Source organism: Drosophila guanche, unplaced genomic scaffold (genome assembly GCF_900245975.1).
Source record: "Drosophila guanche unplaced genomic scaffold, DGUA_6, whole genome shotgun sequence".
NCBI classification, from domain to species: Eukaryota; Metazoa; Arthropoda; class Insecta; order Diptera; family Drosophilidae; genus Drosophila; species Drosophila guanche.
The window spans coordinates 3818192-3889218 of NW_022995754.1; the positions used below are offsets into that span (position 1 = coordinate 3818192).

At 45.2% G+C, this 71027-nt stretch overlaps 4 protein-coding genes across 5 annotated transcripts in view; 2 read left to right on the top strand and 2 right to left on the bottom strand.

The window, feature by feature from the left end:
- Nucleotides 1-6555: 6555 nt before the first annotated feature.
- On the top strand, nucleotides 6556-20670 carry LOC117589022 (eukaryotic translation initiation factor 4E1). 2 transcript variants are annotated; one of them, XM_034280650.1, is made up of 6 exons: nucleotides 6556-6560; nucleotides 15321-15326; nucleotides 19780-20113; nucleotides 20172-20268; nucleotides 20329-20416; nucleotides 20487-20670. In XM_034280650.1, the coding sequence occupies exons 3-6, from the start codon at nucleotides 19806-19808 to the stop codon at nucleotides 20645-20647; spliced, it is 654 nt and encodes a 217-aa protein (XP_034136541.1). In that variant the 5' UTR covers nucleotides 6556-6560; nucleotides 15321-15326; nucleotides 19780-19805; the 3' UTR covers nucleotides 20648-20670. The 2 variants fall into 2 exon arrangements, with proteins under 2 accessions (XP_034136541.1, XP_034136542.1); XM_034280651.1 differs by lacking the exons at nucleotides 6556-6560; nucleotides 15321-15326 and adding exons at nucleotides 8194-8198; nucleotides 11787-11792 and having other exon boundaries at nucleotides 19902-20113; nucleotides 20487-20669.
- Nucleotides 17506-19189, top strand: LOC117589277 (uncharacterized protein CG32395). The gene is made up of 3 exons (XM_034281067.1): nucleotides 17506-18444; nucleotides 18502-18643; nucleotides 18993-19189. The coding sequence occupies exons 1-3, from the start codon at nucleotides 17506-17508 to the stop codon at nucleotides 19187-19189; spliced, it is 1278 nt and encodes a 425-aa protein (XP_034136958.1).
- Nucleotides 20671-51938: 31268 nt separating the features above from the next.
- LOC117589044 (glutamate receptor 1) lies at nucleotides 51939-61615 on the bottom strand. The gene is made up of 13 exons (XM_034280672.1): nucleotides 61212-61615; nucleotides 60057-60209; nucleotides 59446-59573; nucleotides 57649-57778; nucleotides 55050-55303; nucleotides 54698-54880; nucleotides 54378-54617; nucleotides 53956-54316; nucleotides 53637-53899; nucleotides 53117-53575; nucleotides 52813-53057; nucleotides 52347-52746; nucleotides 51939-52270 (listed from the first exon to the last, which is right to left on the bottom strand). Exons 1-13 carry the CDS (start codon nucleotides 61348-61350, stop codon nucleotides 52235-52237), a joined length of 2991 nt encoding a protein of 996 aa, XP_034136563.1. The 5' UTR covers nucleotides 61351-61615; the 3' UTR covers nucleotides 51939-52234.
- A 5488-nt stretch (nucleotides 61616-67103) lies between these two features.
- LOC117589046 overlaps nucleotides 67104-71027 on the bottom strand; it is an 8861-nt gene continuing 4937 nt past the window's right edge. The window contains exons 2-4 of the mRNA XM_034280673.1: nucleotides 68627-69379; nucleotides 67908-68559; nucleotides 67104-67841 (exon numbers count right to left, since the gene is read on the bottom strand). Coding sequence (XP_034136564.1) covers nucleotides 67615-67841; nucleotides 67908-68559; nucleotides 68627-69379 — 1632 coding nt within the window. The 3' untranslated portion in view covers nucleotides 67104-67614. The remainder of the gene's footprint in view (nucleotides 67842-67907; nucleotides 68560-68626; nucleotides 69380-71027) is intronic.

A 71027-nucleotide genomic window follows, 5' to 3' on the forward strand; every position in this document is an offset into this window, starting at 1 on the left:
GCAGATATAAGATAATGCGGCGACTTCACTAAGACTCCAGCGACACTGCGACACACACACAGAGACGCAGAGACACTGCCACAGTCAGAGGTACATTCGCAGATGCACAGAGGTAGTGGCAGTGACAGAGGTACAGAGAGACATGGAGCCACAGTCGGAGAACAATAACAAATGCATGGGAAAACAAATTACAATTCGTTTGCAGCAGTGGCAGTGTGGGGTGGATGGTGGAAAAGGGGAGCCAAAGCAGTCACTGCCAGTGGGTGGAGAGTGGAATGCAAAGGGAGCTGGGAAAATAATCCCATTTGTAAAAATTGATTGCACTTTATCGATAAAAAAGCGTTGCAGCAGCAACCAGAGACAGAACCAGTGCCGTAGCCATAGTCATAGCCATGGCCACTATCAGACCAGGAAAGACCAGGGACCCGAGTCACATAGCCATAGACAGAGAGTCGAGAAAGATGAAACACGTCTGTTAAGTGGAACGTAGAGCGCAGTAGACGTTGACCAGGAATAGGGGCGAGGCGAGTGTCGATGCTGGCATGGACGAGCCATCGAGGATAACGTAGATAGTTCATCTATAGGCCATACAATGGATGGGTACATGTGTAAAGCACAGATCATTAGTGTGCACTGACAGGCTGCTACGAGAATGGTGCTGTGCTGTTCTGCTCGACATTAAAACGTGATTAATGGACAGATGACGACAATACGAGTAACTCCAGACGGTGACTGTGACTATGGACAATCAGCTGTTGGTGGTCTTGGCCAATTACCCAGACGGCATTCATCCTTTCTCCTTGCTTTTTCTCTTACATTTATTGGTTGAGGGAATATTTTTTGTCTAGCCCGAGATTGGTCACAGGTTTCGCTTGAGTTGCGGTTTTTTCACTGGCTTTGGATTTGGTTTTCGCTGGCTTTGGCCAAACTGCAAACTTTTTGCTTACCTTATACAAAAATAAACCTAAACGGGGACAGGGGCAGGGGCGACTGCATTCAATGAAATTGTGGCCAAACTTTACGTTTCGTTTTCCTTTCTCTTGCTCATATTTTTTTTGTTTGTTTGTGGGTGCTACAAATGTTGCCAAACCATAAGACCCACCCCCATCCCACCCGTACGGAGAAGCTGGCGCTGCACTTGCGGCCGGAAATCTAAATTTACAGCATTACAACTTCCGGTAAGCTGCTTATTGGCATAGAAACTCCAACTCGGACGCTCAACGGTCGTCCACTGCAAATAAAATCCGACAATAAAATGATTTATAAATAAACGTTTGCCTTGCCATATAAGTTTACACAGTGCGGGTGTGGGTGCGGCAGCCATGCCATGACTACGAAGGATCAGAGGGGGCGAGGGAGCGGTCCTGCTTCGAATACCCGGAATGACTGCTCGATTTTTGCCATTTCAATTGGCCAGCTTTTGCCCGCCCTTGTGGCAGTGGCTGTCGACAGTGGACTGTGGCTGTTATCGGCTGCGCATTATTAGCATTTTGTGTGCAATTACACGTGAGTGGCGGCCATTTTGTGGTAGTTTCAAGTGCCCGGCAATCAGTAAAAGTAGCAAAAATTTAACTATTGTACGGCGAGTGGAGTTTGCCAATGAGTTATTAATGCTTCAGGTGAAGAGGGCACTCGGCATGCAAAAGTTACTTCATGTCAAGGGTCCAACAAAAAAGTAAAGCTATATCTCTCGGCATTCATACTTTCATTCACTCATTCATATTCGTGCTCGCAATTTCCCTAACTATTGTCAATCAACTCGACTGGACGAAGGAGGAAGCTTTTTGGGCTAAACATTCTTAGACTTAGTTGCTTCTACCTGCAGCTAAACCAGAAACCAAAACTTTGGTTTAACTTTTGCACTCCGTATTCTGTTTCAGTTGAGTTCAGAGCTAAGTTGGTAACAAACCAAAACTAGCTGACAATGCCAGTCGTACTGGCAGTTGGACCAACTTAGAGCCTCATTCAGGCCTGAGATGGGTGTTGCGGGCGGTGCTGTGGCTATGTGTGGGGTGAATGTCAATCATTTCTATCAAATAACTGAGGCACTTAGTGGAGCCAAAAACCGCTGGCCTGGGCGCCAACTTTTTAACAAACACTTCATGCAGAATGTTGTGCAAGTTCTCGGTTACCATCCCGAGCATCCAGCTTCCAGCTTCCAGTGTTCCATCTTCCATTTAGCTCTTAGTGACAAGTTCCCCTCTTAGGAAGCCTTGAAAAACCTTGAAACAATGTCAAAAGAAACTTCCTACAAAGGGCGACTTGTCAGAAATTGCGCATACGCCGCGCTGTCAGGCAACTCAACAAAACTGAGACCATAAAACCAGAGTCAAGTTCTGCGGTAAATTTGCGCCATTGTTTCGCATTCGACACATTTGATGAGCATTTCTTTCAGGCAGTCCAAAAGAGGCAGTAGCAGTAGCGGTGGTTTGGGCACTGAAATTTGTAAGGCTCGTGAAATTGAAAACTTTTACAAATTCAGGTCGGGTCACACTCAATACTCGTACTTATTGCAAATGCAAAATTGTTTTCCCCCACTGCTTGCCGCCGGGAAAAACAACATGGAAAATAGGAAGAGGCAGAGGCAGAAGCAGAGAAACGTGGAAACGAGGAAAATAAGAAACCAGAAGCGGGCCATAAAGTTAAATTGAACATAATTTAATTTGACTGTGAACCGCAAAAGTTTTGCGTTTTTAATTAAACAAACAGCAAAAGTGAAGGAATCAAAAAGCAAAAACGGCGTTGAAGACCTTTCAATGCTTTTAGCCATTTGACGTAGAATGGTTCCATGATTCTACCATCTCTCAGGCCTCTACCATTCGTACCCAGACCGCTCTGGAATGGGAGGCAGGCCAAGGCTTAAACATAAATCATGCTCGGCGTTGAAATTTTGAAAAATATTTTTTTTTTGCAGGGATAACTTTGCATTGTTGCTTGCTGCTTCTTGCTGTTGCTTCTGTTGTCATTGCGATAATTAATCAACATGGCGGCATAGTCCTAGGCACTGCCATTATCAATTACAGGATGATAAATTGTATGGCAAAAGAGTTCTTTCTTTAATAAAATTTATGATGCAATTGTTAAGAATCAGATAAATAATTTCAATGAATTTCATTGACAGCAAGAGCCCAAGCATAAAATACACAGAAAAACAACTGAAAAGAAATGAGTATCAACACACCATTAATATGGGAATACTCGTAATTATTTATGGGCACATGAGAGAGAGGCAGAGGCTAGCCAGTCTGCCATGTAGTTCAGTATTCACCAATCATCTTTGGAGTTCAATATTCTCTTAAAGTTAACGAACAAACCAAGCGTACAATAAGTGCACTTTATGCCATCTTACACATCGCATCAATCCTTTCATATTCGACACACAGAACCCAAATTGATTATGACACAAGGGAAACCCAAAAGCAAGGCATAATCTCTCATAATCCTTAATCAGTCATTATCCCGTCTACTCGTATGTACACACACAGTTTAGCAATTATTTGTAGAGTCTCTCTGTAATGTTGTAAAATTGTTTCTCATAAAAATAACAATTGAGAAATTATTTGAAGAGGGGTGAAGATGCGACTTGGTTGATATCAAACAACATGCCTTTTGTTTTGCAGTCGAACTTAATTGCAGTGCGGCGGTGCAAAGGAGAAGAGATGGACCCAAGAAAGTAGAGAGCCAACCGTGTAGGGAGGACATTGGCCACAAGCAGCTGCAGCAGCAGCTAGATGCAGGCACAGAAGTCAGGACTCAGAGCCAGATCGACGAGGCTCATGAGAGGGGAAAGACAGCAACAGCAGAAGAAAATATAAATTGCATGCGAGCAAGGGCAGCCATTACCTGATGCACACACACACACACACACACACACACATACAGATGCACAAATACAAAGCGAAAGAAGGATGTCTATTTCTGTGTGTCTCTCTGTCTGTATTGGTATGTATCTCTGGCAGGCTAACATGGCACATCCATGTGTGCATCTCTCCCTCGCTCTCTCTTTCTCTCTGCTGTCTTTTGTGTGTAATTAAACAGTGCTGTTGGCATGAAATAAAATATAAGCAGAGGCAGTCAACAACCAAAGCCCAGAGAGAGGGGTCGAAAAGGGTCGTCAGAGTAGGAGCAAAGAGGGGGGTATGGACACTGGCAAGCGGGGGAAAGGGATCTGCAGCAGAATCGGGGTGTAAAGTGGGATGCGGTTGGGTGAGGAAGACCGATGCGGAAACGTACAAAGCATAGCATGAAATTTTCTTGTCTTGGCATCCTGTCGCCGGATATGTTGCCTCAATATGGCCGCCGGATGAATGATGCGTGCACATACAGAGATACATTTACAATTACAGCAACATATATGCACAGATACAGATACAATTGCAGCTACAAATGGGAGACAGGAGGGAGGAAGATACATCCTACAGCTGAGCCAAGGACAATGGATATTTTATTGAATTGTGCCTTTTGGAAATGCGTTTTATACGGGATTTTATATTGTTTAAAATGTTGGCTATAAAGTATTTCTTAGGCCATTAGTTTGACACTTGAAAATTTAGTGCCCCGGAACAAGGTTTCATTCGAATTGAATTCAGCAGTTGATTGTGTGGCAAAATTCCTTTGGTGTAGTTTTTTTTCTCTACTTTCGGGGGGCAATGAATGGCATTCGTGGCATTCTCCTACTGCCCCCCAAAAGCCAATGTATTGGAAATAAAAATGGACACAAAAACTGTTGTGTAATAAACTTGAGCAATGCCCTCTGCCCTCTCTCTGACTCGGTGACCAACTTGCTATGTGTTGGGTGTGTATGTGTGTGTGTGTGTGTGTGTGAAAGATATCTTGGCTGAATTAATTATAGAGTTTCATGAAATTCTAATTAGGAGGCAACAAACGAGGGGCATATTAACCGCAGCCAAACAACAGCACAAGGACCTGCTGAACCGCTCATTAACAGGGATGCAACGACGCAGAGGGGAAATAAGCGAAATTTGAGAGTCCTCTGTCTGATGCTGTGCCGCTTCCGTGTTCGTGTCGCTGTGTCTGTTCCTTTTGCTACATGCTGCATGGTATTTAATTACCTGCGGTTAAGCTATAACTTATGCCGTCCACCAAATATGTTGTAATATTTTCCACCCTTTGTAAAGCTCTCTCGCTCTGTTCTGTTCTGTTCTGTTCTGTCTGCGGCAGGCAGTCGAGTCCCGGTGCACCGGGAAATTGCATGCAATTTTCTGCAGCTTGTGAGAAAATTGATAATAATATTAAAGTTGTTTCCGCAGCAGGCAAGTAACAGAAAGCAGCAGCACATGCACTGTACTGCAATGTAGGTGTAGAGCGCCATAGCTGGCCATGCCAATACCCTACTGTTTCAGATTCTCACAGCTAAGGAAAACCAAATCATATTAAAGTAATACAACGAAACTTTTGCCTTGTCTTTGAGCATATTTTTCGCATCATCACAAACTCATTAACGAAACAGACATGCCCACAGCACACAGCAACGAGTGTTGCAGCGAAGCATCCTTTTTTGTTTTTACGCTGCTGTGGAAAATTGCTAAGAAACTTTTATTATTCTCGCATGTCGCGCCGGCAACGCGAAGGCAGGGGTAAAGGGAGGGCACCCGTAAGGGGTCGCCTGATTGCAAAATAAATGCAAAGGCAAATGCATTTAAAAAGTTTTTCGAAAAACTTCTTGCAATGGCAGCAACATTTTCAAAATCGCTCAACGCATTTAATATTGAAGGAGTCGAAGGGGTAAGGCAGGGGGGGGAAAGGCAAAACCAATCAACTTGCTTTCTGTTGCATATTAAAAGTGACTGCAAAGCAATGTGTGGACTAAAGGGTACCCTTGATGAGAGTGAAGCTGGAAATTTAATAATCTCTGGATACAACAGGAGGGACTTTGACTGTATGTACAATATGCCATTGGTTAACACTATTTCTAAACATTTTCTATGTACCATTGTGCTCCACAAATATCTATTATAATGCGTATTCCGTACATTTGTTTGCTGGTGTCTGAATTAGTGTGTCAAATATAATAAAATTCAGAGCTCGAACAACATCAATAACGTGGCACAATTGTTGTTTGCCTGACACATTAAAATAAAACTATTTTTATGTGATCTCCAATGCTCTACAATCTCCAATTTTATGCGCTTTTGTTGCCAAAAAAATAGAAATGTACGCTTACTTTTTGGCGCTTACTGCTGATTGTTATAGCTGTAGTTTTACTCTACTCTGGTGTACTGGTGTTGGTGTAGCCATTTTGTTTTAGTTGGCAATTAAAACCGATTTCCGAAAATCGCCGAGAGCGGGCACCCAGCTCCTTGTACGCGGCTGCGAGTGCGGCACCTTCCGCAGAATACAACATTTAGCTGTCGTAAAAGTCACGCGCCATAAAACTGACAGCTGTTAAAATGTTGTATGATTCGGTGGGGCTGAAGTGTGAAACACACAGACACACAAACAGAGAGGAGTTGTGTGTATGTTAGTGCGGTGAAATTGCGGTTCCTCTGATGAGTTAATGTGCTATTAAGCAGAAAACCTCTTAGAATCCAAGCAGCAGAGTCGAAATGCAATAGAAATAGCGCTTGAAGACATTGAAATGACTCTTCGTCGCTAGCATTGTGTAGGTGAATGGTTCTATTCACGGTAATTGCAGCATAAAACTTACTTTATGCGACCGTATAAGTGGAAGAACTATCAATTATAGTGGGATTTATGGATGGATGAATGGATGGCCGGCTGCAGCATTTTAAGCCAAGTTTAGTTGCTCGGACTTCCATCAATTGTGACATGCAGCGCATCTAATATCCGCTTTTACTTTCTCCCCATCCCCCCCCCCCCCCCCCCCCCCCCTCCCCAATGCCATGTGATATTTTGACAATGGCTTCAATCATTCCACGCCGTCACATATGTAGCTGAAATCCGCTCAATATCCGCTGCACACACCCCCTCACACTGAGGGAGATTTCAGCCATTATCTATGGCCATTTCCGCATCATTTTCATTTTCATTTTGATTTTTGTTTCATTTCGGCTGGGTGGACGGGTGGAAAACTATAAATGTAGCAGAGGGAAAACCAAAAAAAGACGGAAAAACGACATGCATATTGATGTGGCATCATTTTACATTTCGGCAATGCATAATTTTAGGCATTGCGGTTGAGTTTTAATGTGGCCCAACTTGCCACAGGACATGGGACACGGGGACACGGGGACACGGAACACAGCTGCGAGAATGCATGGTAAATGCTTTATGCATATATCCGTAAAAATTGTAATTAAAATGAACAATGCTTGGGCAATGTTGAATGGTTCTATCCATTCCAGTTAAATGCCATATCAAACGAGAGACGAGACAATAATCGTTAGCCCAATCTCAGCACCACGGGGCGTATGATTGACGTTGCGTAATGACTGGCTGACTGCTGGCTGACTACTGCCTGGACTGGCTGACTGCCTGAACAGTACGAAAAGCTTTTGAGAAGGTTGTCGTTTTAGTCAACGGTTTAGTTGTAAGCCCCGGGAACAGGACTAATTTATTAGGGCCACGTGTAATGCTGGCAATTATTGAAAGCGTGAGACAAATAAAAATATATGGCAAAATCTATACGGTGGGGAGGAAATATAGTAGTAGGAAAGAAGAGCTCTCTGTGTGTGTGCGAACAAATTGCAGTTGGCCGGGCACGTTCGTGGCCAACAAATCACAAGCAATTATAGAAATTTAAGAAGAAATAGCCTGTCCAGTGGCCCAAGCAGCCAACAGCTGCCGCTGACACAGGACACGGACATAAAACTTGAGACTTGTACGAGTATTTGTTTAGTCGCACGGTCGCTGCGAAAAAAGCAGCCGACTAAATCGAAAATGTTTATAGATAAACGTTAAATATAACGTGACAGCGGACACTGGACACCGGACACCGGACAAAATGACAACGGACAGCAGACGGTGGAGGAAAATTGTATTAGCAATAGGACGCTGCGATTAGTGGGCCTCGTATTTCATCGTTTATCGCTGGGCGAAGGCCTGGAACTGGGCCTGGGCCTGAAACTGGAACCTGGCTGGCTGCCATCTCTGCTGTTTGCTGTCCGCTTCCTGTCCGGGGTTACACTCGTAAGCACTTTATTGTGAAATGTACATGAGCGATTATCGCCGTGTTCTACATATTTGTGTTCATTACAAGAGATTAGTGTCCTGAAATCGTTTTGTAATCCGTTATGGCTGTTGTTGCTGCTGCCACTGCCGCCGGGTCAGTGTCGATGCGACGCGCCCTATAAACTCCATCAATTTGCATAATTGCACTCAAGCATGTTTAATTTGTATTTATTGCATTATTACGCATATCAACGGACCGCAAATTCAACAACGACAACCGCCAAAAACGAAGAGCGCGCCAGAATGCCGGATTCTGGCCAAAAAACCCAGGATGATGCACATCCCCAGGATGATAATGATAACGATAATGATGCACTGCGGTCCAGGCTATGCAGCGCAAAATGTGGGAATTTCCACGATGTTTGGTTGAGGTTTCAGTTTCAGTTTCAGTCGGAATTGGACAGGGAGCGGGAATGCAGTTGCAGACTCTACAGATATTGTTAGTAATTTCAACTCTTGAAGCGACTGCCCTTAAAGCCTTGACACACACTTTAAGCATGCTCTGAAAACCATTTCAATTATAAGATAGTCCATATCGCCTTTTGGCATAAATAATTAAACTGCGGCCAGTCCACACACAAGTTTTGGGGCGTTCTATCTTTAGCTTTTATCTAATTGTTGGTTACCTTTTGTTAGCCTGGTCAAGGATAGCCAAACAATGTGTGGGTATTTATTTATGGCCCAGCGGCTAACAACCTCAGATTCCACGCCGCCGTTTCACCCATTCGTCGGTTCAACAAGTGGGCAATGCAGATTCAAACTACTTACACACATTTATATATATACATAGTACAATTCCTGTTAATTATTTAATTAAAACTTTTATCTTCTCACGCACACTCACAACCCCGCAGTCAGGGGTACTGGGACTGAGTGTGGGGTTAAAACAGCTTCGAACTTTTTGTTTCAAGTGAAGAAGCGACCAGAGCCGGAGCTTGAGTCTGTTTGGGTTTAGTTTTCCTTTGCTTTGCTTTGCTTTTTGCTTTCCTTTCCTTTTCCCTAAGAGTTTCCATGCAAATACTTTCTTCAGCTGGATAAACTGCAAAGTTTTTATCAAGTTGCTGCAATGGAAATTGCAATTGTTGTGTTTATTTAGATTTCACCGGCTTACACGTAGCCACCCTCCTCCACTCTCCACACTCTCCCTGCCAACCTTCGACGATTTTCAAGGGGGCCGCCGTACGACAGGGTTCGGTAATTAACATCATGAAGAGCTTTGGATGAATGTGCATGATTTATCTTTGCAGCCTTTTAAAACACACTCAAGAGGTTCATTAATTTTCGCTTCGTCTCGTCTCGTCTCGCATCCAGAGACACACGCAGATTACTCATACGCAACGTTGCTGTGGACAGGCACGGTGTGGAGTGGTGCTGCGTACACAACACTGAAGTGAGCAATTAAAAGCTCATTAGCATTTAAAATGTTCACACGAAAAGCTGAAAAAATTCATCCAAGCAAATCGCTGTGAGCCTTCACTAGCTGCCTCCTAGAATTTTCACAAATTAAGGGAGAGGAGCGATGGGGAGAAGAGTTCCCTGCGTCGGGATGCACACACCGCATGCTATCCTCTGTCGGGTCGAAGTTTTTATTAAATTTTTGTGTCGCCCCCAGTTGCAACAATCAATTACGTGGCCGACTTTTTATGCCCGACATTTATGGTTATTGTTTGGCGGCCAAACCTTGCCTTTTGCATTTTGGTTTTGCCGCGACGGGAGGGAAAAGTAAAAGTTATTTTTATTATAATATTTTTCAAAGGTGGTCGGGCCGAAAAATGATTGCAAGAGTTAAAATTAAAAGCAAATGTAAAATCATATTTCTATGTGTAAACTTTCGCCAAGGCCTCAAGGTCCTTGCCTCTGAATCTGCCTCTGCCTGCCAAGTGAAACAAAAGTTTTTTAATAAAATGTTTGCCTTTCCACACAGCTCGAAAACTTTATTGAGTGCGGCGGCGGAGCACCTTCAGCTCTCTCTCTCTCTCTCTCTCTCTGGCACTCAGATGCGAAAAGAAGCGAACTGCCAGGAGAAAAGTCCAACAGTTACAATAACAGAGCCACTGTACACAGAGAGAGAGAGAGAGAGAGAGAGAGTGCGGCACTGGCACAGGTACTGGCCGCCAAGCGAATCGAGGTAATCGAGTATGAAAATTGGAATTGAAGTTGCTGCCGCAACACACACTCTGAAGACAAAGGAGCTGGTCTGTAGTTCAGGAACAGAAACAACAATAATTGCCTGCTGCAAATGAAAACGAGCCGCCAAAAGACAAACGAAGGTATGTACTTTCTCTGTTCATTTTCACGTTGTGCGTGCGTATGCGTGTTATTGCAGCTGTTTTGGTCGAGGCATTTCCTTTTGCTGCTATCGCCAGAGCCATCAGCCATGAAAAACTAAACAGCGCCTGGGGCGCAATTCGCTGGCATTGTCAATCGCAGACAGCGGCAAAGTTCATTTAATTTTATCATCGATTTACGGAAACTCGATAAAAATCTTTGCCTTCCACTCCGAGGGCCAAGTCGCAGATTGAAAATTTATTACATTTTTATTGCTTTAATGTGCGCGATAATCGAAAATTTATTTAAAAAGAAGTTATAGTAAAGGTGCGGTGCGGTGGGGGGTGCTGCAAATAAGTGCCAGGTTAGCGCCGGCGACCGCAGGGCTTTCTCCCAATGTCGGAGGCGTGGCAGCATTTGATTTGTGGCCACAACCGCTGTGAACTCGAATGGCAACGAAATTTGTCCGTGCCCAATTCATGGCCAGGGCTTAAAAACTAGAAGCGTCATATAGATGTGCCTATTCCTATACCTATACCTATATAGAGAGAGAGAGAGAGAGAGAGAGAAGTATCTACAAGCAGCTTTGCATGCATAATTAACAGGCCAAATAAAAGCAAAAAGGTAAGCTCCAGCACAAGCTGAAAGTAGGACCAACTCTCCCCTGCCAGGAGCCAGCAGCCAGCAGCCAGCAGCAGCCTGTTGTTGGTTATTGAGCTGCTCTACCTTTTAGCTTGGGGGCAGGTGAACTTAATTTTAATTTCGTAGTAATTTCCTGGACTGCCTTTTGTAATTAGTTCTGAGAAAGGTCAAGTGTTTGACCTTTCTTTTGCAGCATTCTCGCTCTGTTTGATCCGTTCCCAAACGTTTCACACAGGCGATGTTCCCGGAATGCCAAAACACTTTCCAAATTCTGTTCTGGCATCAGCAGAGATACGGGAACAAAAAAAAGTTGGCTGGCTATTCAAACATTTGTGTTAAACTGCAGGTAACCAACTGCAAATAAGTTGCTAACAAACGACAGAGTCGCTGCTTCGGTGACAAAAGGGACCGAACCACACTCCACACTCCACACACTCTCTGGAGGATGTACTGAATGTCCATGTCCATGTGTGTCTGTGTGTTGCAAGAGTTAACATTGTAAGCCGCTTATCCTGAGCTAAAAATGTCTGTTTGTTTTTCGTAAATTTAAGCCGCAAAATGGCGCATGTGTGTAAGCATTATAAAAATATACAACTATTCAGCGGGCACACAGTGCAATGGTGCAGTGAGGCCTGCCCCTGCCCCCAGAGTATTCCGCACACGCGCCTCATGGTGCGACCAGGTGGGTGTGGGTCGCTCGTTAGGGAAAAATATGCAATTAATAGGAGATGTTTATGGCATTCATTAAATAAATATTACTGGTATAATTTGAGGCAATTCATTCACTTGGCATTACACACCGAATTCGCATTCGCATTCGCATTCGCATTGCAGTGCTCCTCCGCTTATTAAATATGCTTCGAAGCATTTGAATTATTAATTATGATTTAAATAAAGCAGCAAAAGTTAAAATGAGAGCATTCTCATTTAAATAAATATAAATATAAATATAAATGCAAATGCAAATGCAAATATGCACAAATGCTCCCTATAATCAGGCGCCGGCACCGGCAACAGTTGGACTGAACGATCTGAATTGTTTTCCAGCAGCAAGTGAATGATGTTCCTGGCTACGATTTCATTTAAATTTTGAGGGATTATAATGTATTTATGAATTGTACGGAAATGAAGATATTTTCACATAGAAATTCAATTAAATTCGAGAGTGTGCTGCATAATGATCTATTGGGTGGCGGGTGGATTTAATGCCGTAACTTGGTCGGTTAATTACAAGTTTTATTTATTTTTCCGTAACAATTGGTACTTTTATTTTTTCTGTGTCTGTGTTTTTGTGTGTGCCATTGTCCTTTGTACTGTGTGCAGCGTCAACAGCTGCCGGTTTGGGGAAAATACAAATAAAACATTTAAATGCATGACATCGAATGGAAATTGACACATTCAATTTGGCATCAATTTAGCCGGGCCAGCTGCAACAAATTGCCAAGAGATTTACAAAAGCCAGCAGCTGCCAAAAGCTGCCCCCAACACACATCCCGTATACTTATGTGTCCTCTTTTCAGCAACAGTTTCTGTTCCTACTTTAGTTGCTGCTTCTGCTTCTGCTTATGTTCCTGTTCCCACTTCAACTTCCACTCCTTTTCCCGGTTATCAGTTGAACTTTGCTTTTGCTGCAATTCAAGTTTTGACCGGACTCGTCTTGATTTCATTTTGAAGTTGGTCTCAAATGCAAAAACTTTGCTAATGCAGCAGCCATACAGACAGATAACCGGACAGCCAGCCAACAAGTTTGATGGCTCTGGCAAAAGTCAATCGCAATGGCAAATGCATTTCTGATATGGAAACATGGAATGGAGCTTGTGTTTCAGCTCCATCTGCATATCCTCCCTGCTTATTCCGATTCCGGAAAACTCCAAAGTTGCAATTAAAAAGTTCCCCTGGATCCGTTTTACAAGCGCATTAATACTATGCAACGCATAACTAATGATTTAATTTGTTCTCTGCCCGCCGCTGCTGCTGCTGCTGCTGCTGCTGCTGCTGCTGCTGCTGGCCCCTGTTCTGCCACTGTGTGTGTGCCTTGGTCTGAATCCTGGGCCTGTTTTGCCATCATTAGCAACTTAAAAATGATTATTTGCAATGCAAATTGTGCTGCTACTACTCTCACCCACCTCCTCTCCCATGCGGCACCGGTCCAGAGAATATGAAACGTTTGCCATCTGCATGAGAAATGCAGCAATTATGCCGGATTCAGAGCCAAAGAAAATGGGCAGGCAGAGCTAAGAGCTAAGAGTTGAGCCTTTAAGTCGGATTGAGTATAAATATGAACTTTGCAGATATTCTGCAGCAAAAAAATGCTGGGAAAAGGAAATAGTTTTATATAAAAATCTACAAAAAGAACACTGCAAATTCAGGTATCTTATGCAACATATGAATTTATTTATAGTATGCCAGTGGCTGAGGTTGGGGCTGACACCATTCGAGGTGCTAAGCATTCGCACACTTTCGGTTTGGGGGCAGGAAGCTCTCCCCAAAGATCTCTGTGAGAACTTTTTCTATAAACGTAATAATGACCTGAGCATAATAGACAGCAACTAGACGCAATACACACAAAAATTGAAATACAGCTCCCGCTGCACACATTTTGGGAGCAAAATGGAGGGACTGGGACTGGGACTGGCAGTGGAATCTGGGGTGTTGTGGCAACTGGCAGCTGGGAGACTGGGGGACTGCCACAGTTGTAGCTTTTGCCATTGCCTACAACGCTGCGAGGCGGCCATAATGTCATTTAATTAAACGCCAGAGAGCAGTTGTCGGGGCCTCCTGGCTGTTGTTTGCCGTGCGCTCACTCGATCTCCCTCTATCTCCTCGCCACTCCCGCTCTCTCTCTTTCTTCTGCTCGCTGTGTTACAGTATTTTTTTTTTTTGGTTACTTGTGCGCTGGGTCAACGGCGGCTAAACGGTTAACCAAAGTTAGCGGGAAGCCAGCGCTTCCACAGCCACATAATTTGGCCAGTAGGAGGAAGAACGGAGAGCAGCCAGGGGACCTGAACGTAGGACGAGGACGAGCAATTTATGTTCATTTGCATAGATATTAAAAATTGTTAGGAAGTCATTAGTAGGCATCAGTCAAATGACGCAGCCTGCATATAAATTAAGCATAATTTTATTAGGAGGACTCCACTGGAAGGTCAACCTCCTCGCACTTGACAAATGTCCTGGAGAGGCGGCCTATTCCCCCAAACAGAGGGAAAACAGAAACGTGTGCTTGTTGTCGTATTAATTATTAGTTTTAATTGCGTTTTGTGTGTCCTTTTTTTAGGACAAATCATCCCTATACTTAAGAGTATTTCCCGCTCCCAAAATAGTTGGAATAGAAACCCAAACCGAAAATCTCCGTAACTTTTGGACTCTGACCCACATCCACACACTCGTCGGATATCCTTGTTTGACTTTGCCTTTGGGGGTTTTGCTCGAACAACCCCAGAAATTGTGTGCAATTAAATACTTGAAACCATAATGTATTTTTCACAAGTTGAGCAATGTTGACCATTTGGTTGCGGATGTGGCCTAACCGAACCTACACCGACCTTCGTCTGTGTCCTGCCCCGCCTCTGGTTCTTCGCAGTGTAAATTACATGCACAAAGAAAACTCATTTGTAGTCGGAGACCCGAGGACTGCCAGCTTAACCCCACACTGACCAACAGTGCCGCAAGTCAAAAACTCAGCCACAAGCAATTTTATTCTATTTTTTCCCCCAGCCCCATGCCGGCTTTCTCCTCTTTTTGAAACTGTTTAAAACACATCCAGAGAGATATAACTAATTCGAGTTGCGTCTGCTGTTTGCTTATCAAAAATTTTAATTGCATTTTTTCTGTATTTTTTGTGTGTGTGTTTCCTCTTGAGATTTTGGTCCCGCGGCTTATCCGTTTGCCATAGATATTGTTGTGTGGATTTGTTTGGTTGTACACATCTGTTGTGTTAGCTGTTCGATTGCGTTTTACTTTTGGCCTTGCCATTTCTCGAATTTTGGCGAGAATACGCTAGAGAGGGGACTTGGCGCCGTCAAAGCTGGAGCTAACTCACGTTCTATCGGGCTCCCTCTCTGCCGCTGCCGCTGCTGCTGCTGCTCCTCCAAACTTCAGCTGGACTCCACCACCCACTTCCGTTTCCAGCAGCGTCCGCCGCTTCGGTATTAAATGGTGCGCGTAATTAGATTTTAAATTTATTGTGCTGTGTGCTGGTATTTATTTTGTCTGCCTTGGTGTGCATAACAATGCAATGGCTGCAATAAATAAATAAGCAAAACGTGAATGTGAATTCAATGGCGCTGGCACTCTGTCTCTCCCTCTCGCTATTTCGCTCTTCCTTTCTCTACATTTTTTTCTCTTTTCCTGTATGTGTGTGTGCCTCTGGAGAGCCCACAGAGAGCGAGGCTGAAGCATGGGGAAAAGTTTGAACGCTAAATTGAATTTGGCAATAGATTATCAGATTGATGCTGTGCTTGCCATGGGCTGCTCGCGTACGATTGGGCGCACTAGACTGCCATAATTTGTATCGGATCACGATTAAGATTTCACCTCAAATCAACCTGGAAGTCCTATGCTCAAATCCAGTCCAAATTCGAACTAATTTATGGCTCATCTTTGGCAAGTTTCGTGCCACAAAATTGCGGCAATGCGCCGACCAATTCATGGACTGTCATGACAACCGCAGATAAGTGCCACCGCAGACAAGACAGTGAGTGGTGTTTGCCGTGTGACACGCTTTGTGTGCCGTGTTGGCTTTTAAATGTACATAAATTCTGGGGCAAGCAGCGTGAATAATGAGCGCTTAATAAGGCGCCATTGGCATATTTTAAGGGCAGTTGCAAAAACGCCGCAGTGTATGTTTCATAATTTACATATTGCGAAAATATTTATGCTCATTAAATATGCGCGAAATAAATGCGAGTGCAATTGCATCCGAAATTGTTGCCGGCTTGTTGGTTGGCAAATTTCATAAATCACGAATGTTCAAAAATGGATGTTGTTGCAGCAAGTGCTGCTGTTTCAGGAGCTATTGCTGCTGTTGCTCCTTCTGATGTATGATGAGTTGTCTGCCAGCAGTGCCAGCGGCGGTATCAGCTGCCATATCCTGTGGAACAGCATGGCACAGATAGGAAGTGGGCTATAGATGGATGGATGCGGGTCGCTGTCGCTGTCGCAGTCGCAACCATCTGCCTTGTCTTGTTTACACATGTTCCAAACGCAAATGAGCCGTGAAACGCTGATAATGCAACAAACTGACAATTGACGATTCAACACGTTTGTCTCCACTTCCAACCAGGAGGGAAACGACACAGGCAGGCAGGCTTCCAGTCTTTACAGTGCTTTCCCTGTGCTCCGCTGGAATTAAGTTTAACAAAATATTTTCGCAGCTTTCGTTTGACTCTTGATTCATATCCGTCCCTCTCGCTGCTTGTGTGATTGCTCTTTGTTTTCCAGTTTTTCAGTTTCCCGGCCACAAAGTTCTGTTTACTTTGTGCCCGCCACGCAGCCACGCAGCCAACCTGCCGCTCTGCTGATAGAGCCATTGCATCTTTGAGAACCTCGGCCCTGTCTCTTGCTTTCCATATATCAGTTTTCAGCCCCCACTCCCGCCCTGCTGTCGGCAGCATTAAAATATGCCAATAACAGTGCCATTGCCAGTGCACTCCCAATGCAGGTTTCCCGGCACTCAAATGATGCCGTCTCCCATCAAAATGAGCTGCCAGCGAGTGGCAAGGGCAGAGTGGAGAGCTGACACTGGCCATTGGCCATGGAGCAGCTCATGCATGTCAGGGGCGGCACCGCACCTTCGGACAATGGCGCGAAATGTGTAACGGAAACCACAGGCGAGTGCACAGAGAAACAGTGAAAGGAAATCGAAGGATTGGGAGCAAGTCCGGCCACTGACCGGCTACCCAGCCCAGGTCCGGGCTCAATAATGCAGACAATAAAATGTTAACGTAAATGTTGCGTAATTAAATGTGTTTCCCGCAGAGAGCAAAGTAAAACGAGATTGAGATTGTTTTTCCTCCATATTGTTCGATGAGCGAAAGAGTGATGCGAGTCCATTTTGTTTATCGGTTTAAGGAATTCACAGCAGCAGCAGCAGCAGCAGCGGGCACAGCACAGCACAACTCACAATGAATGAAGGTTAATGGTATTGAATGTCGCAGCGGAAATCACTTGTAGGACTTTCAACTGAAGATTAAATTACCCATTAAGGCGGGGGGTCTGTCTTTTAGACCACAAGCTTTGGGCTATGGTCACCGTCGTCGTCGTCATAATATCGATTGAGCCATCAAAACTTTGACCGATAATTAATGCGCGTGCATCAGCGCTAAAGTGCGGTCATAATTCAAATGAGGACACATCCCTCTGGGGTCCGGATATGTTAGCTGACTGCTGGGTGCTGCCTGCTGCCTGCTGCCTGGCATGCAGTTGCCAATCAATAGTGTCGACATGAGGAAAGTGAATTTACTGAACCGCTGCACGCGGCTCTTCCTGTTCGGCATCGTATTGCTGACGCAGCTCTGTGGCCTAACCACATTCGTCTACGATTTGAGGCGGGAACGTTTCTATCAATCCAATACACTGAGGGTATATTCTGTGCTGGTTCTGCTGCTCCTCATGGTGCTCATTGTGGGGAACGTTTACTTCATAATCAGCAGAAACGAGGAATGGGTATCCATGGTGGGATTTTACGTGATTCTGGTGGTGCGTGTACAGAATCTCTTGTACAGCGGGGAATGCGTTAAACTGCTGAATGAAATGCACCGGATGGTGAGGCAACTCCAGACAATGGCACGGCATCCGAATATCTTTCGAGGGCGACATCTACTGCTGCTCGTGTTGGCTTTTCACACGCTCATTCGTTCACTTATATCGGCCATGAGGCGGGACACCAGGCAAACTATTATTTCACTGCTGATATTTGCTGTTCTGCTGGCATTTCTGCTCCAGATCACGATCAACATTTGCCTCTTTGTGGTGCTGATTGCCTGCTACCATGAGCTGCACCTCTGCACGCGTTGCATCTCCAATGATGTGAGAAAACTGCGACAGGCACAGGTGCTGGAGGGTGTACACCTTTCGGTGCTGGTCGAACAACTGCGCTGCATAACAAAGGAATTGATAGTCCTACGATCGCAGGTGTTTAACATTTCGCGGCGACTCATCAAACACTTTCGATTCCATTGGCTGTGCGCATTGGTACACGGATTTCTACCCTTCACATTCCTAACAGCCATCAATCAGCAGGATTTCTACTACCTCCTCACCTCCGTGCTGAACATTGTGTTTTATTTTACCATATTTGAGTTGTTGTCGTGGGAGTCGCGGCTCTCGCGTAGTTTCTGCCACTTTCATTTGATCAACTATCAGCCAAGCTTCGACAGAACGGTGAGAACGAATTAACAATTTGTAGTTCGAGTCACTTATTTAATTATCCATTCATAGATTGATGAGCTGGTGCACCAGGAAATCAATGAGCACATTAAAATATCCATCTATGGCATTACGCTGGACATGAAATTCCTCTGCCGCCTGCTGTCCCTTTCCATTTTCTTGATATTTGTGAACACGCAGAGCTACTGGCAGCGTCAATGCCAGATAGAACATGTTTCGCCTGATTTATAAGCACTTTATTTTCCATTTTCAGCTGTCAAATTAAAGTCAGAGACATTGTCTCCACTTTTCGATACTAGGCGACAGCCTTTCCCTTGCTCCTTTATTAGCATTTTCGGGCTGTCACGCTATCGCAATTGTTGTGTTCTGCTCTGCTCTGTGTGCCAGTGTCAATTGCACAAGTCAAAAACTGCCTCATAGATGACTTTCCAGATACTTTGCCGGCAATTACGTTGCCGTTTCATTGTTCCTCCAACTTGGCAGGGGAGGGGTTCGGTGCTGGGATTCGAACAAGCTTCATAATATTTTCACTTTTATGGCAGGCAACATAAAAGACGACAGCTCCGGCAATGGCAATAGCAACAACATCATCATTATCAACACCATCAAAGCGGCCAGAGTGGGGGAGAGGTCTACCTCGCCAGGACCTGCCGCCCCACTCAATTGTCGTAAAATCCTAGGGAAAAAAGCAAAAGAGAGGGAGCGCGGAGAGGGACACAGGGAAAAGGGCCAAGTGTGAGTGCGTAAATTTTGTGCTCTCCGGACTCGGACTCGGTGTCGGTGTCGGTGTCGGAGTCGCTCAAGTGTCCTTCCATTCTGTGTCATAAAATTAACGCTTTATATGAATGAAAGCATAAGGCGCTCGATTTTTATCACCAAGGCCAACGAGATGGCAACGAACGAGCTGAGCTCCAGAGCTCCTCGAGGCACTCGTTCTGGCTCATGAGAGCATAAAAAGTTTAGAGTTGAATTAGAAAGACGACAAGAAAGAGAGAAAGAAAGAGGAGAGATGAGTGCGTAAAGATGCTCAGCCCCCCCCCACCAAACGAGTGTCTAATTATTTACGTGCAATGAAAGTTATGAATTGGAGTAATGAACGAGCTGACAGAGAGAAATACGAGTCGAGTCCAAGTACTACTACCACATACCCTTTGGACACAAAGTTCTCTCCCCACCAGCATCCATCACTCTCTGCCTTTGCTGTCGCCCAGCTAGTCATTGCTCTCTCTGGGATTTGTTTAGTATGCTTGCTGTAGTCATACGACTAAACACATTCAAATTTCAACTGCTCTGAAATTTGAATTATAAATTAAACACAAATTAAACAAGCAAGCAACAACAAAACGCTGCCAGTGATGGCTACTGATCCGAAATTTGTGAACAACACCACACGCTCCACTTCCAGCACTGAGCTGGAGTCGCTTGGAGTGTCTGTTGATGCAAATGCTGCTGAAATGATTGGGCCGTTTATAAAGCATCCGCTGGAGCACACCTGGACGCTGTGGTACTTGCAGAGCGATCGCTCCAAGTCGTGGGAGGAGCTACAAAACGAAATCACTAGCTTTGACATGGTGGAGGACTTTTGGAGCCTGTACACACACATTAAGCCACCATCAGAGTTACGTTTTGGCAGCGATTATTCTTTGTTCAAGAAGGGCATACAGTGAGTAGTTCCATCAGATAGGTAGATAGAGCTACCCATCCAATATTCGCTACCTCAGGCCCATGTGGGAGGATGAGGCCAACAAATTTGGCGGTCGTTGGGTCATAGCTACGGGCCGCAGCAAGTTCGAGCTGGACAAGCTCTGGCTGGATGTGGTAAGAGCTTTGTGCCTGTTGGCTGTCATATCTGGGGCTTCCCATACCCACTCTCGACAGATTCTAATACTGATTGGCGAGTCTTTTGATCACACTGAGGAAATCTGCGGCGCTGTCATCAACTTGCGCGGCAAACAAAACAAAATTTGTACGTATCCCATAGGATCTCCTATGGCTCCAAAAACTTTTCCTGTAGCTCCTACACCTCTCTTTGACAGCTGTTTGGACTGCCAATGGACAGAATGAGGGGGCAGTCATTCATATAGGCTTGAAGTTGCGCGAAATGTTGCGTTTGCCGCCGCTCCAGATGCAGTATCAGCTGCACAAGGACTCGATGACCAAGCAGGGATCGATGGTTAAATCGGTTTACTGCCTCTAAGCCTGACACTGTCACTCCCAGCTGTTGTTTGTTTTAAAAATCTTTTAAAAATCCCAAAAAAAAATTCCTTGTTTAAATTTTGTTCAATTGCCATAAATGTGAACCCGGAAATGCTGCGTCTTTGAGGATATTTTGGGGGCGGCGCACTTCACGCTCTACAAAATGTTATGCAAACATATGCCGCACCGGAGCATAAATAAAATGGTTTATATACACACTTACAGTTTGTACTTTTGGGTCGAGCAAAGCTAACTAAAAAGTTGTGCGCTGCAAGTGCACAGTGACTGCAAAAGATAAACGTCCACTTGGCGCGCTTGGCTGGCCGAGCGAAAAACAAAAGACCTCCCAAAAGGGTCAACAATGGAGGATTTTCCGTATCCGTGTCCGTGTCTGTGTCGCTGTCCTGATATCTGCCACTGGCGTCGAGTGCACGACGCAAACTGGCAACAATTGAATTTTGATGAAAGGCCACAAAAAGCCCCGTGAAGACCATTGAAAACTCATTCAAAATAAGAGGCCACTGCCGCTGGACTCAGCCTTAAAGGATTCAGCCGAAAAATGTCTAAAAGTGCCAACAACATTTCAATCAACATTCAAATGGCAGCGGCACGTGTCACTCCACGGCAGACTACAACTTCATTATGATCAACTTCTAGCTGACAAAACTCATCTCTAGCATTGGGTGAACTCCACTCGACTCCTCGTTCATCCTCGCCACTCGACTGCATTTTATGCGGCTCAGGTGGTGGCGGCGGCGGGTAGCATGGGGAGCTGTTAAACCGAAACCGCATCAAAACCGCACACGTCCCACATGGCATGCAGCTACTTTTCAGCACTCCGCTAGCTCTCTGCTGCTGCTGTCTCTCTACCGTACACACACCGCGTTCTTACACCTTTGACATATTGCCCGGGCAGTGGCTGTCACAGTCGCAGTCGCAGTCGCAATGCCGAAGGTGCAGGTAAAGGTACATCTGGGACATGGCACATGCGAGGCGGGTGTATATATTTGTGTGTGTGGAGGCGGTGGTACAACACCGCAAACTTTTTGCCCTTAGACGAAAATTTACAAATTAGTTGCTCGAAACGTGACATCGAGCTGTGTTGCAGTTGCACTTGCAGCGGCAGCCGTATCTGCCTTTGGTCTGTGTCTGCTATAAAAGCTAAAAACTTTTGCAACATGCAACTTAATTAGGAAATAAATAAATTAGGCTGTCTTATGACAGCTACGAGTAAACATAAGTGCAAAAATTGGTCATCATTTGCACTAGGGTGGCATTTCGAGAGCACTTTGAGTGCGTGCTTATCGATGTTACTTCATCATAAAAAAATATACAATATTCATAAACATACAAAGAAGAAAAAGGCAATCCAGAGCCATCTCGATTAGCTCGGTTAGAGTCTGGCATAGCCTCAGAATCGACCATCGGTTTGTGCTCTCTGGGTCTCTGGCCATCTTTCTCATGCATATATCAACACTTTACGGATAGCTGGAAGAGAAACCACACTCAGCTCCGAGCTTTGGTTTTTATGGCCACACCAGCTGGACAAGCACTATGGCTGGTCCATCCACAGCTCCACACTCACAGCCACATCCCTGCCATTTGGTCCTGGGCTTTTGTATATTTTGTGTATTGTTTGGGGGCTCTCGCGCGTTCGCTGGTTTTCGGCTTTGGGTTTGGTTTTGGTCTTCCCTGCTTCGCTTCTTTTTCTACTATTTTTTTCTGTTGTTGTTGTTTGCTGGCCAAAACAACACTACACAACATAAAAATAAATTGCACTTCTGACACTTGAATACAGTCGAAGTGGAGGATGTAGTGCCAGCAGGAGTAGGAGTGGAAGTACCAGTCGATGTAGGTGGAACCAGTAGCTGCTGCTGCTGCTGCTGCTGCTTGGGCAGCGACACATGATTAAGTGGAGTTTGCGGTTGGCTTTGTTCGGGGAATACGCATGTAAATCTATTTGGGTATACATTATCGTCGTCCAGTTGAAGCTTAACTTTTATCATATAATAAAATGTAATTTTCCAACTCGTAACTCTCTGGTAATTAGAATTTATAGCGAGCCAAATCGTTCTTGGCACGTGGGGGCAGACTGGAGTGGCTCATACAAAAATAGTAGAACATTTCATTACATTTCCCCAAGAACAGAATTTCATTAGCCGCATAACGAACAAAAGCATGCAACATATTTTTTTTGTTTGTTGTGTGTGCAGCGAAGCCTTTTGCTTAAGGGAGAGGAGATAATAATATTTTCGAGGCGGGGTTTCCAGAGCATTTGAAATGAAATATTCATTTGCCAAATTCCACATCAAGTTTCGTTTCATTTCGTTTCGTTCGTTTCGGCTCTCTTGCAAATTTTTATTATAAATTAATAGGAATTTATGACGCCAACAACAAATGAAACGAATAACGAATAACGAATAACCCACACACACACACACACACACACACACAGACCAACCATAAGCTCGGGGCCAGTGAATCACCTTCAAAGCGGCACCGTGTAAGAGCGAAGGGATGGATGTCGTCTTATGGCCCCGTTCAAGATATTTGTCTACAAATATTATTGCTATTCGAAATGTGTAGTATCTTGGGTTTTGCCTCGTTTCGGCTGGCTCCTGCACAAAAAATTCTTGTCTGCCAAAAATGCAGGCAGGAATGTCTGCTCGGCCCGGCCTGGCCCGAGTCCCTTGCTAGCTGTTGGCTGCTGGAAACGACCTGGCATGGAGCTTCTAGCCCAAGTTAACCTCGCTTTCATATAATTCTTAATATTTCGCTTCATAAATATGTAAATAAATGCCAACACGATGGCCGGGGTGAAACCTGGGAGAAAGAGAGCAAGGAAAAAAAGCAAAAGAAATCTTGACCTGAATCTTGGCGCTCCTGTAGCCATTTCATAGAGGGAAAAGAGGGGGTCTAAGATGGAGACTGAGATGCGTTGTGTGAAGGAAACTATAAAGGAATCCCACAAAAACCGCATGGAACTCACAACGGGATATTAAGCACAAAGTTGGCCACAAAGATTTTCGGACGAAGCAAACTTAATGAAATAAAGCACTCGCTTAGCACACACACACACACACACACACAGCACACACACGCACACAGATCGAACGGGGCATGGGGCGAGACAAAGACCCAAAAACCGTAGACGGAACCTTAACCTAAAGCATAAGAAGTCAGTCATGAAAAGCGTACGTGAGCAATGAAAAAGTCGCAAACACTTTATTATACGCGGGCGGTGGAGGGGAGGGGTACCAGAAGCAGAAGAGTAGCAGCGAGCTCTGAATTGGGGGCGGGGCGGGCACGGTTGGTGTGGCAGCCACATCAAAATGCTACGCGCTGCGTATACGTAATAGGTTCTATGTAGATGCAACCACCCGCACACACACACACACACACACACACACACACACACTGGGACACCCATTACTCATACGCCGTCGCGTCATTGTGGCGCAGTCAGATAAAGAGCCAAGAGCCAAAGACAAAAGAGAACCGTGTCCGTGTCCGTGCCCGTGCCCGTGCCGGACAAAGCAGGAGGTGCCCAAGGGGAATGGGATGGACGGAGGAGCAGGCAAGGGATACCAAGGACACGCAGCGATTCGTGGCAATGCACATAAGCTATTTTGGTATTTTAAACATGTGCCCAGCAGCTAATGCATAGTTTATGGGTCCCGGGGCCTACGACTATTGCCAAAAGTGTTGGTCAAATTTGGTCAGCGATTTGAACGTACCTCCGAGGCGCCTGTGGCTTAACCTCCAGAAGGAGTGTCAGACTCTGCTCCTCTCTTTTTCCATTGAAAGCGAAACGTTTAAGCAAACTTTTATATCGAATATTTATATGGAGCAACGGAAATAATCTTTACAGACAAGTTCGTGTGTCTAATTATAGCCAATAAACCGGAACCCATTCGAACTTACGTTTGTCCATCGGGTCTCTCGGGTCTTAGGGCGAGTGAAAAGTTTCTTTTAATTTCACACACAATCAATTTGTGTTTATTGGCTCATTATAAACATTTTAGAGCTGCCTTGGCCCTGGCCCCAAGATGACTCTTAGCATTCCCAGCACGTGGGTCGTATACTTAATTTGTTTAGTCAACGAAGCAAATCATTGACCAGCAGAAGAGTCTCCAGTCCCCCTTTACCTTGAGGGCTCTGCTTCCTGCAAGACGTGCGTGAAATGGTTAAAGATTTATGGAGAGGCTCAAGCAAGTTGTATAATTCTTACCACAACCAAAAAACCAAAACCAAAACGAAATCGAAACTACAAAGTGCACTAATTTGAGGTGTTGAAACGACATGCACAGGGCCCCAAAGAGATCCTTAGCCACAGGCTTTTGATGTTCACCGAAGGGTTGAAAGGTGGCATAATCAAATCAAGGCTGCCAAGACCACTGAAAGGACGAAAAAGGTTTATTTGTTTGACCCGCAAATCTCTTTGTTTGTCCTTCGTTTTTTGTGGCCGACACCTTATTTGGCATTCAAAGCAAACACATTTCCACAGCACTCCGCACACAACTTGAAGGGGGATTTCGGAGTTCGAGCTGCTTATTAACTGTCACTTGGCATAATTTAAATATATAATAATTCTGTGCGTCTGCCTCATATTCTTTTTAATAAGTATGCAAATGACAATGCCAGTGCCACGCAGTGGATGGGATTTTCACTCGAGTTTTGTTTTCCAAAATTTCGTGTAATTTGAGGATGAGATTTCTTGTGTTTTTCTTTTCTTCTCCATTGAAGATGTGTCTAGACGGTCTTAAGCGCGCCAGAGATTATGTGAAATTCATAAGCCACTGCCTCTTGGCCGCCAAGAAAAGATGCAGAAGGGTATGAGAACGTTGTTTCGGGATTAAAGATGCCACAAACACGAAATGGGTGAGGATTTGTTCAAAGTTAAACTTCATTTAAGCACACAAACAAAGCGAAAGCCATTAATACAAATAGATACATATTTGATGCTCTTATTGACGCGATAGAGAATCGATTTAAATCATAATTTAATTGAGTATTAAAAGCTCATATTCCGTAAACCTCATAATGTTATCTCTCGTTTTCTCTGCGCAGACTTTCATTCAGCAAATTGAATTTGTTGCCGTTCAAGGGGGAGGGGGTGGTGGGGCCAGGGAAACAACGTGTAAATGCCATAAACTGGCAGCTGGAGGAAAAGCAGAAGCGGTGGAAAATGCTGCTGGGCTGGGGATAAAGTGCTGGCAATTTGCTGCAGCGGAAAATGCCAGCCAAATGTGCACTCGTATTGCGGGTAGATAGCTGTAATCCAAGGATCCCCAGTACGAGTCCCTGCCCCACTTTGTGGCTCCTGCTGCTGCTGCTTTATATTAAGTTAATTACTGCGCGAAGCTGGCATAATTTGCTACCTATGCATGCCTTTTGCTTATTGCATTTTTATATGGCATATTCGCTGGATAAATGTACAGATATTCGCCAGCACACCATACATATAAGTATGTATTTATATGTTTGTGTGTCTGCCCGTTGGTAGCCGTTGCCGGCAATGGCCGCTTACTTAAGCTAAAAGCTTTTGTGTATAAATTTTAATTAAAATGCAACAATTAAATGCACAGCATTTCTGGCCAGACTCGGTCTCGTTCTCGTTCTCATTCTCATTCTCGTTTTCGTTCTGGTTCCTGTTTCCCGTTTCAGTGGTGGGCTTCTGCTTGTCCTTCTCTTCGCCATTCTCCTGCGGCCATGCGTGTAAGTTGTAGTTACAGCGGCAGACGATGCATAAACCAGTGTTAAGCTCAAATTAATGACATTAATTTATGGCCACGCCCAGCCACTTTTCAGCCACCCACTCTCGCACTCAAAACTCTCTTCCCCCCTCTGCGCGAAAAGAGCTCCTTCCTCATTGCGTTTTAATAAGTTAACAAAAATGTATTGCCTACTTTTCAGCGCCGCGCTAATTTGTATTTCGTAATTGAAAATGCTCACGCCAGCCATCGAGCAGGCATCGGGCAGCCATCGAATGCCAGAGTGCCTGCGTTTCAGGCATGGCATGGCAGCCACTTGAATATCGACGGCGGGGCACACTGTAATCAGCACTACTTAAAGCCAATTAGCCGCAAATATGCCCGGTAAGCCACCCATTTCCGAGTCGCCCCCTCCTCCCCTAAAGCCCGTTCGGACAGTAGTGAACCCCTCTGTGATGCCAGGGATCTGCCGCTGGATCCCACTTGTTACCCACTGGATCCCCCCTCCTGCATGCTCCTGCATCCCCCCACCGGGTTGACTCTGTCAATGGCGCATGAAACGCGTTTTGTTCGCATTTTGTTCGGACCACGCCTTTCTGTCCACGTTTGCGGTTTGCTTGGGTGCTGGCAATTTCGTGTGTGTGTGTGTCGTTCCGTTCCGCTTCAGCATTGTGCAAACGGCAAACTGCTTTCCCGCTGCTTTTATCCCTCGTGAGTGTGTGTGTGTCTCCTGAGTGTGTTTGTGTGTGTGTGTAAATAATTGGCAACATTTGTGCTGCCCACACACTCGCACCATGACACTCACGGACAAAGCCACGCCCCGTTAGATACCGCTGAAAATTGCACAACGGAATTAAATTTGCAAACGCACAAAAGGTGTTGACAATTATTTGCATAACAAAGCAAATTCCTGCCCAGTTCCCAGTCCCTTCCCTTCCACCCACCATGCAGCAGCACCCATGCCAAAATCAACATTTGAAATTTAAACTTTAAGTTTTGTTGAATTTGCCGGGCTCAGAGTTACCCGAACATAGGGATAGAGATCAATTTTACAGCTGTTCAAAGGGAGAGTGTGCCTCTGACCACCGTGTTTGATCTGTGAGAGACTGTCATGCAGGTGGGCAGAGACTGAAACTGAGACCGAGACCTGCTGCTGCCCTAACCGCAGAAAGGCAACGCTGATTAAAGACACCCCAAGGACCGCAAGTGTGTAAAAATAGAACCTGAAAGCCGCCTGAAAACCATAGAAGCATCCCCAATGGATGCGTCCAACTTGGGATGAAGGCAGAACCAAGAAGAACATTGGCAGATTAATGGCGTGTAGCGTTAAGTGAATCAATTTGGTTTATGTGCAGAATTCTGGCATGTAACAAACAAAGATACAATCTCAGGTCGTGCTGGTGCGGGGGAGAGTGATATCTTTGTTGCCAAAGAGTAAGTGGCATAACAATCTCTCAATCCACAGAGAGACAGAGCGAAAACAAAGCAGTAGGCCATGCGTGATGCCAAAGTTTCGCTCAGTCTGTTAATTACATAACATTCAAAGTTATAATCTGGGGCCCATCATCAAAGTTGGCCCAAAAATAAACTGACAGCCAGATGGTCAAATGTAATTTTTTAGCCAACTTGGAGCTTGGGGTTTCTGTTCCTTTTGGCTGAGATTTTCTTTGGCTAATGGCAGCCGCAAATGAGGTGGGGATAAGGGAAGGGAGGTGGCAAAATAGACAGACTACAATTTGACTTACACAACTGCCAATTTGCAGGCACAAAACTATGTATGTGGCAACGCAACACCTCCGTCTGTCCCTGCCACACTGCCACACACAGGCATGGCACTCCTCAACTTGTCGCACGTTTATGGCTACGACGAACATTTTTGAGTAACAACTTTGCTGCGTGACACGAATGTCGAGCGAATGAGGCACTTATGAAATGTCTTGGCATGTGATCAGCGGGTGCCCTGACGCTCTGGCTCTGCCGTAGATGATGATGATGAGGGCAAGGTGACAGAAACGTGGCCACGTAAAAGGGGTTCCCGCTGCCATGCCACGGCCAACTTATTTCGTTTGATAAATTGTCCCAAAATGAAACTGTAAGAATTATTAAAGAAATCGATCAGCAAGTGACTTAATTTAGCCAACTGCAATAGTCTCACCACACACATATTTAAATACGCCGAAAAGAATGCAGTTTGTCCCCCTCCTGTCCACCAACATTTTCTATTTCCATTTATCAGTAGGGAGAAACCCATCAAGAAGGGACTTAGGACTTAGCTCCTCAACCAAACAAGATGTTGACAAATTCTTTATCGTTTGGCATACGCTTGCCGCTGATATTTATTTAGAGGAGCAGACTGGGTGTTTACCATGCTCTCTTGCAAGGAGTTTTATGACTTTTGAGTAGCTGTTGGCACCACCAGAAGAGTAGATTTACCAATGCCATTGCTGGAAGAGTATTCCTTTTAGCTATGCTTTATTTTATTGTTGTTGGTTTGTTAACCCATCATCAACAATCGTGACAAAAGGCTCAAATCTGTCACATTCGAAACACGTGAGCGAGCATCATTTATTTTGTGGGCATCCCTTTTGAATACGGTTGTAAATGTTTTTATTTCCCTTTGACTAGGTCTCTCACCTGTTTGTACATGTACCTGTAACTGTATCTCTGTGTGTGTGAATTAGTGTGCGTGTCAAACGCCTTTGGAATGTACAAATTTGGAATTCCAAATACCATTTTTTATTTGCACACGTTTGCCTGCCGCTTGCTTTTTTTATTTTGTGCATCCACCACAAACGAATTGGCTTTGATAAAATAAATTATTTTCCATTGATGCCTAATAATTGGATATCTATATATTTTTCTATTGAAATTTGATTTAAGGAATTTAAAGTATTTCGGCTGCAAATGAATTGCACAACATGAAAGTCAGAGTACGGAGAACACACACATTTCCATGGCTTTTCCTTTCATCAGCTTAATAATTAGAGAGGAGGTAACTTACACAATCGCACAATATCTGGTGCTCTCAAGCCCACTAAAACCACTTTGGCCGGTTGCCCCATTAGTACGGTGGCCAGCTGACCCACTTATGAACCCGGACTAAGTACATATGCAAAGCCAACCAAGCATCCACCTGAGCGAAATCGAAATCTCACAATCTCAGCCATCGATTTGGCAAACACACGACGCACGACACACGACAAAGGACTAAGGACATTTCCATTAACCGAAACTGCATTGTTGTCCATACAATGGAGGCCGCACAGAGGGTCCAGCAACTATCGGTGGGAGATCTTGAATTGCCTGTTGGGGTATTACTTTTAATAAGTAAGCGAGAGAGAGCCATCCGACTAGGCAGTGTCGCTTGATCTTTATGCCAAAAGTGCTTACTTACGATACACTCTAAGCCACTTAACGTGAGTCAGCAAAGCGAATCTCATTAACAGGCTTTAATTTTGAAAACACACTTAAGTAGGGGGCGGTGTGGGGCAGGGCTACTAGCCCAAACCTGCAGATTTCTTCCCCTTCAACCGGAGTCGACAACTCGACAAGCCGGCAACCCTCATCAGAGGCATATCGAGGGAGCAGCAGAGGGGGCAGTAGACGAGCAACGAGGCCAAGGCGAAGCTCATCATCATCCGCCCACCGTTGCCGTCATTTAGTAGTCTACTTAACTCGTCTAAGGATGCTCCTGGCAGCAGCAGCAGCAGCAGCAGCAGCAGAGCAGCAGCAAAAGAGCAGCAACAGAGAAGCAACAGCTTGAGCAGCCGTTTGAGTTTCGTTGCCATTTGAAGGCAAAGGAACCAGCAGCAGCAGCAGCAGCAGCAGACGGACAGGCGATGGCATCTGTTGCCCCCCGTTTGTCCTGCTCTCATTCCTGTGTTCTGGCCACTCAGTTAATGACGCAAAGTTAACACACACACACAGGTACGACCAGAGGTACAAATGTACAGGAGAGAGACAGCAGCGTAGGTAGTACCCGACTACCCGAACTATCAACGTGTATCTCTGGGTCTCTCAGCAATCTGCTGGTAGTGACAGCGCACAAAAGAGCGACCGACAACGACGGTGAAGACTTTCCACCATAACAGCAATTAATTGGCCCGAGTGCCTGACAGTAAATAAAAAGAGTTTCTTTTTTTTTAAAACATTTTTCCGCCAGCACAAAGCTTTTGTGTTCAAATGCTGCAGTGCTGCCGTGCCTCAACTTCAACTTGAAGTTGATTTAAAAGTGGCAGTGGGAAGCTTGTTGCTGATTTGTCTTTTGGCCCCCTTTTCAAAATGAGCAATTATCAGGCGAAATTGAGCTCGGTATTTTAAATTAACTTTGGGGCCAGGCCAGGCACGGGCCAGCATTGGGATAATAGCTTGCTAAATGCCATAAAGGCGAAGGCACAAAAGTGCTCGAGAAACAGCTTGCTTCCCTGATGATCTTTATACATAAATTTCCTGTACATATATGTATCTGTACATATGTTCTCATATACATTGAAAACGTTTATCTGAATCGCTGAATCGCTTGAGGGCATCCCATGGCCTAATCTAATCATTGTCACGTATGCGCTGGGGGCATAATATTTGTTTTATTTCAGGAAATTAATCATAAACACATGAAGGGAACTGCATTCGACAGTCTGTCCCAAGGCTCACTGGATTTTTCTTTCTTTTTTTAATATTTTTTGTGTCTCGATTTCCTCGTCTCCGCATCAAAAATTTTGCAATGAAAATTTCAATTTATTTTAGCCCGAGGCTGCAACATTTTGCGCCAACTGTCTTCGCTGAGGCATGCCACACGGCAAAGGCAAAGGCAGTCTGTAATTTCCGCCTGGCACTGGCTCGGGCTTGGGCTGGGCCTCTCATCCCTCGGTGGCAGGCCTTGAAAAAATAAATAATAAATCTATATGTATGGATAATTATTTTGCTTATCAAAAATGCCCCAAAAAATGGTAGCTCGTGTGTAAAAATTAATATAGGAAAATAGCCAGATATTGGGGGGAGATAAAACAACAACAGAGACAACAGAGAGAGAGAGAGAGCGAAAATATATCAAAAGTTGGGAGAAGAACAAACAAAAAAGAAGGCGATGCGAATATGGGTGTGGCCACTAAAAGCCCACTTAAGTGGCAGGCCAGCTGACAGGAGCGGAGAGCGAGGAGCGTGTGGGCAGCCGGCACGAGCTGACCCGCATAAGGCGCCGAAGGTCAAGCTTTTGCCTTTTGTTTCAGTCGCTCGCAAAGTTTGAGCATTTCAGCGTTTTGTTTCTGCTGCATAAACAGGCTCCACTCCCACAAAATGGCTAGACTTTAATGTTTTTTTCAAACGCATTCACTTAAAACGTTTTAACAGTCGCAACGTCTCAGCTTTGATGTTTTTTCCCCATTTTGCGTTTTATATTTTTCTGCGAATTCATATGAAAATTGTGGCTGCAGAGTTTTTTGCCTTTCTCTATAATTTCAAGCAGGCAGCAGCAAGCTCTCTGCTCTGCGGTTTCCAGATGGATGGCAGTTCCTTAACTCAAAGTGTATTCAGCTGTCGCCAATTGATATTATCATGCTTTTTCCCTCCTTGACTTTCTCATGGAAATGCTTGTATTTTCATATTTATGTGCACAATGCGAATGAAGTAGTTGACTTGGCTTGGCTCGGTTGCGAGTAGTAATTACGGCAGTCAGGGGGCATTGGCTTGAAGCTCAATTGGCAGCGTCAAGTGTTTTCAAGTGCCTCGACAACGAGGCTGGTCAACAGCTGCTTATCGGTCAGGCATTTGGTATCATTATAATCGCTATACACACTTCTGATTTCGTTGAAGAGGTGGCGGTGCTTTGCTGAGTGCTCTCTGTTTTGGGCTTTAATAAACGTGTAATGATGTTGTGCAAACTAATTTCCATCTCACGCGTATTTGCTGTTTAAATGAATTTACATTGTTTGTCGGTCGGTTATTTACAACATCGTAACTCTTACCTCCACCTTCATTCTGCAGTGCCCTCCTTTCCAAGACAATTGATAGGACTAAACCTAATTATAACTTGAACTCTCCATCGAGGCATCAGCATCAGCATCGGCAATACCTGAAATGAATGCCGACACATGCATATCATATAAATTGAATCTGTTGCCTAAGCTACGAGGTCTCCATCGTAGCATCCAAGTTCAGGCTCCGCTCAGACAGTCTCAATTGGATCTGACACATTAACCAACAAATTGCCAATGATTTTCTCTGTACAAATTGAGGATAAGTCGAGTAGCATTTGCATGGAGAGCCATGCGGGCTCTACTGTGACTTTAAAATGGTTAAAATATGCCAACAGTCTGATAATAGCAGGGGGAAATGTTTGCCTAACTGTTCACAGCTAACAGGGGAAGTGCTTAGGGGATGGTTCTGTTAACAGTTTGTGGAATGTAAATGCCGTAACAGAGCTGTTGGCCTGAAAAGGGGATGAACATTTTATAGCACTGCTAAGGGGTGGTTTGCCCTGTTAGGAATAAATGTTAAGGATAGGCAATGCTTGCACACATATGCAGACGTCATGGAATACTATGGAAAATGTATTTAAAAATATATTCCATTGTTTTATTGGAGCCTTGCAAAACTTTAACTTATTATTCAGAGTTTCACCTGGTAACTTATTGCTAATTAGCAGCATTTCTCCAATTAATTGGAGGTTTCCAGATTACCAATAACGATATTATACAGGAACGACTGACAATAAGCGAAGGAGGAGCTGCAGTAGCAGCAGCAGCAGCAGCATGAGGAGTAACGAACCAGCCGGATGAGCATTGTTGTGTGTGAGAGGTGGCACACACAAGAAAATCAAAATCAAAATCGAAATCAGGCAGAGGGAAAATTGCCATTGGCCACAAATCAATTGTGCGACATAATTGGATTATTAAATGTTTACAAAATGCAATATACAAATATAAGCACAACAAAGGGGAGGGGAATAGCGAGTGGTGCGGCATGACACTGTGAGACTGAGGGCCATCCGCAACATGGCTACAATTTGCACTTAAATGCACACGCAATAGGCATAAATCAAATAGCAATAATAGCGACAATAGGCAACAGAACCTGCAGAAGATGGGTTCGGGTATAGATGGCTGAATGGATAGATGGATGAATGGATGGATGGAGACAATGCCAGCGCCGTTGCTCTCCTGTGTGCTGTTTAGTGGCCTGTTCATATGATTTGCATTCGAAACAATGACAGCATTTTGATACTGATCTCTCAATGACATCTCATCTCGACCCCCTGTTCCCTTCCTGTCTTTGTTCGGTTTGATTAAGCCGAACAACATTATGGAGCTGCCAGTCGAGGCCCATGCCCGTCCCCCCTCCGCTCCCTCGTGTAGTGTGAATTGAGTGACCAATAATGCAAAATTGATCCAAATTATTTCCCATGTGTTTGAATTTTCGCAATTTGATTGTTGTCTGGGGGGCACTGGGATTGGACCACCCAAATTTGTAATTTCAACATTTTGGTGTTTAAATGTCATCTAAATGTGAGCCCCACCTCCCCCCTAAAACACACTGTTTAGAAATATTTGTGGAATTCCCGTTACGAGGTACATATTTTTGGCACAAAATTAATTCCAGCTGCAAAATGGCAAAGGGGAAGAAGTGGGTGGGTGGCTCTTGCTCATGAAATATCATGGCCATAATGAACAATCCACGCCCACAGGGCCCAGTTGCCCAGTGGGCAACTTGTTTCGGCTAAGGGGGAGTTGCCACATGTGCAACTGACAAATACAGAGGGAGATTCAGCCTCAGAAATGGAGCCAAGAAAATTGTTTGCACTCGAAGCATAAAGTAAGCGGAATATATAAAAATGCTCTACAATGTGAGCCGGGGCCTTAGGTTTCTATGATACCCAAGGATATTAGACGGTAGAAGGGTATATGCTGTTTACAGGCAGCAGTTTGCCACACAACTACACAGGGTATCTGTCAGTCGTAATATAAAGACTAAACTTCTTTCTTGTTTGCAGTTTAAGCAGCAGCAGCGGCGCTCTCCAAGTGCGGATATTTTATGAATTTTATATGCTGCTTGACCTGCCTTGGTCAACACTACCCCCCCACACACCCCTCCCTGCTGTTGTGTTTGTGTTTTTGGGGTGCAGCCAGCCAGGCACTGTCGGTCGCATCCCTTTGGGGGCCTTTGTCGCTGTCTGGATGCAGGCAAGAATACGCTTGAGATGCGAGAAGACCCTCTCTCTCTCTCTCTCTCTCTCTCAGCACATGTTGTTCTTGTGCTGGTGAAAATTCCAATAATTATTAATTATGTGCTGCTGATGTGGAGGGCGAGGCAGTGGACGGTTGCCCTGTCAACCGATGGACATGCTGAGAATCAGATAATTGAGGCTTAAATAATCAATTCGGTATTCACTCAATTATTGAACCCTTCATTATCCACACCCTCGACAAATGAATTAACGCTTTAAACTGACCCAATGCCCGGATACACACACGCACACACACAGACACTTGATACATGGACATCCTTCAGGCACGGGGAGGCCTTCAGTCTTTTAAGCCACCCCCAACAGAGTCTCCAGCCACAGAGCCAGTCCCTGCTCGAGACCCAAACCGCAGCCCACTCCCCCCACATTTCCTTTCAGTGAGGCCCGCACGGGCGCACTCTCTCCCTCTCCCTCTCTCTCTCTCTCTCTTGGCCACTCAATGCTTAATGAGCAACAAATGTAATTTATTTATGTATGGGCCGCCAACATTTCAAGTCCCTGCCAGGGTGGACCAGCTACTGCGCATTCGTTCGAGTACCACAAAATGCTTCAAGTTTTCAGCACAATTACCATAAGCACACATAGAAAGAACACGCCAGAGGAGGGCAGAGGGGAATGGGCTAAAAGAGAGGATAAATTGCCGGCCACTTTTGGTCGAGCGTTCTCAATTGGCGTGACCTCTCGGCCACCCAGCCAAAGTGTTGATATTTATGGATCATTTGCATACGAGACACTCGGCTCTTCCACACTACTTATACTTCTTCCATTCGCTATCGCAGTTGTACGAACGAGTGTATGTGTGTGTGTGGCTGCTGGACAAAGCTTGCTCCTCTGTGCTGTGGCGGCAACAATGGACCGAAAAGCGAAAGAAATACCAACTGGCGAGACAGTAAAGCATTTGCTGCCACTTCCGCCCAAGCATACACACAGACACTCGACACACACACGCACTTGACACACACACACACACACACACACACACACACCACTCTGAAGAAGCCGGATGCTGAAGCTGCTTTTGAAAGTTGTCCAGTTGCGGTAAACATAAATTCTCGTTGACACGTTAATATTGTTCCCTTTTGGTTTCTCGTGTGTTACTCCATCTCTCTGTGTGTGTGCGAGCGAGAGCTGATCCCCAGTTCCCCCCCGTGTACCATTCCCACACTCCAGTCTCCACTCGTTCTGCTGCAGAGTGCAGCGGCAGTGGCAGCGGCACTAGCTGACTGCTCCTTTACTGCTGCTGAAAATGTCCAACAAAAGCTTAAAAACATTTAAAAAGGATTTATAGACATTTGGGGAATATGCTACGAGGCAGCCCTGGCATTCAAAGCAAAACCCAGACCCAGACCCAGACCCAGAGCAGGACCAGGAACAGGACGCACCAGACATGGACACATGGACGAGTACCAGAGCCAGTAGCCGAACCAGAGCTCGAGCTCATTCCCAGCCAGGATCACACAATACAGACACGTACAAAAAAAAAACGGATAGTTACCCTGGCAGATTATTCCTCATTGCAGCAGGGTCTAGCAGGTTGTCGAACTTTCGCTCAGTGTACGCAAACTTACACACACACAGTGGCACACAAAAGTCATTTAGCCAGTCAGTTGGCCGAAAACAATAACAATTTTCAAGCTCAAAATCTAATTCATGATTTCATTACCAAGCGCCCAGCCAGGGGCCCAACCAGCCGGTCAGAGGGTTGAGCTAAGCTACGGCCGAGAGTGGCCAGAAAATCATTTCCTGTTTAGCACTCAATGCTCGGGGGTTACCGCCCTTCGCCCAGTAATTGTGTTCCACCAGCCACCCAGCCTCAGCCCCCAGCCTGTAGTTGTCTTTTTTACGGCATCATGATAACAATTGAAAGTGTCACTATCGATGGAATGAAAAGCCATTAGAGGAAAGTGCCCAACTTGACTTTGACTCTTCCCTCCATGCCGTTAAATGGCACATTAACCAAAAAGAAAGCAAGCGGGGCCCCGAAAAACAAAGGCCAAATTGTCTATGAAGTCATCAAAGTGCCTGCTAATCACATTGCAAGGCGTTGCTCATACGCACTGTAAGCCGATGCCGAAGCAGCAGCAGGAGCAGGAGCAGGAGTAGCAGAAGCATCAGCAGAAGCCACAAAAGGAGGAGCTGAAGGAGCAGTTCGCTTTGATTCAGTGTAAATTGAATTGGCTTTTGAGGTAGGCCATTAAATTTGATTACAGTTTGAGGGTGTGTCGACGAAATGTGCTCTCGAACCTGTGAGCGATTGAAGAGCCAAAGCCTCAGCCGTTGCCAAAGAGCAGTAGGTGAATTTTATGATGTGATTTTCCAGCAGAGCTGTTTCGAAATGTTTTAAAAATGTAGAAGAAATTAGTATTTGTGCGCCCACTCGTCCGAGTTGGATTAATCATTTAAATGCTTTTACTTTCAGTTTGCCGTGCATCTGACTGGGCAAATTGTCAGGCTGACTGACATGACAGCGGCGACGAAATTAGAAAATTTTAAAAGAATTCGAGTTTGTGTATAAATTTGTATACATGTCTCCATGCCACAAAGTGCTGCATAAAATATTCAAAAATCTCATTTCCCACCTGCCACGCCTCGGCGGGCCAAAAAACAGAGGCAGGCAAGACTTGGAAGTTTTTCTACTTATTGCCGTCAGTAATTTTTATAAGCTTTTCAACAGCCAACAACAGCCCAACCCCGCCCAAATTCTAAAAAATGCTAAAATCGCTGTCTGCTCAAATCGCATTCCTGTCAGCCACTCTGACAAACCCCCAGCTGGCAAAAAAAAGAAGAAACGTAAAAGAAATAAAATAAAATATAAATGTATATGCGCTAAATAAAATGTCAACGGGCAGGCCATTTAGGGGGCGCCTCTCTGTTGTAAACTGAGCAAGATTTATGTCGCGACAACAATAACGTGGAAGCATTTGGATTATTTACAACATTTTCCCGGAAATGCAAATGCAAAATCAAAACCATGGCCATGGCCATGCCCACCTGCAAAATGACTGAATCTCTGAAGCTGCCATTGACACTGTTCGTCCGAGGAAGCGACATGAACTCAAAATTTAATCTGGCCACCTCATGGCAAAGGAGAAGAGTGCAGTCTTAGCAGCTGATGAAGATGAGAGTGTCCTCTGTTGTTGTTTTCTATGAGCTTTGATGGTCGATTCATCCTCCAAAGCCTAAACGAAAGATTGCAGAAGAACTTCATTAATATCTAAAGCTCTTTGGAAGGAGTCTCCTGCTGCAGCTCCTCTACCTCTACGGATGTTAGTGTAATTCCCTAACCAAGTCTCAGTTTGTAGTCATTCTCTAACCAAATCTCGGTATGTATGTTGTTTCAAAGACAACTCTAATCGTCTTTAAAGGGAATGCTGAAGCGGTACGCATTGCCCCTCTTCTCACTGCGTTGTCTTGCCTTTTTTTATCTTCTGGCTACTCGTACGTACAAACCACTTGAGTGGCTCGCTCTCGCTCTTGGCCACACTTCAGCTGCATGCCTTTTGTATGGCCAAATGGCACTCGGAAAAAGTTGCCGCAGCCACTTCCGCTGCCACTGGCCGACCACCACCTCTCTTGTTGCCTTTCATTTCAGTGCAGTGCAAATTTGCCACCAAATAATGTCAGACAATACACACTCACACTCACACATGTGCAGGCTGCCAGGTCAGAATGTGATCATAACTTTGACTGGGAAATACCCATTGGGTACGGGTGTGGATTGATTTGTGGATTCATTATAGCAACAACAGGAGGAGCAGCCACAGCAGCCGCAGTTGGGGCAACTCGAGGAGCAAAGAGTATTTTTCCCTCTCTGGATGTTGCCACATATTTTCCATTGTTCAAGTTTTTGGGTTTTTTTTTTGTTCACTCTATGAACGTTTTCCCGTTGCCCCTTACCGTGTTCTACTTTTGGATTTACCCAGTGTCGAGTCCTTTTCATGGCTTTGTATCCATTGCTGCGTTGCTGGATTTTCCTCAGCTGCTGCTGCTGCTTCTTCGCCTTCCACTTTTTTGTTGTTGTATTTTTGACATAAATTTGAAACTTTTTGCAGTTTTTTATTGTTGGCAGACTCGTTTGCAGTAATGGATTTCAAATAGAGTTACTCATGGGTAAAATGTTTCATACTTTGGGGGATATTAGCAAATCTGCTAAGACGTCGACTCCGGATCCGACTCTGACGACAACAAAGACGACAACGACAAGACTTTCATAGTCGTATTAACATGTGGCACTTGCTTCTGCTTGCACTATACGAAATGTTGTATGGGGCACTGTTTTGTTTCGTTTGCATTCTGCACACTAAAAGCTTCAAGTTATTTGTTGCATGCCCCCTGCTAATGCACATTTTATTGAAATAAAGTCCGTGCCAGCGGCACACTGCTCAGGACTTGCGGCTCACGGCTCTGCAGCCCTCTGGTCCGCTGATCCACTGGCACTTTGGTGTTTTGTGGCTGCTTTTAGCTGATTTTATGGCCTTAAAAGGCGCCCACAGTGGCCCTGGCGTTGATTTGCTGCCTGCGGTCTGCACCCGGGGCCAGTTTATAGTCCTGGATCCCGGACGCTGGACCTTGGGAGCTCCGCTTAAAGGCACCGAAAGCGCCCAAGACCAATTGCAAGGCGTTCCACTTAAACATGCAAATGATATTTACGTTGCTATTGCTGTTTCTGATTCTTCTCCTTCTCCTTTACCTTCTTCCTCTCCTTCTTCCGTTTCTGTTGCTGGTTCTTAAGTGCAAAGTTAAACGACGCCCCAAAGTATTCAATGCGAGGGGTGTCGTGAGAGGTGGCTGCATTTTTAATTACTCCTGGCAAATCGGCACAGATAACCGTTACCAGCCACACCCACACACAACCACACAATCTCACTCTCTCTCTCTCTCTCTATCTCTCTCGCTTGGTCTCTCTGTGTTCTGTGAATTCTCTCCCCCATAATGGGCACGCAATGGAGTTGCAATTGTGGCGCAAGTGAGCGGCAGAACATGATCATATATTCCATCGCCACTCTCTCTGTATATGGGGCACACTTCCGCACATAGAACGCCAAGTTGGCGCATTTTAATGGATTTTGTCTTGGCACACTGCTGGAGCCAGAGCCCAGAAAAACTGAAGCTGGAACTGGAACGGGCTAGGACTGAGGCAGAGACTGAAGCAGAGGCTGCATTTCAGTGTCATGCTGGCATTTAATTTCACTCACTGCAAAAATGTTTTATGTCTTGGCCAAACACTTTACACACACACAGCGAGAGGGAGAGGGAGAGGGAGAGCGAGGAAGGGGGAGAGTAACGACAGGAAGAGCGACCACCGCGAAGTAGAGTTCTATGGGCTGCAGGACATTTTAGCAGCTGCTGCTGCTGCTGCTGCTGCTGTTTTGCATTTCGCTTACCCTACCCTTACTCCACGACCACTTGGCTCACGGTTTTCCTTTGGCTTTCCTTTTATTTTTTATTTTTATTTTGGGTTTCCAACTGCCAAAGTGAAAGTGAAAAACGACAACACACACACATGCACACACACACACGTACCGTTTGAACAGTGGAAAAGCGCAGTGTACACATGCTTAGGTGGAAAAGTGAGAGAGAAGGAGAAAAAGCAACACACAACGGGTGCAAATTTTATATGCACACTTCGCACCTTTTGCCGCGTCACGTGAGGCAAGTTGCTACTTTAACTGTTGGCGGCCAAAAGGGTGCACGGATGGATGCCGTTAGCCAGGCTGCACAACAAGTGCGAAAGAGAGAGTGAGAGTACAGCGTGGCAGTGTGGCAAAGTGGGGCAAGAGCCGCCAAAGTGTTGCAAAATCACAGCACAAAAGAATTCAATCAGCAGTGCTTAGCCAGGGCGCCAGTCATACCAACACAACCAAAACACACACACACACACACAGGCACACATCAATTCACATTGCAGCTGCGGTTAACAGGCCAAGCGTAATATAAACTTGAGCTCAAAAGCAAGCCACGACAGGCAGTAGGAGGTTGCCAGCGTGGCAGGGCGTGGCTGAAGGAGGGGCAGGCTAAAGCTCCAGGGGGTTGTAGTGCCGTAGTGCTACAGTGTGTGTATGTGTGGTATTTATTTTTGCATTTTAAGCTGCACAAAACAACAAAATGGACGCCTCTGATGATGGCAACGACGTACTCCATTCCTCCCCGTCGTTGGCAAGCGTCAAACCGGAAATGCACAAGCACAAGCCAACCCACACACACATATACACACGAGATGTCGGAGAGTGTGGTGTGGTGGTGCTGCTCATCCGCTCTAAAGACCAGCAGCAGCCAGCAGCTGGCAAACAAAGGTGTCAAAGTGGAAAAGCCGCCAACAGTTTCGATTTGCAGGTTCCTCCATTTTATTTGTATTTGCATTTGTATTTTATTTTATTGCACTCGTCAATTGCTGGGGCAAACGCCCAAGAAATGCCAAAGGTTAAAGAGCGTGGCGTGAGAGATTTGCATGAGAAAATTGTATTATTTAATTTTAATATTCCATGTGGCAACAGCAGTTCATTTGTCAGGCAAAACCAATTTACCATTTTGTATTTATTTTGCCTTAATGAAGTGGACGCGGCCATTCCACCAAACTGATGAACACAAATATGAGAGCCGCAACAGCTGGACCAGGCCAGGCCAGAGATTCCTCATGCCACAATCTTTTTGGTATGACAATCTTTTTGGGACACAAAAGGAGCTGGAGCTGGAGCTGTAGCTGGAGATTTCCCGTGTTTTAGTTTGGTTTTCCCCGACCACCTACTGCCTGTGGGGCATTTACAGCTAAGGCCAAATTATGGTTTCGCCTGTTGTTTGAGAGTAGTAAAAATTTTCCACAAATTTTCCTTGTGCGCTGAGCTGCGTTGAGGAGAGGAGAGGTGCCGTGGCACTGCTTTGCATTGCGTGCCTGGTACCTTATAATTTTGTGTGATACAAACGAAATGTATGTAATTTCCCTGGAGCAAAATTGGTATAAGAGCAACCGAGAGAGAGAGAGGGAGGAGTGCCAACAGGCATATATGACGACAATCAGTGAGGGATGGGGAGGTCGGTTCAAGGGCTGCCAACATGGCTTCAATCATTATTCATCATCCATCAACGTTGCGAATTTTCCTTTCCTTTTGCTGTTGCTTTTACTTTTGCTTTTCTCTTGTATTATATATATCCCTTGCTCTCTCCCTCTTCGTTCTTTATACTTTTTTTTTTGGCAAGCAAATGTGCAAGTAAAAATTCTAAAAAAAGAGCAGCAAAAAGGCGGAGGAATATGAAAAATAAACGAAAATGGTTTGGGGTGTAGGCATCGCAGGGCAGGGCAGGGGGCGGGACTCCTGCGACTAATTCGTGGCTGCGCGCGGCGAACGGAGTATAAATTATCATCGTGGAAAACAAGTGGAAAATGTCATTTATCATATTTTTCGGTGCAGCGACAGCAAAGGCAACAAAAGGCAGTGCCCACCGAAAGCCCAAAAGCAACAGCATGCAGGATACACGCAATCAGAACAGACACAGATACAACACGCCCAAGCGAGAATATCCCCACACATATGGCCATATGTGTGTATGTATGCCTGCTTGTGCGTGTGTGTTGGTTTATTCCCACCAAATGGCTGTCAGCCTTGGCCGCAACTCCGCACTAATTCCGAAATAAAATTCCCCAACAGGAATGTTCAATAAAGAATTGTTTCAAAAAATACTTTGGCAAACAATTTTGCAACCATTTAATACGGAAATTTCACAGAAATATATTAAACACAAAACCATCTACAGCTTACATCTATGTAGATGCCCTCCCCAAAAGCCATACTTCATTTGAGCATGATTTCCTCATGCATTCCCTTTTATTTATTTATGTTTTTTTGCTTAAAAATGGTAACTCATATCTCAAGAAATATCGGTTAAGCGGACAAGAAATTCCTTTTTGCTGTTGGCCGCCTTTTGCTTTGTGCGTTGACAAGTTTACAACATTTTTATGCGCCCTTCTAGGTCAAAGTTAATTTTTATTTTATTTTATTTGATGAAGATATTTTTGCTTCTATTGGATTTTTGCCTTCATTTTTTTGCCAGCTCAAAGTAGACTTCAAAGGAGAATCGGGGGGAGAGCAATGGCTCTGCTCTGGCTTGTCAACTTCATTAACATTTTTATGATGCGCCTTGGCAACCGCAAATGTGGCCAGAGCTCACAGGCGGAAGGAAGTCGATGGGAAGGTCATTCGATAGATGGTGGGGGCAGCGAGAGATTTCTCTAGCCGGCGTCCGCCACACACTTTAAGAAAGGACCCTGCCCTGCCCTGTCCTGTCCCTTGCCTCATCATGAATGCTTTTGTTTCTGTCGCAGCCTTGGCGCATTTTTTTGCTACTCCTGCCATTATGATGATTTTTTATCTAACTGTTTTTGTTTTTACGGGCGAGCGCAGGATGGAACAATGAGGCGTCGCCAGCGTCCTTCGCCTGCTTTCGGGCCACCTGAACCATGAGCCATGGCCAAAACAAAGCCATTACGGTTATTTGTTGTCTATGGTGCGCTCAGCTCCGCTCCGCTCTGTTCTCTGCTCTGCTCTCTTGTAATTTACACAATAAACATTGACAAAGGCGCTGGCGCTGTCGATGCCGTAGTCCACCCCTCAAATGAAGCGAGCCCTGCCAAAGGTCTTTCAGTCTTTATTTTGAAGCCTTGGCCAGGATAAGCAATGGGAGGCCCCAGCCAGACACTGCGCTGCCTGCCACTGATCCTTGACTCTCCACACATGGCAGATGGGACTCCCCTCTCCCCTGCACCATTCTTCACCTTGGTCTCAAGTTCCTTTGGCAAAAGCCACTCGAGTTGACTTCTTCTCCATTTTTCCATGTTTGCTGTTCGCTTTATTTTTCTACCCTCCCTCCATCCGCCGCTGCCACACTTCTCTGCGTCTGGCAAAGCGTTTTCCACTGCAATCACGACTTTTCCGCAGCTTTCGAGTGCCATTTTTTATGCTTCGCCTTGGTTTCCTTGCCTACCCATACCACTTGCCACTCTCCACTTGCCACTCTCCACATGCCACTTGCTCCTTTCGTTTGCGCTTTGCTTAAAGGCTGCGAAAAATGCAGCACTGCAGACATCACAATGGGCGGGTGGGATGTCGGCAAGTGTCAATTGTTTTTGGTAGAAAGGAAAGCGTGTGGGAAGCGCAAGAGAAGAGACAACAAAAAAATACCATAAAAGAGATGAACTTGACTAAAGATTGACTTGGCCATAAGGCTGGCATTAGTTCCATACCCAAAGAGCAGCTTTTATGCACACAAAACCCCAATAGCCCAACTGGGTGATTGATTTAGGCTCCACCAGTTACAGGTCGGGTAGCGGCCAGCACTCTGATTTCATATTTAATTAGAACCACTTTGCCATGCCCAAACTTCCATTAACTATGCACCGTGTTGGCGCATCACCCCGGGGAAGGAGCATCGAGCATCGGTTGAACTGCTCACAGCTCGCTCAATATTTCAATTTCGCGCTACACTTTGTACGGCAATCAATGCCATGGCAGCAGAAACCCAGCAACCCGGCAACACAGCAACCCAGCAACCCGGCAAAGCATTCGGCAGGAGTCAATAGTACTCCGATGGCATACATGTACGAGTATTCTGCATATGCGAGAGTCCAGCTGGGTTCCTCCTTTGACTAGTTCTGCTCTCTCTACACACTCTCCATCGTATCGTACCCCCTGCAGTCGACTGGCATGCCTGAGATGCCAAAGCATGGCTTACAAAAAAATGCCAATAGTTTTTTGCCCAAACGACGTTGGGCAAAGCATTTTTTAGCGCCAAAAACCTCAAACATCAAAAATCCAACACACACAGCAGCAGTGGCAGAGGTAGAGGCAGCAACAGCGGGAGGGAAGAGAATCGTGAGTGGAATCATGCCTCCCCACCGAGTAGCATATTGGGCACTGTGACCGCGACCAGGACTTTGGCATTTGGGTGAAGGTTGCATGGAGCATGCCAGCGATAAATTTGTGCATGCCGCGCATAGATCCCCATCGCCCTCCCCTCCCCTCCCTCTTATTCCCATCACCCACTCCGAAAATCAAACTCAAACTGAAACCAAAACCAAAACCCAACCGGGAGACGGCCACCGCAACTATGGCCGGAATGTGGGGCGGTCTGCTCGTGTGTGTGCGGCCGGGGCGTGGCCTTTGTAGTGAATCCCCCCGTCCCCCATCCCCTTTGTTCTTTATGCGCCTGTTTTTGTGTTTTTTTGTGTGTGTGTGTGTCGGATCCTGTCGCATGAAAAACTGCAAAAAGTGCAGGCTGATTAACTTTATGAGCTACGTGCGGCTTTTAATGGTAAACGGGTGGCGATCGCACGCCCTTTGTCCTTATCAAGTATACGCCCCGTTGGGCACAGCGGCGCCATCCCCCTTCCCACAGCGAATGTCTCAAGTGTAACATTCCGTGCACTTTAAATTTATGCAGGACATCCAGGGAGGTGGCGCCACACTTGCACTTGCATTTCATTTCAGTTTATTTTATTTTATTTGCATTAATCACGTCGCCGGGCGACGCTATTGAAAAATATATTTGCCTGCTGGGAAATTCCTCTCGTTCTCGCTTGCTGAGCACTGCACAAAATGCGCAAGGACGTCGTGCTGCTCCTGCTGCTCCTGCTGCTGCTGCTATTGCTGGTGCTAGTGGCAAGTGCATACGCTTCGCTTTGGCTGTTAATGTAAAGACGATGGCAGCAGGTTTTTGGCTGCCATGCTACGCCACGAAAACCAAAAGCAAAAGAAAAATTGCATAAAAATATATTGTACGTACAAGCAGTAAAGGTGGGTAGATAGGTACCTATAGAGCACATATATACACTCGATTCCCCTTTGCTTATGCTCTATATCTCACATATACATGCATACTTATGTATATATAGTCGCACTTGTACTTTGTATTGTAAAGATTTCCGCGCGTAAGCTGCAAATATTGTAGCAACATTTTTATTGAGGTTTTGTCTGTTTGTTCAACAAAAGCAAAAAGTTTGAGAGAGCAAGGGGAAACCCAAGGGAGCAGCAATGGTGTAGGGAGCGGGAGGGATACATCTTTCCTTTATTGTGAAGGAGTTTCCTTGTATAATTTCAATGTGAAATTTCAGAAGTGGAACTGCAGCTGTTGGCACGAGGATGGGTGGTGGGGGGGGGGGGGGGGGGGGGGGGGGGGGGGTTCGGAAATGCAAATGCACTGAGGCACAGACACACAAAAGCCAACGTGGCGTATGCGCAATTATTTAAAAAATAAAAGAGAAACCCAAGAGAAGAGAAAGTTAAGGCTACAGATTGAGATTGAGACCAGTTCTCGCAAGTCTGGTCAAGTATTCCCTTTCTGCTGGTCATCAGCACTTGAATTTCACTTCCCTCTGTGTCGCAGTCTTTGACGAGTTTAAAGCTTTACCGATTTGATTGAGCCAAGCATGGAGTGCTGTAACGATCTATAAGCAAACTCGCTGTGACAGCTAATATGCTCTCTCTCTCTCTCTCTCTCTCTCTGTCTCTGTTCTGAGTACCCTGTTCTCGGTGTCTCCCTTTGACTGCCTCATGGTTTTCCCATTGACATGTTGGGGGGATAAAAAGAGAATTGCTGGCTATGTGGAAAATCTTTTGTGCCTGCGTTAAATCCTTGCCAACACTCACTCTCACACACACACACACACACACACTCACAGCAACACACACGCATATGCATTTTAATTTGTTTCATATTGAAACGTTTTGTTTAAATGTAGCGTGCTTTGTTTCTGCCTCTCTTGTTGTTTGAGTTTTTATGCACCCCACACACAGTTGTAGAGTGCATTAATCAGGGGGTATATTGCACTCAGGCAGAGATATGTAACAGGAGTTTCCAATACAATATTCTAGATTTATAGCTGATCAGCACTGGAAACTGATCCGCTAAGAGCAAAACTCTCTCAGATCATTCGCATGTGCTGAAGGGAAAGATCCTTCTAGTAGGGTACTATTTTGTCCATAGCCACTTGTTCTATTTTGTAATTCTGTTGTTGCATACAACTTGTTCTTGTTCTGTTGCGTTTTATGAAAATTCAATTGGATGGCGTCGACTGCGACATCGACATCGACAACGACGACAGAACAAAACTCGGCAAGGGCGCTGCTGTCGACGTCTCTCTGCATATTTGGTTAAAATCGTTGCCTTTCACTGTTTGCCATTTCAATTATGTGCAGAGCGGCGTATGCACAATGTTGTAATGAAATGGGCACACAGTCGTCCCTCCACTACACGCTTTATGGCACCCCTTTCTCCCGAGCATCGCATCGCATCGCACATCGGACAGGGCCTCGTCGCGAACTGAACGCATAAATATTTTGACCAGCAATAGCCGCTGGACCCAATTGGGCAAAGAGTTGCCCGCGCCTTTTTCCCGCTCTCTCTGCGTTTTTTGTGTTTTTCTTTTATTTTGTTGGAAGCAGAACGAAGTGGATTCTGTTATTTAAAAAGGCATTTTGTCGTCGCCGCTGCCACTGCAGCTGTTTCTGCATAGTGTTAAAAGTTCATGCATATTTATGGTGTCATTCATATTAAAAAAACGCTCGAGTACGCGTATAAAACGCATTTAAACGGCCGCTGGAATTGGCAGATGGAGTGGGAGTGAGCGCTAGGACGTACATTGTTGTAAAGTTAAAAACTGCTCAGAAATGTGACTGCGATCGGGCATAAACAATTTGCATTTGGTTCGTTTTATCAATCGTTTCACTTTACTTTGGCTTCAAAAACTATCAGGGGAGGGAAATTAAATAGAGCCAAAACCCAAATTCTATTGTTGGTCGAAGCTTTTCCTTTGCCTTGTACATTATAGGGCTTATTTCTGCCAAAAGTTGCTTTTGGCCATTTGCAAAGTTTCCGACAAGTTGGGCGGCAGGATGGGGATGAGGATGCGAGAACCTTTCTCCCCTCTCTGCGAATGGCAATCCTCATTCGCATCCACCATTAGCAGCTACTTTTCAATGCGGTTAGCCGGCAAACAAAGCGTTGCACATTTTGCCCAGATAAAGTTCTCGGATGCTCAATACCGTGAGGGGGAAAACGACTACGAGTAGGGTCTGCAAATAGTTAAAAATATGTAAAAGTATTTCACTTTTTTTTGATGTTTTATTTTATTTACGAAAAAGTTCAGCCGAAATGCACAACAAAAGTTGCACCCACGCAAAGTCCCCGCTCCCCTGCCCTCCACCGCACACACACGGCAAAAGTTAATTGCATGTGTGCGTGTGTGGGTGTGTGTGGAAAAACTAACTTTTTAGGTAAGTTTAAAAGGAGTCTGTTGCACACAGAGAGGGCAAGAGCAAGAGAGAGAGAGAGAGAGAGAGGCAGTGCAAGGGCTTCTCGTGGCAATAATTAAACACACATTTCATGCTGCTAATGAAACATTAGTTGTTTGCATTTAATTTGCTATTTAGAAGCCCCAACGCGCACACATCACCCATCAACTGCGCCCGCCCCATTAGTCGGAGGGAAACTAATGACGAAAAGAGAACTTCATCCGGAGTTTTTGGCCACTGAGCATAGGATGTGGATCTGGATAGTCATTGAACTAGTCAAAGTCTTATTGTTAATAATCATTTTTCTGGCAATCAACTGCTTGCTGCCGGGGCAGGTCTTTGATTTGTTGATTTTTCCGTAGGAGAAAAATATAGACAGAGATTTATAAACAAACATACAGAGAGCAAAAGTTGCCTGCATGTATTTAGGCCAGACAAAAGCAGGCTTATATATGCACAACATTTTACAGCTTACACACACACACAAACACACACAAATTTGGAAGCGAAGTGGTGCGGGCTCTGTGGCTCTCGAAGCTTAGTTGTAATTTATTGGCTTGATAAAAACCAATGAAGAAATAACAAGAAATTCTACAATAAAACAAGGCAGCCAGCAAATATGCATTGTGCAAATTTGACTATGCCAAAATCGTTTGCAAAATTGAAATCGTTATCATGCAGCTGCATGCATACATGCACATACGTATATTTGTTGTGTGTGTGTGCCTCTATGCCTCTCTCCCTTCCATTTGACACACATTTGTGAACTGTGAAATTTTTCATTTACTTTGATTCGGCTGCCACACGAGAGGAGTCTCAATATCTTGTGCTTGCAATCAACTAAACATATGACAGACCTCAGCTCTGGGGCTCTGCAATTTATAAACTTTCGTCATGTGAATGCATTATTTCACATGCCACATGGCAGCATTAGTTACTATACCTTTTCATAGTGCCTGTGTGACTGAGACTGTGTGCCTGTGCCTTCTTGCAATTCGCCGAATTGTACCCAGCGATGCGTAAATTTCACTTATGAGAATGTGGCATGCAGCTTGCTCGTACACGTAGAGGCAGAGGCAGCTCGAGCGAGCTACCAAAAATATTAAAAATGGCAAATCAAAGTGGCTGCCTGCCTGCCTACATAGTTGTATTTTTTGTGGGCAAATGTTTGCGGTTCGTAGTGATCCTTTTGCTGGATTACTTTCATGTGGCTGCTGTGTCTACCTCAAATAAAAGAGAAAGCTTTTTGACCCACAAATTTTCAGCATTTCCATATTACAAAATTACAAAATGAAAATGCTTTTCGTTTCTGTTTTGCTGTTTTTTTAGATATTCCCCTAAATGGCATGGCCTGGCCTGGCCATGTGGAAAAAGAATCCATTCTAATTGAAACTGTCAAAGTCGACTGCTGGATTAGCCAATTAAATAATTCAGTGCCTTTTGGCCCAGCCAGGCAAAATCAATTAAAATTACCTATTACATGGTGCAGAAATTTGGACAGCTGTCCCACGAAAATGATTTCCCATTTCCTATGCTCGTATGTACGCGTAATTGTGGCTGTGATAAATACATTTCTATTGATTTTGCGTGACCCCAAAAACCAGGTGACACTAAAGGCCATTATAAAGTACTTAGCAGAATCAATTAGTGAGCACTTTCCCCCTCCAAGGAGCACTTATCTTTCCAAACCCCACAGTGAAAGTGCAGTAAACGGTAAACATGCTTCAAGCTCGCTCAGTCTTCCCCCCTCGTGCAGCTCATAAATTTCTCAATAATGAAATTATGAATTTGTTTGTGTTTTTCCCGGCGTGTAATACTCGTGCTTCTCGTATTATGACAGCCATCTAGTAACTTTCTTTGGTTAGATGTGCATATAAATCCCCGGATTCGGAGCTCCCTCTGGCAAAACTTAACAAAAACTTTCACGTTCATCATTTGCAAATATTATGAGTGAGTTTCCATGCTAGACACAGCTCAGCACACAGCAGCATTCTTAGCATATGGTGTGAGCGGGAAGGAAGGAAGGACATTATATTTTTGATTGCGAGTGCGTGGCATATGTACATATGTATATGACTTCACCAGCGGATACCCCGCTGACAGTTGGCACCGAAAAATCCGTTGTGATTTTTGGCCATTACCAAAAGCAGCCACGCTTATCTCTGCAAGAATGCAAGAACTACACACACACACACACACAGAAATACATATATCTATGCAGATACTTTCAGCGTGCGAGTTAGTCGGGGATCTGCTAGCTCTTTCAGCAATTCCTCAGTCGAAACTTTGCACCACACACATACAGACAGACATTCTCGTACTCGTTTACGCACAAGGATTGACAAAATAAATAAATATGAAAATTTACGGCTAAAGTTTCGGTTTCGGTTTATTTTTTTCCACCCCCCTTACCGCTCCTCCACCACCACCACCACCTCACTCTTTCACTTAAAATGGGTCTTGGGGTCTTTGGTTCTTGGTTCTTTGGCGGCGTATCCCTGCATGGGTTTTGCGGGTTGTGGCTTTTAACTTTTGCCTCTGAATTTATTGAAAAATCGATTGTGGTATTAAATCCGAGGAGCATGGAATACGGACTGCCATGGACTACCATGTACTATGGAGCATGGACTATGGACTACTGACTCCTGCCTACTGTCGCACAAATTCTTTTGGCTTTTCAGCAAATCATCGAAGCTTGCAGCTTCAAAAGTGGCGCGTGACTACGTCGAACGGGAGGATGCAGAATGCCTGCCCGCCTCGTAAATTTATGCAAAGCGCTGCCAGTTACTTAAAGAAAAAAAAAACCCAAAGCTGCAGCAAGTTTTCTTTTCGTTTCTGCACTTTTTGGCCGTGATGAAAGTTGTACTGGGGCAAGGAAAAAAAAATGGTTTTGATGATGGGTTACAAAAAGATTTGCATAATCCAAAGCTGAGCAGTAAAGTTTGAAGTCAGCTCAGAGGTGAGGTGAACGACCCACAATAATCCGCTCTTAAGTGCTCCCAGGTGAACTCCCAATTATATTACATTTGTCCACATGCGTTGTACAAATTACAGAATTAACAAAGCACCCAAAGCACTTTGCCAAAAAGCAGAAACAAACCAACCAAAAATGTTAACATGCAATGTGCAAATGAGGCCGCAATCAGACAAATACACCAATACACACAGCGCATACACAAAGGAGCGGCTAAACCGCTGGCAAAAAGAATACACAGCGACAAAAAAGTGAGAGACAGAAAGCCGCCGCCCGCTAAACGCCGCAGCCAGCCACAATCGCGATAAAAATCGCACAGAAACCGTAGCTAAACGCAATGAAATCAAATCAAATAAGGCTAATGCTCACAAAGCCGATTTCGGCCGCAAATTTAGTTGAATTAAAATAAAGCGCAAGACGGTTTGGCCCGAAATCAAATTCCATTTTCGATTTGCAATATCTAATTAAATCAGGAAAACCGCAAAACAGAAACGCAAACAAACAACACACACAAAATAGCCGTGCACTCGGGCAGAGTGAGGAAATAACAATTAAAATAATTATATTAGCATTAGCTTACATTAATTTGAGTTCAATTTAAAACAGCCAAAATAAACCAAATGAAAACTATATTTATTTCCATGCCGCTCGAAGGCCTAATGCTGCTCTGCGGCACTGACTGCTTTGTTTGCTTTAACTTCAATGTGTTCGTACATAATTTAGCGGGTACGTCAGACCGCACAGCTACAAGGGGTAACACGGGGTAAGGGCGTAAACGCAAAGTTTCTGCACTGCAAAAAGCCTCTTAGGCTTGTGCCACGTTTCTCTTTGCCCCTGGCCCTGGGCTTTGTTGAAACTTTAAGTCAACTAAGCGGCTTACCTTCACACCGACACAGACAAAAGCACTCCTAGAGATACACGAACAGAACACACATCACTCATATGACACGTGTAACGGCAACAGCCTCTGCCTGGGAATGGAAATGAAAACTCAATTTTGATTTTGCTTAAAACATACGGCTTTATTATTAGTATTTTTGGAATAATTTTCACTTAATCTATGTACAGTGTTTGTTGTTGTTGTTGTTGGTATTAGTTTTAGTTATAGTTAATTTATGCACGCCCGCTCCTTGTATACATTTATCAAAAATACAATAATAGTAATTATATATATCTATATATATATATATATGCATGTAATTATTCTGTACAGTTTTTGAACGCCGCCGAACCATCATCCATCGTAGGAGTATTCCGCTCTAGACCCGAGTGTTGATTGCCAGCGTCGTTTAGTTATGCTTTATCGTATAATGCCCTTAATTATTTACAAGAATTACGCTACATATATGCTGCTACTGCTTGTATCTGACATCCAGGACATCGCTTACATGCTGTACTGATAGCGCACATTGGATGCCAGCTGCGTTTGGTGTGGAGAGAAATATTCTGTAGTCAGTGGGAATTATTTATGGTAAATTATCCTCGTGGACACTCACCTCAACGCCCACCAATCGCTCGTCATACTCGCTGCTGGCCTGCATCGCCAGCTTTGCCTGCGAGTGCATAATCGCATCGGAGAGCGAGTCACGTTGATATGTAGAGGAGCCCATCATGCCGGGCACACCGCCGGTGGCGCCATTGGACGGTCCCTTCAGGCGTGATGACTTGCTGCGGCAAAAGAACTCCACGATGGCCACCACCACAGCCAGCAGCAGGCCACCGATTAGGATGTAGTAAATTCCAGCCACATTGCTCAGGGACAGTTCGTTGGGTGTGGAGGTCTCCTGGCTGTCCAGATTGGGATTGCATTCGGTCTTGTCGTACCACCACTTGTTGCGTATTCGCAGCAGCTCTCCGTTCTCCTTTAGCGTGAGCACAGCCTCATTTAGGCGTTTTCTGGGGGGGGTTAAATCAGATCGTATTGGGTGGAAAAACATCTTAAAATGCACACAAAAAGCTTACCTAATAGGCGATCCTATAGGGGTGGCCACGCCGAATCCCTTGGCATCGATATTGCGGCCCACTTTCATGGTGTCGCACGGGGACCTGGCATTCACGTACTCGTTCTTGGGGGACTCCACCAGCAGCGCGTACTTGCCCTTGGAGGTGCGCACTCGGCGTATGCCCTCGTCGTAGGCGTGCACCGACAAGTGGGGGTTGGAGTTCATATAATCCCACATCTTCTTGTGCAATTCGATTTGTGATCGCTGCAAGACAACACCATGCTAGGAGGCAGACAAATAGGAACACTCTCTGTGGCACTCACCTGAAAGAAATCCCAAGTGGAGCCGTGGAGCAGCGTGCCGTACTGCACGTCCGTTTGCATGGCCAGATCCTCTGGCGATTTGATGGGCGACACCATGCGCTCCACTGTGAGGAAGGCGGCCAGGTTGGCGGTATACGAGGATATCAGAATGATGGTGAAGAACCACCAGACGGCCGCAGCAATGCGTCCGGCAATGGATGGTGGCGTCAGGTCGCAGCCCTGCTGCATGAACGCTGCCAGCGAGTACCAGAATGAGTTGAGCAGACTAAAGTCGTTGGCCGGCACCGGTGGCTGCTGCTGTTGTGGCTCACTGTGTGTCGCGCCACCAATGATGCCGGGCGGCTGCTGGGCATTGGACTCCGGCTGCGGGCGCCTCACAATGCGCCACTCGTAGGGCGGGAAACGTGTGACAAAATAGAGCACAATACTGACACCCAAATAGCTAAAGATGACACTCATCTGGAAGGGGGTAAACACTCAACACTCAGCACTCAGCACTCTTTCCATGTCCAACACTTACCCAAATTTCCTGCGACAGAGGATTGAGGAAACTGAACACTCCGGGCGTTTGCTTGACGGGCTTTTTGATCATTATGGATATGCCCAGGGTCATGAAGGGTTTGCTAAAGTCAATCACACGCTCGCGTTCCGCTGTGATGGTCATGGCTGCAATGGCCACGTCTGCCTCCTTGCGCACCAACTCACCCACCATGCCATCCCAGCCACCAGGAGCATATTGATTCTCAGAGCCATAGTTGCCATCCTGCACCAAGCGGAGTTCATCTGAGGCAGAGAGTAATTCATATCTAGATCGGAGCAAAGTAAACACCACAACTCACATCTTATTCCCAGCTGTGTTGCCAACATATCAGCCAGATCCTTGCAGTAACCCTCGAATCGATCGTTGCCCACCAACTCCTCGCCATAGTGCGGCTGCTTGTGCATCAGATAGGGCTCCTCCAGCACACTGGTCACGATATAAGTATGATTCTTGGCATAGTCCCCAGCGTTGGCGTTGGCAGAGCGTGAGGAAGTCGCATAGCTGCGACTGTGCAGAGGCAGGAGACCCACATCGTCACGCCATTCGGCCACCTGCTGCAGAGTGCTGTTCACGGACATTTCCACCACATGCAGCGTGTAGTTGATGCGACGACCGTCCTCGTCGAAGCGAATCTCACCGGACAAGCCATCGATTTCCACCTGGAATGGAATGTTTCATTCACTGCCCCACTCTCCCAGAGACTGTCCGTCTGTCACTCACCTTGCGCAGGACTCGAGAGATTTTTTCACCCTGCTCCCAAGGCGTCACCCAGCCCTTGCTTGTGTTGCAGTCCAGCAGGGCACTCGATTCGTTGGTGCCACCAGAGGAGGAGCTCGAGCCACCGCCATGGCTGCGACGCTGCAGATGATTGGAACGGAACTGATCCGGCTTCTTGCGCAAAATGCGATTGAAGGCCTCGACGAGCACAAAAACCGCATCATACATCAATGCCGCCTGTGCCTGTGAAAGGAGGAGGACGAAGACAAAAAGGGAACATCATGAACAGAGCACAAATCAATGCCCCGCGTTGGGATATTTACCGAAATGGCTGGCAAGCTGTTGGCTCCCGCTGCGCCCAGGCCCGAGCCTCCTGATGGCTCCAAGCGTTTCCGGCTGTCATGAAAATCCCGCACCGCCCGCCGATTAGTGTCGACAATGCGAAAGCCGGTGATGTTGATGGCCCCAAACTCGGCCACATCGCTGGGCCAATGATTGTCCATGACCTACGACGCCCACGACAACAACAAAAAAAAAAGGTAAAGAGAGGAACAAAAAATGTAACACAACCCAATGAAGGATCTCCGCCCCCCTCCGAGCGGAAGCTAGCAATAATTGCTTATTAAAGTCCGCTCCACAGGGGATGGGGAGGAGAGCCAGACCTGAGTGACTCACCAAACCACTGAGCAGGTAATGATAGGTGCGCCTGCCCAGCTTTATGTCCCGCACATGCTGCACGATGATCTCTTTGGCCATTTCCGCCGGGCAGTCGAGCACGATGCGCTTTTTGCTGAATCGACCCAAATCCTCCAGCGTGTGCAAAAACTCAATGGCCATCGTTACGTTGGCGATGCGTTTCACCATTTGCACACGGAATGTTTCATTTCCGGGCTTCAGTTCTTGATAGATTTGCTGCAGCCGTAGTAAGCCTGTCGGTTTTGCAAAAGCGATTTTGTTGGGTCAGTTGGAATGGTTTGGAATGGTTAAGCGAAGCCAGAAGAGGAGCGCGGATTGGTAGAAATGGAGTGTGGCAGTAGCTGAGAGCTTAAAGTATCCTGAGGCATGAAAAACAATCTGTTAATGCCACAGTTTAGGGTGTTATGGTAATAGCAGCTCATTCATACACAATTTCCAGCAAGCAAGCGTAGATCCATCACTTTTATAGAGTAAATCAGGCGCTGTCCCTCGCCGCCGTCATGGGATCTGTCATTTAATCATATTCCTCATTCCCCCCAAAACTCTATGCAATCTTTCAATCTCACTACACCACGAAATCCCTCACAAGCCGCAAGAAGCTCGGGTGAGGGGGCACAAAAAATACATTTTCACACGCCATTTGTTGCACGTTCAATATGCGCCGTGTGTGCTTGTTGTTGCTGTCATTGATTTGCTGCCTGCATTGATTCCATGCCAGAAAAAAACGAAACTAAGGAGAGAGGCACGCACGCACACAACAGAAGGAGATGAAAGGAATGGGAAGTAAAGTGGAAAGAGCGGTAAACAGTCGAGTGCAAAAAAATCGGAAACGGAAGTGCACAGACAATTGAAGTACGTTTTTGTGGTGTGCTGGTAACATTTCAATAAATAACAACCCAAAAAATTCCACTGCCCATGCCCCTGCCCCAGCCATTGCCGTTTTGCTGTTTTATTGAATGTTTCCTATGTTGTCGATGGATTCGCTGGATTGCTTTTTCCCTGCCACTTTTGTATTCATGGATGCGCCAAAAAATATGCTACCAATTTGTCGCCGTGTGCAGCAGCCCAGCCCCCAGCCCCCAGCCCCTGGCCCATTCGGAGTGATAACAAGCAGAAAAAGATGGCCAAAAAAACCGACAAAATGGGTGGAGGAGTGAGGGGGAATTTTCGACACAAAGCAATAACAACAAACTGCTGACAGCGGCATTAAAATATAAAGTCCCGCTGTGGTGCCTTTCGTTAACAATGTAAACGCCAGAATCGGAGTCGGTGTCGGCCAAAAAATTCCTCACAACAACAGCAACAAGAGAGGAATGGAGCAAGAGGGTTTCGGGGGGGGGAAATAACAAGAGTAGCAGCAGCCAGCAGCAAATGGGGCACAAGCTGGTGAGTGAGGCTGCCTGCCTGCCTGCCTGCCTGCCTGCCACTGCTGCTACTGCGGCATTTCCTTTTCCTGCAACGAATGCCAGCGGCAACAATGTCGGCCTACTTTTGGCGCCGTGGCAAATATTAAAAAATGGCCCAAAAAGGGAAAATAATAATAATGTTAAGGCAGAAGCGGTAGCAGCAGTGGCAGAATCTGGAGGACCGAACCGAACTCACAGCTGAAGGCAGCAGTTGCATAAAGTCATAAATTTTATTTCACACAGAGTCATTAACACATGACACACACACACGCAGCACAGAAGACACACACACACACACACACACACACACACACATGAGCAGTCATTACAACGGCGTGTGAACTCATTACAAAAGAGACAGCAAGAGAGAGAGAGAGAGAGAGCAAAAAAATCACTGCGGCGTATACGTAATACTATATGAAATTTTTACTGAGCCAAAAATAACCCCACCCCAGAGCCATTCCATTGTGTATGTGGCAGTCTGTGTGTGTGTGTCTTTTCCGCCATCTGATGTCTTCATCTTTGGCCGTAATTGTTGCCGTCGTCGAATTGTCCCAACGTAGACGGCAGGAAATTGCTTTGAAATAAATTTCAATACAACAAAAAGCAGCCTAAGACACGCACACGAACACACATACTCAACACACACACACACACAGAGAGAGAGAGAGAGAGAGACAGACTAAGAGGTAAACTTAAGCATATGTGTGTGTGTGTCCTTCTCTTTTCAACTTAAGCCCCGCCGAGGAGCCACTCGAAAGAGCACACTTGAAGGCACTTGAGAGCAGGCTGTCGTCTGGCAAGCTCTTCCTCTGTTTTTCTCTATGTGTGTGTCTGTTTTCTGCTTTTTTTTTTAGATGCGAGGCACGGTGCTCTTTGTGCCGCTTATTTAATTACATATTAGCAAAAATGAAAAGGCTGAAGATGGAGCAAAAGTGGAGCAGGAAAGAGCACTGAAATAGTGCTCTGAAAGCGAATTGAAGGAAAGAGTTAATCCCCGTGGAGCAGCAGCAGCATAACCTTTTTGCCTGAGTGACGCTTTATTTGTTTAAAGGGAAATGAAATCCAAAGACAAAGGAAAACACACACAGAGGGATAATGTGTGTGAAGTGGTTCCCTTTTATGAATGTTGTGGGTGGGGAGGCTATAAATGTATGAATTCTCGTACTCACCGTCATGTGAATCGTAGAGATAAATAATGCTCTGCCAGCCGTAGTACTGGATGGTATCGATAATCGCCTGATGGTAATCCGGACGCATGCTGATGGCAAAATCCAGCAGACCCGACGATGGTGTAAGCACCTACAAAAATGTATGCAAAGCACAAGAGAGAGAGAGGGAGAGACAAAGGCCATGAACTGGTTGTAACAATGTAATGTGTACGAGTACGCTACATGAAGCAATAATAAAATGAAACGCGCTTCCGCTTTGCGCCGTAACTCCCAGCCCCTCCCTACCAGCGACATGTAAGTCTATCCTTTGGCGGAGGAGGAACAGAGGTGGCTCCACAAACAAGCAGATACATCCAAAGAGATACACACACACAGAGATATACTCGCTTCCGTTTAGCTCCACTCACACTACAGAGTATAGCCTGCCCCAAGGAGCACGCAAATGCGCAGTCTATACTGGCAGTGTGTGTGTTTGTGTGTGCGTTTTGCTTGCTGGCAACTCAACTCCGAGCCGCTGCTGCCTTTGCCCCCGTCGCCATATCTTGATTTATAGTGATTGAAATAAAAGAGGCCAAGAGCGTGTCATAAATTTTTTTTGCTGTACTCCCAGTGCATGGGGAGAGCGAGTATAGGAATCCTCGTCGCTCGTTTGGCATTGTCTTCCGCCTTGTGAAGCGGATTGGAGCATAGTGCGGGTGGAGTGCGGCAGCGTTTGGTTTGGCTTTTTGTTTCGCAAGTGACAACAACAGCAGCAACAGCTACTCCTCGTACATCCACATCCACATCCACAGACTGTGGCACCGCCAACAGCCAGCCACAGAGTACGAGTAGCATTACAACCAGCAACAACAACCACTCCCTGCCGCTGTGTGTCCCCACAGCTTGTTGTTGGTAGTAAATTTTCTTCAAATTACAATTATTATGATTTGTGCTTGAGCTTTGATTTAGTGCACTGTCTGAGGACAACAGCAGAGAGCACTGGCTTCGGAGCTGTGTGAACTGTGAACCCGTAACGATACCCAATGCTCCACTTTAGGCAATGACTTCATTTTTATAAAAGCTGACAAAATGCTTGAACCTTTGTGTGGATGTGGGTAGCAGGAGTAGGAGAAGGTTGTGGAGGCGGTTGTGGAGGCGGTTGTGGAGGCGTTTGTGGAGGTTGCAATGCCAGGCAATTAGGATTGGTAATTGGAAATACCGAAATGGAAACCTAAATGGGAAAATTCCGGCAAGCTAAAGGTGGCTGAGCTTTTAGTCGCATAACTACTAATAAGTAAATTAGTTAGCGATGATTTATTGTGAGCTGATTTGGCTTCATTTTCTCCTTTGTTGGCTTGCTGGAGAATCTCTTAGACTACTTGCATTTATATTAACAGATCTATGTCCTATAAGCACACTTTTGATTGATTACATTTAATGGTTACACAACTTTAATATTTAATTAAAGATTCGTAAGTTTGTTTAAACACTGCTTGCACCTGCACTTAATTATTAAACTTCTCCCCATACTTTGATGTGACATTTAAACTACTTTAGACACACACCAAACATAATTAAATTGTTTAAGACCCCCACACCCTTCCACTCTAAAACTTTCCTTTTGTTTCAAACTTCATTAACGCATAACTAAATTAAGTTTATCAAACCCCCCAGCACAATCCTTCCTTTAATCCGCTTTCGTCTCGCATCAAAACCACCAAATGTAAATAATTGCGCGAGGCGACACAGAAATCAATTACATATGACAGAGTTTTTTTTTGCTCTGCTGCTCTGTTCATAGGTTGCTTCGGGACTTACCTTCTCGGGGAACCAGGGCGTCACAAATGGCATTTGGAACGTATTCGAGTAGGAGTGCAATGTGTCAAAGGAGTCCGGCGATACGGCGCCCAGCATTGAGTAGACTCCGCGCGAGAATTGATTGCAAACTGGAGGTTACAGTAATAAATTCTTTTTGTGTTTCTTTTTGGTTTTGTTTCATTTTGGGTGCGACATGGCAACAGTTTCGGTAGCAGTTTCGGAATGGTGGAAAATTGATGGTAGTGCGAGTGTGAGAGAATGGCAGGATGTGCAGTAGAATGATATGCTGAGTGGGAGAGCAGATGGAGTGTAGGTCTGGGACAGTGTCTAGGTTGGGAGAAGGACAAAGAGCAGGGAGCAGGAGCAGGAGCAAGAGCAGGAGCTGGAGCACACTGCGCACAATTAAATTGCAGCTTTGATGGGGAGGAGAAGTACTGTGTGCCGAGTGCCGAGTGCCGAGTGCAAATGTAAAGTAAAACCAATTTTCATTAAAAAATGCACAAAATTAATGGGTTCTATGTATTGTGTAATGGATTTTTTTGTTCTCTGTTTTCTGTTTTTTTTTTTTGCATCTGCAGATGATGTGTGTGCTGTGCGAATGGAACACATACTCAGTCGGGATAATTTGAATGCATCCGCCGTATTGATGACATCTACGTACGCCTGCAGCTCGAAGCGCCGAGAGCTAACGTTCAGATTGTGATTGAGCATTGCATATTTAAAGGCTGATTGCACATCATCTGTACCCTGCTCAAAGATGGCACCTGCAGGATGAGAGAGAGATACAGAATGAGAATGAGCTTGGGGGCACAAATATTTTTTTGCTTCGTTAAATATTTAGGCAGCTTTTGACACGGTCCTGTTAATATTAAACGAAAGCGCACAGAGCAAATATTTACACAAATGATAGCACTATGCTGCACCCACACACACATGCACACATCACTACACATACACACATAAATACACACATAGATGGAGGACACACAGCTGCAGAGGCAGAGCCATAGCCAGAGACAAGGAGCAGCAACAAAAAGCGCCAACGAAGTGTTGATGCAGCAGTGTCCTCCCCGTGCTCCCCCCAGTGACAACGTGTCCCGTGCCATGCCGTGTGCAGGTGTGAAGCGTTGCAGCCCGAAGCAGTCAGGATGTAGGATTTGAGTGCAAGCCAGTCAGCATGACTGTCACATTAGCAGCAACCATACGTACAGGTACAAATACTTATGCATGCACACACACATACCTATGCAGCACCGAAATGACTGCAGGTGCAATGACTGAAGCGCCAGCGTGTAATAAAAAAAAATGGGAAATAAAATGAGCCAGCAGGAGTGTTCTGGCAAATAATTTCCACTTGAAATAGGAAGGAAACTGATAGAAAATTTCATAAAATTGCATAAATATTTAGGAAATTCTAGGAAAATCTACAAGTTAGTATAACGGCAAGCACTCTCCTTTGCCAAAGTGGAAGAGGTTAGGTTAAGGATAATCTGCTTGCATCAGTGGTGCACAATTTCCCCAGCGAGTTACGAAAAGTATTTCAGGAACCCCATTCCGGGAAGCACCAATGACGGACAGACAGACACACAAACTGGCACACAAGCAACAACAACAACTGGCTATACATTGTATAGCAAAATCCAAGCACCAAGTGCACCAATAGCTGTGACAATTTCTGTCCCGCTTCGGGCCATGCTCCAGCAGTGAGTGCCATGGTCTGTTGGCTGCTGGGCTGCGAGTATCCTGGCGACGCTTTTGAGACTCACCTAATGGTATTTTCTCGGTTAACGATGCCGTTTGTTGCTGCTGCTGCTGCTGCTGTTGGGCGGCACTGAATTCCAGCCAGCAAATGCTGCCGGCGCATATTAAATGTAAATATGCCCAGAATTTTAGCCTCGAATGCATTTTGCGTTTTGTATTTTTCCCAAGTTTTTTTCCACTTCTACTTTCGCGTAGTTTTTATGCCCATACAATGGAATTTTATTATTTGTTACTCAAATTGGTTGCCCATTACGCGGCGTGGTCTTCACGTTGTTATATTTTCTCGAGGGTTTTGTTTTGCCAACAAAAACTTCCCACTGGCAGTAGAGAAAAAATGTTTCACTTGAGTTTTAATCACTCACTGAATATTTTTTTTGCATTTACTTATAATATTTATGATATTTTGGGTTATTTTTTGCTACTTTTTTATTGTTTTTAAACACTTTTGAATGGGTGTTTGTTTTTGGACGCTTCCGAGTCTCCTTTTTTTTGGCACAAAACTAATCTCACTTTAAGAGCAAAGCAAAGTGGACTTTGCTGGACTTTAACTTCGGGCCGCCTGCCCGCCTCTGCTTGGAGATGTGCCCCAATCGTAGGAATGTCTCGCCTGTTGTGCTCATCCGTTCACTTCAACCAAACGGCAACGCGTTGTAATCAGCACTAAAAAACTCCTAAGCTGCCTAGTAATACGAGCTCCAGTGCCGAGGCAGCGAGAGCACGGGCGACACGGCCACAATGTCGCTTTGTCGCTTTGTCGCTCCAGAGAGCACGTCCAAGGGATGCTGTGCTCTTTGTACTAAAATAACGAACGCTCTCTCGTATTTGTCTGCAAAGAGAGAGAGACTGAGGGAGAGCCGAAAATAGAGAGAGAGAGAGAGAGAGAGAGTGAGGAAGCGTGGATGCTGTAACTGACCTACTGCATTTTGGACGCCACTCCGCACAAGCTGCAAGTTGTTGCTTTTGTTGCACCATCTTCTCTCCTGGTGGTTAAATGTTTGTTTACGTTATGCTGCCGCTTTTTGGGGGAAGCGGGGCCTGGCTGCATAATTGATAACAGCACGAGAATGAGACAGCAGATGATCTGGGGCATGCCATAGCACAGTGCGGCATCTGCTTGTCTTTCGGCGTTGACTCGTTCCTGGCATAATGAGAGATTTAACATTTTGTGAGGTTTTTTGGCCACAACTTCTTTACGCTATGTTGTTTCGTTGTTTTTTTTTTTTTGTTGGTAATTACGAATGATTTGGACGAACAATCCTTTTAACAAATCTCATTACGTTGTCAATTACGCGCCATTACCAACCAACATCAACCGGTCGGGAGTGGAGTTGAGTCGTCTCTATTCTGTTGAGAGGCGCCTTCCGCCTCGCGAAATGAAATCTCATTAACAGGCTTTAATTTTCCAAACAAACTTAAGTGCGCCGAGTATGAAGGAACTCAACGGAGCAGCAGCAGCGCTAACTTTGCACTACTTTGCTGGCCTCACCCCCAAGCATATTGCACGGGGTTTCATGGCGAACGATTTCGTCATAATCTGTAATTAGTTTATAATGCGCACAGGAAATGCGAGCAGGAATGAAGAAATATTAAAAAAAGAAGAAAAACGAAACAGAAATAGCAGGAAAGAAGGACAATGGCCACAACTCCCTTAGACTTAACCCTCAGTTAGAGGAGTAATCCAAAGAGCCAGAAGAGCCAATAAGAGGCGCAGTGGCAGAGCCAATAAACATAAAAGTTAATGGTGAAATTTTTTAATTAAGAAAATCAATGAATATTTTTCTTTCATCGGCATTCACTCTCCTCCTTCGCACGTTCTCCAGTGTGCATTAAGGATATTTTGCTCTACTGCTGCTCGTACTTCCATTTCCTGCTCTTCTGGATGGCATAATTTTAACATTTATGACTTGCGATTTTCATTGCTCTCCAGCAGCGAATGGGAGAGTAGGAAAGGGTCCTTTGGTTTGATTTCCTTTTTATGTTTAATAAGCTAGCAAACAAACTTGCTTTCATGCAATTATTTAATGCAAACGTTTATACATTTTAATTGGGTTTTTTTTCACTCCTCCGCAAAGCCTGGGCTATTTAATTATAAATTACCATTTATCCGAGTGCCTAAGTCAACAAAAGTTAAAGCGTTTAATTAAATCGCTCACAAAACAAAGCACTTTGTCAGTCAGTTCTTAAAGCCGCAACAAAATCACAGCCGCAAGTACAAAGATAAATAAGTGGCATTGTCGGTTTCATTTCCGGCTGCAACATTTGCATTCAAATCGCTCTGCAGCTGTCTGTCTGTCTCTCTCTCTCTCTCTCTCTCTCTGTGTGTGTGTGTGTGTATCAGTATCTGTTTCTGGCTGTGTATGTGCGAGTCGTTGTAAGCGGTATATAAGTAGACTCCCAACTGGTTTTATATTTAGGCGTTTGCCTTCGCTAAAAGCACAAAAAGAAAGCAATAAAAAAGCAGCACGCCGCGAATACGAAGCCAACCCAAAGTGATAGCTTTGAGAGGCGAAGGAAGGGAGTGGGGGGGAGTGGCTATGCTGCCGAAGAGTGCCCCCAGTGGGTGGGTAGTAGCACTTTCAGTTAGTAGCAGCTGTCGCTTCCGTACCGCCCCCGTCGCATCTACATTCCACATCCCACATCCATCCCATCTGTATTGGCTGCTGCCGCGACTTGGCCTCAACTGTCTTTCAGCTTCTCACTTCATCAGTTACGCCAAAAAGGAGACTCTACAATAAATTTCGCTGATTGCTTCCGACTTTTTTTTTTCATCTTCGCCCCACTGCGTCCTGCGTCCGTTGGCACTTTCCTGGGAGTCGGCATCTACGCGGGCTCATTTTTTATGCCGCTTGATAAAGTAATATCCGTTTTAGGTTCACTTTGTTGGTCCTGCCCAAGCTAGAGCTGATGGTGATGGCAGTTTTGTGGACTCTGCAATACCCTGAAGACAAGACTCTTTGGACTCAACTGGCGGTACGTCAGTGTGGGGTACAAGAATGATGGCAAACCAAGGCATTCCAGGCAGGCGTACAGCGCGTAGCAATCCTTTAACTCAGCTTTCAACAGCCATTAATCTATGTAAGTTAACTCGCCGAATCAAAATCAATTATCAGCTGGCACAACCAATACTCCTTCCGTTTCAAGCAAACATAATTAAGGGGTATTAAGTACAAGGTATAAAAAGTATTTGGCTGCAAATAATGTGCCAACTTTGGGCTATAATTTGGTCACAGTTTTAGCCACACAGCAGCTCCCATTCCCTGCCTGTAACGCCACTGCAGTTTTGTGGATCTAACACAGATTTGTGGGCTTGGTTACCGAGTTTGGTCAGAGGCTGTAGCTGGGGATTGGGGCTCATGGGGCGCGTATGCGTCATATCAGCAGCACACGCACACTCTGAGCTGTGTGTAGGTCAATGCTGTGTTTGGGCACCAAAGGGAAAGCCTTGCCATAGGCATGCTCTGTTTTCACTGGCACTGGCACTGGCATTGCCGTCGCTCTTGCCACTCTTTCTCTTATTGCAAGTGTGCGTGTACATGTGTGTGTGTGTGTGTGTTGGTATATGTGTAATTGAAACTTCCGCTTTGGTCAGTTAGCGCAATTTAGCAAGCTGCAAAAAAGTTAGCCACGGCTGAAGTAACAGGCAAAGTGCAAAGTCCATTGCAGCTACTTGGCTTTCATTTCAATTTAAACTTCAGAAAGCCAACACATACACACATTCACACGTGCATACCACACACACACAACCGCACACACACCTACATAGTTGTAGGGACAGCAGACACATAGCCATGGAGAGTAGAAAATTATTTAAAATGATTTATTTCACAACAATTTTCATTAGGTGGCCGGCCAACTGCATTGCAGGTTCCCATGCTCTACCGCTCTTTCCGGCTCTTTCCCGCTCTCTGCACTAATTCACTTTTGCTGATTCCTCTGGAAAAAGTATGCGAAAAATGCCTTGAGAGTACAACCCACCCTCTTACCTCTTACCACAGTCTCCACTCCACTCATGTTTCATATATGAAATAATTATATATGCGGTCAGACTACGACGACGACGACTGGCTGCGGGCAGTGCAGCAGTCTCTCCACTCCACAGCACTAACCGTGAAAGCTGCTCGGAAAAAATAGAAAATTTGTGGCACTGCTACATGTTCCTTCCATGCTGCCGCTCCACGGCGACTGGTGCATTACTTTGGTGAGGAGATTTCACTCCACCGCCTGTCTGTGTGCACAAAATTAGCAGAAAAGAAAGCAGATGCAAGCCGGACGAAAAAAAAAGACCGACGCAGGCCAAAGGAAAATTCAACTTGGAAAAGGTTAACAAGCGTCAGACAGCCCACAGCAAGCGTGGGGGAATTACCCAACAACATTACCAGCGGCAGCAGCAACAGCAACAGCAAAAAAAGGAACTTATAATTTTTGGCCACAAACCTAACAACAACGGGGGGAAAAAGGAGAAGCAAAAGTAGAGTTGAACCAAAAGAAAATGAAAAGCAAGCGTGAAATAAAATCATAAATTCTGCAACGCTTGCGGGCAGAAACGGGAAGTAGAACTACGAGTACGAACGAGCATGTGCAGGTGTTCGTGTGTGCTGGTTTCCTGTTATTATTTTGCATCTGTGTGCACATGGAAGTGGGGTGTGTGTTCGAGGTAGAGCTAGGAGAAAGCTCGGACTTGGTTGAGTGCATTTGTGGTAAGCCCCCAAATGTACACTACGATAATATGCTACCCCAAGCACAATGTTTGTTTGTGTGTGTGTGTGACCGTGCACGGTCTGGGGGGTCTACACTTTGGTAAGACTACACACTTTGGCGGCAGCGGCAGAGTGGTAGAGCAAAATTGAACGCTGTAAGGGTTAAGGCTGGAGCGGGATATGTGCCAGAAATAATTTGTTTACACTTTGAAGTAGTAAGTAATTAAAGCGTGCTTTCTTTTTGTTCTTTATTGTTTTTTTTGGAATCTCCTATACCGTCCAAAATATCTGTAAATTTGTCCAACAACCCTTGTAAAGTTTCACTCCGTGGTGAAAGTCGTTTCAAAGCTTTAGTCTGGTGCAGAAGTTTGCTTTTTGCAGAGCTTTTATCATGCCTCGTATGTGAAGGAAATGCCCCACTTCACTGCTGCTCAAACTTTCATCACTATGCCAGTTTCCCACCCACCCATTGAAACATCATATAATTTAGTATTGTTTTAGAAAATTGTGTACACACGTTTTGTTGTTTGTTTTTTTATTAATTATTGTTTAACTACTTTTTGCTTGAATGTTTTTCCTCTTGCACTCGTCTATGGCTGATGAATTTTCGGTTTCCTTGCGACTTGAAGCACGTGAATTGGCATTTTCCATATCGCAACTTAGGCAGAAACAATTCGCTCTATGATCTAGACATTTAACTAATAAAATGCATAATTCTGTTAACAATTTGTGTGTGTTTTGTGTGTGAGTGTTTGTGTGCTTACATAATTAATTTCACTATGATTAATGCTAATCTGATTGTAATTGGTATTTTATGCGATTTAGCTATAGCACTTCGTTATAGGAGTTAAAGCCAAGAACCGATTTAACGGCAACAGATTTGTTCGGTGTGTTAACGCATTTTGCTCTATATATCATCTATATATATATATATATATGTATTTGTGTGTATGTGTGTGTGTTTCGTATATAATAAATTCAATTTCTTTTACATTTTGCACAACAATTAAAAGTATATTAAACCAGTTAATAATAATAATTTTTGTTTTGCTATGGCCGGGCCGAAATACAATTTGCACTATAAATTTGTTTATGTTTTGTGTGTGTTTTTGCTTTTGCGTGTTGTTTGCGTGTTGGCTTGATTAATTTGTGTGTAGCTTGATGTACTTTCATGATTTATTTCTGCTGCATAGAACTTTCTTTTTCTTCTTTTTTTGTATTTTGGTTTTTGTTTTGGTTTGTACTCGCACTTTGAGTATCCAGCTACAAAACGTTGCATAAAGTTGTATAAAAGTTTTGTGGTATTTCCCCCATACGTTACGAGCAGGAGGTATACCTTTGTTACCATTTTGACTAGCGATTAAATACAAAAAACCCAATCGATTGACCCCTCTAAACATGCGCACACACTGTTATGTATATATCAATAAATAACACTATTTAGTACATATTGTTAGAAACGGCTGCTATAAAATCACCGCCACTTGTTTGGCCAGCACTTGTCCTCTGCTCTTGTAAGACTAACGTAATCATTAACTAACTATATATGTATGTGTATATATGTAGTTCATAAGCGCTAATATTCGTTAATGCAACAAGTCTATGTGGGATCGTCCTCGTCCTCTTCCTCTTCCTCCTCCTCATCTTCATCTTCCTCCCCATCATCTTCATCCTCATCATCATCCTCCTCCTCGTCGTCCGACTCTTCGGATCAGTCGAATATGCAAACAAACACACGGAGACAATTCATGCCGAGCTTCTCCCAGCAACCCTCCTCCGTGGAGCGGCCCTCGTTCGCTCGGCGCATCTTCTTGGGGTAGTTCTTCGGGCTGCTGCGATCACTGAGATGGACTGGCATGCGGGCATATTCGGCACGTGGCTGGCGGAACTTCTCCATCAGCTCCGTCTGCTGGTCGGTGAGGTTCTTTAGCTTTTTGCCTGCAAAATTTAGGCACAAATTGAAGTAATCAAAACGGAGTTTGGGCATCTGTCTGGTGAACTCACCCTCTAAGGCATCACTGATGAGAGATATTTCCACTGGTGGCAGCAGCTCGATGCGCTCGCAGCAGCGCCGGAACTCGGCGGCACTCATGCGCAGATAACGGGGAGTGAGGCACAGGGGACCCAGCACAGTGCGTCGATTTTCGGCAGTGCCAAAGATATTCTTGCGCGCACACTCCGCCAGACTCCACGAGGCCAGGCACTCGAACAGGGTGACCTCCGAGCGGAGTTGCAGCGTGTCGCGCTTGACTATAGTCTCCAGCTCCTCGAAGCGCAGGTCACAGATCTCGGGCATCGAGAGCATCAGCTCTGCGTGCATGTCGATCAGTTGGAGTGTGTTGTGGAGCAGCGCCACGCCATAGTCTTCGGTGGTGAAGGGATTCGGATTGGGTATGAGATTGAGCTGCGCCCCATCCCCGCCCTCGGGTGGGTTCTCGCCTGCCTGTGCCGCTTTGGCTGCCGCCAGCTGCTTGGCAGCGGCCTTCGCCTTGGAGGCCTGCTTGCGGGCCAATTGTTGGCCACTCTGTTGGGTAGTGATCACTGTCTGGTGCTGGTTGGTCAGCGCTATGCCCTGGTAGAACCACAGCGCCTTGAAAATGTCCAGCGCGGTGGCACTGGAAATTCTGAGATCAAGCTCCCGAATGCAGTAAATTATCTGAAAGAACGAAAGAATGTTCATTAAATATCTGGGAAAATGGGTCAGAGACAGCATGAAAACTCACCAAATCGGGCACATTAAAGCGATCGGCTAGCTCGAGGATCTTCAGCAAGTGTTTGTGATCGCGATAGGGTATAAAATGCTTCTCCATGTAGCGCACAATCAGCTCAAAGTCGTTCTTGTCCACATTGAGGATCTGAAAGTGGTTGTCGCTCTTGCGGCCGCTGTTGGGTCCGGCATGTATCAGCTTCGCCAGCTCCACGCTGCGCTCCACCACGGACTTGCGCTCACAGCGGATCATGTAACGATCATCACCGTTCACCACAATAAAGTCGATGTAGGGATTCACAATGACGGGCACGCCTGTGTAGATGTTCGTCTGTCCGCGCGCATAAGGCGGTGGCATCGAGTGCGCTGGTGGGGCACTGGGCGCCGGCGCACTGTGTATGGCATCCACGTGGTGGCCGTCAGGGCCAAGACCGAAAGGCAGTACCATTATGTCAGCCGCCTTTGTGTCCTGTGTATCGTTGTTGTTGCTGTCGCACACCTGTGGATCGTCTAGACCCTGTGAATCGTTGTTGTTGTTGTTACTGTCGACTGGCTGTGGCTGTGTTTCCTCTTCGCTTGTGGTTGCCTCCACGCGACCGTGCAGTACGTTGTGGAACAAAGCACAGCCCACTAAGGGGAGTTGAGGGATTCGCGTTCGCTTGTGTAGCCGCGCCTCGAGTGCGGGATAAAAGCGCCTTCTGTGATACTTGTTGCCACAACGGAACTCTAGGTTCCTGCTCTCCGAGAAGACCCACTCTTTATTGCGGAGCTGTAACAAAAAGTGTGCCATTAAGTAATTGTTTTGTGGTGTCAAATAGATGAGTATTAGATTGCTATTGGAGCCTTCCCTCCGCGGGAAGCACCTTCTTTATCGGAGAATAACTCTGGATAATATTTACGACCGAATGGGAATAAGCGACCATTAGTCATGTTTCGAGTGTGTGTTGCAGACGATTTCGCCACACTAGGAAATCTATCAGAGCGCCATCAAGTAGAGCCCTGTAAGTGCTTTCCCCACGCAGTTAACGATCGATTAAACAATCTTTATCTTTATCAGTCGATTGCCACACTTCAGAAACATAAATCGTTTGGCGTTCGCACTCGCTGAACTTAATCGCTGATTTCTGCACTCGACTATAAGTTAGTGGGCCTCATTATCTGTAAAGTAATGCCGCCTAATTAGCTAACGAGCTGAGTACTTTTTGGGGGCATAACTTGTGTGCTACTGGGATCAGTTTTCTTATATTTGAATCGTTTGATTGCCACCAGTTCGCCTGCAATCCATCATCTAAGGACTATAAATCATTTTGCCAGCACTTCTCGTATCGAAACGCATAGAACAGCAGCAAGCTATCGCGAAGCAAGCCGCGTGATATGTCCATAAATTGTATAATATCAACCCGAAAAATATATCAACCAATGATAGTGACAGCCTACCCGTGGGTGGGGAGGGAAGAGTCTCCAGTCAGTGGCACATTGATCGCTGAAGCCTAATTATGACGTCAAGTAGGCTACAGTAGTAATGCTCCCTGATTTGAGGCGCATGTCATATAATTCTCAAACGATTTAGAACTGTCTTTATCTTTATAAAGTAAAAGGTAAATGAAGGCAATGATAAAATTTAGATAGATAATATTTGTAGATTTGATTAAATTCAGACACGAAGAAATTGTGAAGAATTGAAAAAGTAATACTAAATCAAAAGAGAAGACACTTTTGAGCACTTCCTCCCTTGTTCGAATTGAAGTCCCAATTTCCCTTTTGTAATTTCAAACTTAAGCCAACGACAAGATTAAGTGAAAGGCAAACACTTCTTATCCTATCTGTCTGTAGAAGAGTTCTCAGTAAAAGTTATTTGAAAACAATGAAATTGTTTCATTCTTGCCACAAGAATAGTGCAAACAATAATAATTATGGTACTCACAGATTGCAAAGAACTAACCATAGAAAACAGCGCAAAAAGTATGAAAATATTAATAAATAAAATAAATTATATGTCGATACTGACGATGTTTGAACAGTTGTAAGGAAGGCGAAATGAAGTGTTGACGACTCCATCCATCCGGCTCGTGATGGAAGTGTGATGGAGCTGGAACAGTTCCCGTTACCCCGCGCTGATATTTAAATATTTGCACAGCGAACAGAGGAGAGGAGCAAAGAGGAGAGAGGCAAGAGGCAAGAGGCAAGAGCGCAGCACAATGTGGGGGAAGTGTGACGAGCGAGACGTGATAGTGTCTGATAGTGCAATAAATAAATTATCGTATGCAAATAAATTTATGGCTGTTCATCGATTCAGAGCGATTCGTGCGTTATCATCTGCAGAGGCAGAGACACTGTGTGTCGGGTTCTGCTTTCTGGGGTCTGTGAGGTTTGATCTCTCAAGTTTTATGTGTAGCACAGGCATCGAATTAGCACTC

Excerpts from the sequence above, each read along its gene's own strand:
- LOC117589044 (XM_034280672.1), bottom strand. The coding sequence starts at position 61,350 with ATGCATTCGAGGCTAAAATTCTGGGCATATTTACATTTAATATGCGCC. Across the intron at positions 55,304-57,648 it reads TCTCTACGATTCACATGACG|GCTTACTACGGCTGCAGCAA; the intron begins GTGAGTACGAGA and ends CAAAACCGACAG. Across the intron at positions 53,576-53,636 it reads CTCTGTCGCAGGAAATTTGG|ATGAGTGTCATCTTTAGCTA; the intron begins GTAAGTGTTGGA and ends ACCCCCTTCCAG.
- LOC117589022 (XM_034280650.1), top strand. The coding sequence starts at position 19,806 with ATGGCTACTGATCCGAAATTTGTGAACAACACCACACGCTCCACTTCC. Across the intron at positions 20,114-20,171 it reads TTGTTCAAGAAGGGCATACA|GCCCATGTGGGAGGATGAGG; the intron begins GTGAGTAGTTCC and ends TCGCTACCTCAG. Across the intron at positions 20,417-20,486 it reads CGGCAAACAAAACAAAATTT|CTGTTTGGACTGCCAATGGA; the intron begins GTACGTATCCCA and ends TCTCTTTGACAG.
- LOC117589277 (XM_034281067.1), top strand. The coding sequence starts at position 17,506 with ATGAGGAAAGTGAATTTACTGAACCGCTGCACGCGGCTCTTCCTGTTC. Across the intron at positions 18,445-18,501 it reads AGCCAAGCTTCGACAGAACG|ATTGATGAGCTGGTGCACCA; the intron begins GTGAGAACGAAT and ends ATCCATTCATAG. Across the intron at positions 18,644-18,992 it reads CACGCAGAGCTACTGGCAGC|GCAACATAAAAGACGACAGC; the intron begins GTCAATGCCAGA and ends CTTTTATGGCAG.